Here is a 72,089-nt window from a genome sequence, read left to right as displayed (position 1 = left end):
AGAGGTAGAACAATGTATTCTGAGAGCAGGATGCTCAATTCTGGCAATTATTAGAGGAAATGGGGCCGAGTGACATTGTGGAGGGTGGGAAGGGATTCATCAGCTTGAAAGGCCAGAAGGACATTCGAAGTAAAGAAAATAAGATGTTTAAAGGCTGTCTGTGGGATCTTTGGTGAACTGTGTGTAATTTATTGTGGCTTTATTAAGTGCATTTTTTGGTGTTAGCAGATAATTGTCATGAGGGAGGGGCAGTGCCTCTTTTATTGCACAACCACTTCATACTATGCCTGGAATATCGATACGTGTGTGTGTGTGCTCAGTCACTTAGTTGTGTTCGACTCTTTGCGACTCCATGGACTGTAGCCCACCAGGCTCCTCTGTCCATGGGATTCTCCAGGCAAGAACCCTGGAGTATTCTTGTATACTCCAGGGGATCTTCCTGACCCAGGGGTCGAACTCAAGTCTCATGTATCTTCTGGATTGGCAGGCATATTCTTTACCACCAGCGCCACCTGGGAATGTAGATGCTACCGACTAAATCTTTTTTGAGTGTATGATTGAAAGAATGAGCAAGTGGTAGGAGATGCAGCCAGGGAAGCTTGGGCACCAGTTAATGAAGGACTCCATTTGCAATTTTAAAGAACTTTTAAAATACTTTATCCTGCAGGTAACAGGGAGCATTTGAAATTACTGGTGTGTTAGTGAAACTGGGGACAGTGAACAATGAGGACATGGATGCAGGGATTCATCAGCTTGTCAATTCTGAGAAAAGACAGTAAGATGTACAGCTGGCAGAGACAGTGCCATCACCTCCAGCACCAACTACCCCTTCACATCCTTGGCTTCTGCCTTAATTTGAATTCCATGGCATGCACAGCTGGTTCATGTTCCCATTCTCTGCACTGTGCTGTGCTCAGTCATGACCAACTCTTTGCAACCCTATGGACTGTAGTCTGCCAGGCACCTCTGTCTATGGGATTCTCCAGGCAAGAATCCTGGAGTGGGTTGCCATGCCCTCCTCCAGGGGATCTTCCTGACCCAGTGATTGAACCTGCATCTCTGATGTCTCCTGCAATGGCAGGCGGATTCTTTACCACGAGCACTGCCTGGGGACCCTACACAAGTTCGCTTCCTTCTCTCTGACCAGTTCTCCTTGTCCTCCCGATCTCATCAACATGAGCTATTTACTTGTCTCTCATAACTCAGCTCACGTCTCTCGTCACTTTGTAAGTCATATATGAACTGTTGCCTCTCTTCTCAAACATTCCTGGTAGAATTAGAATTTCCTTGTGTCCTCATGGTGCCCAATACAGCTTTCTTCCCTGGCATCAACTCAGGGCCATTATTCATTTTTCTGGAGTCTTCATTTCATGACAGGCTTCATTAGAAGCCAGGCACAATGTCTTCCCCAAATTTGTAGCTAGTCTCAGTACAAAGCATGGTGCTTGGCCTCAGCAAATACTCAGTAATAAGTAATAAATTTAAAAAAATTGGTTGAATTATAAAGCGAGAACTAATAAATTGGTAAGTGGGACATTTTCACCACAAAACGAAATGGGTTTCCAGCTGCTAAAGGTGGAGCCAGAAAGCAGTGAATGGCTGCAATCTGTTTTAGTTAAAATTTATAATAAACTCAGTAGACTTAGGAAAGGATACCTCTTTCTTATGCTGGAATCTAAACTATTAGCCTGCATTATATGTGCCACCAAAAGAGGCTTCTTTCAGATTGAGAGTGCTTTTTGAAAAGAAGCTGAAAGCCTAGAGATTTTGCAGAGTGTTAGGAGAGACTGAGCATGGATTTTTTTCCCTCAGTTCAGAGGACGTTAGGCTGGACCACCCGCATCAATTCAGAATTACTTTTCTGGCCAAATAGGAAGCAGTGACTCAAGAGGACCAAGAAAGGAAGTTGCATACACCTAAATTCTTCTTTATCTCAAGGCCCTTCTCACATTCCATTCTCCTTGGTATTTCTCTTGTACCACAAAGTTTGGGGGACATTTTCTTTTAAAAAAATATTTATTTATGTATTATTTATTTGGCTGTGTAAGATCTTAGTTGTAGCATTCAGTATCTTTTGTTGAGGTTCATTAACTCTCCAGTTGGGGTGCGTGGGTTCCCAAGCACACAGGCTTCAGTAATTGTTGTGCATGGGCCCAGTTGCTCCACGGCATGGTGACGTTTGTTTCCAGACCAGGGACTGAACCTGAGCCCCCTGTACTGCACAGTGGATTCTCAACCACTAGACCCCCAGGGAAATCCCAGGAGGATGTCTTCTAATATTCTTCTCTTTCAGGTAGGGATGGGGAAAGCAAGACGTGAGGTGAGCCTTTCCCTTGGTATTGTGTAAGCAGTACTAGTTGATCATAGAAGTCTTTCCTTTTGAATCTGAATGGAATCTAAAAATCTTTCCTGGCAACCATTATCCATCAGAGGTGGCATAAAGACTATTTTCATTCTGTGTCCTATAGCCTTAAACACAAGAAGTGTTGTTTGGGACTCTGAGCTTTTGCTCTTCCTGCTCCTAGATTTAGAATATCCTCTCCCTTAGTTTGAAATTCTTTTCAACCTTCAAGACCCAAATGTGAATTTTTATGCAAAAGTTTCCCCATTTTCTCTGCTTCCACATTCTTATCATTAAGCTCTTTTATACTTTGTAGTTAGTGAGAGCTCTCTCCTTCTCTGGATCCAAGGAGCCCTCACTGGTCTCATCCAGCTTGGTAGGTCCACTGACCAGGTCAGTACTGGGATGCATAAGTATGTACTAAATGCTTCTTAGGAACACAGCTTAGTGACAAATATGACCATGTATGAGCAGCTATTCCATTTTCCTCTAGAAAAGCATCAATCTGTTCTCATTTTTTCTTTTTTGCCAGATTGGCAAATATGAACATGCATTGAGAGAAGTGTCTCAGAAACTATCAAGAGACATTCCTTAAAGCATGTCACCACTGTCTTTTCTGAAGGAGCTGGTTCCTCATGTAACTAAAATACCTTCTATTTTTCCCTTCACATACAAGAAATACTGGTCATTTTTCTACATTAGAAAGTGAAGTCACTCAGTCGTGTCCAACTCTTTGCGACCCCGTGGACTGTAGCCCACCAGGCTCCTCCATCCATGGGATTCTCCAGGCAAGAATACTGGAGTGGGTTGCCATTTCCTTCTCCAGTGGATCTTCCAGACCCAGGGATCAAACTTAGGTCTCCTGCATTGCAGGCAGACACTTTAACATGTTTAATGTTTACTACATTACGGCAGGAGAAATGGTTTGACTTATAAGAGATGGACAATCATCTTTCATTCTCCATCCAGACAAGGAAAACTTCATAATAGTTTGAGATGGATTCATCTTACGGTTCCATAGGTCTTTGTGCATTTGTGTGTGTGTATGCATGTTATCGGAGAAGGTGATGGCACCTCACTCCAGTACTCTTGCCTGGAAAATCCCATGGACAGAGGAGCCTGGTGGGCTGCAGTCCATGGGGTCGCTCAGAGTCGGACATGACTGAGCGACTTCACTTTCACTTTCATGCATTGGAGAAGGAAATGGCAACCCACTCCAGTGTTCTTGCCTGGAGAATCCCAGGGATGGGGGAGCCTGGCGGGCTGTCGTCTGTGGGGTCGCACAGAGTCGGACATGACTGAAGTGACTTAACAGCAGCAGCAGCAGCAGCAGCATGCATGTTATATCTCAGTAAACTTTTGTTTTAGAAAATTCCATGAGAATTCATTTAAAAATTATAATATTTAGATCCTGTTTGTGTGTTGTAGGAGATCCAATGAAGGTGAAATCTTGCCTCTCAAGAGGCATCAATGCCAAGACAAAACCAGAAATGTTAATAAGGGGTTATAAATTGTGTTTCCTACAAAGTTTTGTCCTCCTCTCCTAGCTGACAAAATATGGCCCTCCTAAGGCCATCAAGGAAATCAACCCTTTTCCTCCAGCAAAACAGAGTCAGGAGTTTGAAATAACAAGTCTTGAATTCAAGTTTGGGACTAACAGCTTAATATCTGTATAATCCATGGAGACATAGACAACTGCCTTGCTTTAATTTACTCACTATCAGCTTGTAATAATAGACACTTCCTTCATAAGGCTGATACAAGGATTTGATGAGAAAATGTAAAAAAAGGTGCCTAGACCGGTGACTGACTTACAGTAAGTGTGCCACAAGTTGGGTTCTTTACTCATATAGAGTTTTTGATAAGTTTGTAACATTTTGTGAAATTTAAAGCTCTCAGCAAACACTGTTTATTATTTATACCTATTTGATATAAAGGGACAAGGTTGACTGCTAGGGTATGCTTTAAATAAATGACATTAATAGGTCTTTATGGAGTTATTACTCAATTTAATAATTTAACAAGAAAGAGTGCAGAATAGATCCCTGGAAATCTTTTCCTCTTTTTTTGCCAGTTATAATGCTATGTCTGATAGCTCTGTTCATTTTAGAGCTGTCAAAGATTATCTCCAATACTGAAACATAAAGAGGAAGAGACTGCACAGTTTTACTTCAAAGTGTTAGGAATTTAATTAGGCATGATTTGGTGCTTTAAAATTTCCCTCATTATATAGAGTAAATAAGTACTCTAAGAGGGAAAAGAAATGAAGCAGGCAACTGTGTTATAAGGTAAGATATGAAATGCAAGGGCATCCCAGATGGCACTAGTTGTAAAGAACCCACCTGCCAATGCAGGAGATATAAGAGATGAGGGTTTGATCCCTGGGTCAAGAAGATCCCCTGGAGGAGGGCATGGCAACCCCTCTAGTATTCTTGCTTGGAGAATCCTATGGACAGAGAAGTCTGGTGAGCTATAGTCTATAGGGTTGCAAAGAGTCAGACATGATTGAAGTGACTTAGAATGCATGCATGCATGTGTGCATTAAATGCAAGGTTCTTTTTTTTAAGTTAATTTTTGTTGGAATAGAGTTGCTTTACAATGTTGTGTTAGTTCCTACTGTACAGCACAATGAATCTGCTAGACATGTATCCCCTCCCTGTTGGACTTCCTTCCCATTCAGGTCACCTCAGTGCAGTAAGTAGAGTTCCCTGTGCTATGTAGCATGTTCTCACTATTTATCTGTTTTATACGTAGTGTCAATAGTGTATATTATGTCAATCCCAATCTCCCAGTTCCTGCCACCCCACCACCCTTTCCCCTTGGTGTCCATGTAGACAATCTTATTTGCAAAGCAAAATAGACACACAGACATAGAGAACAGGTGTATGGATACCACAGGGTGCTTTGAAGTACATGCTAAGTTTGCTCAGTCGTGTCCAATTCTTTGTGACCCCATGGACGATAGCCCTCCAGGCTACTCTGTCCATGCGGGTTCTCCAGGTAAGAACACTGGAGTGGGTTGCCATGCCCTCCTTCAGGGGGCCTTCCCAATCCAGGGATCAAACCCAGTCTTCCACATTGCAGGCGGATTCTTTACCACTTGGTCCACCAGGGAAGCCAAAATAACCATACTAATGGGTTGTAAAGTGGTGCTCTGCGCTCTGTGCTCCTTTGCTAAGTCCGTTTATGCTTTGAAGTGACATCATAGAGTTCTCCTACCATGAAGCAAGAGGCATTTTGAACTCTCAAATCAGTTAGTCATTAACTTTGCCCTTGGCATCTGTACATTTGTTCTCTATATTTATGTTCCTATTTCTGCTTGAACTAATCCTAAAATACAAGTGTAAAACAGGCTAGCTGATGTAACAAGCAGGCACGTGGTTTTGGAGTCTGTCACATGTTATGGAGGTACTTTCATTTTATCTCACTTAAACTTCACAGCAATCCTGCGAGGTAGGTTTTACCATCTTCATTTTGGAAGAGCATCAGGGAAATGAATTACTTTTTAGAATTCATGTAGTTAGTGAGAGAGAAACTAAAATGCAACCTCAGGTCCTCTGAATTTGGAGGGACTTCGATCAAGAATCTCAGTGACACTCTGGGCTGCAGAGGATGGACTTCAGAGGATGGACTCCAGCAGGCGTCCCTGCCTGTCCAGATAAACCCAGAACACAGCACGTCCCAGAGTCAAATACAATAGTGCTTTCACATCCAAACATTTACCAGTAATTCCTTTCATGATGAATAGTCAAATCTGAAGAATGAAGCCCCATTAACATTTAATCTCTTCACTTGATTCTCATCTGAGTCTCTGAAGCAGCAGTGTGTATGTGTGTTGTGGAGAAGAGGAGGAAAGTGGTGTGGACATGGATGTTTACGTGTGCCCATATGTGTGTTTTGGGATGGAGGAATTGCGTGTGTATGTGTGTGTGTTTCAGGGCATGAGGTTGGCAAATATGAACATGGGGAGACAAGGGGTAAGTGAGAGAGGTTTTTGTTCCCATGAGTGGCAGATATTTTGTTCCTGATGTGGGAACTCTAAGAGGTTGTCGGTGCCTTACCCACCCCCACTGCAACACCTGTTCAAAAAATCTTAATGACCATTCATCTCAGGAGTTGTAACTGAGAACCTTTAAGTCTGAGAAGTTTTATTGAACTTACAGGGCTTCTGAGAGGTAAAATGAGTAAACATGATGTCACTGTTTGATCCCTGTGACTGAGATGTAAGACTTGGGAAACCCAGCCATAGAAAATCTTAAAAGAGGGGGACATTCCATTTAATATGCACCGTTTTGGTTTATCTGGACAGAAGGGGATGCCTGCTGGAGTCCATCCTCTGGAGTCCATCCTCTGCAGCCCAGAGCGTCACTGAGATTCTTGATCGAAGTCCCTCCAAATTCAGAGGACCTGAGGTTGCATTTTAGTTTCTCTCTCACTAACTACATGAATTCTAAAAAGTAATTCATTTCCCTGATGCTCTTCCAAAATGAAGATGGTAAGGCTGGCATCTCCCAACCCGAGTCCTTCCCTCTGAAAATTGTGAACTTTCAGAGTCAACAAATTTGCTGAGGCCAGTTGTATTACTTTTCTATGCATGCTGTGTAACAAATTACTGCAAACCTGTAGGCTTAAAAGAACAACCATTTATTACCCGTGGTTTCTGTGGCCCAGGGGTCCAGGCGTCACTTCACCTGGTCCTCTGTGCAGCTTCTCACAAGGCTGCAGTGAAGGTGTTGGCTGGGCTGCATTCTCATCTGAATCTTGGGGTCCTCTTCCAAGCTCATACAGGATATTGACAGATTTCCATTCCTTGTGGTTGTAGGAGTGAGGTTCTCAACTCTTAGACTAGACACCATCCCTCTGCACAGGCAGTTCACAACCTTGCTTCTTCAAGGTCAGCAGGAGAGGGTTTTTCCTGCTTTGAGTTTGTTCTTCCAGGGAAGACCTGGTCCTTCTTCTAAAGAGCTCACCTGAGATCCTTGGTAGGATTACTCAAGATAGTCTTCTCTTTGATTAACTTGAAGTCCAGAGATTAGAGACTTAATTAACTCCACAAAATTCCATCTCCTTTACCACATTCTCTTATTGAGAAGCAAGCCATAGACTCATTTGAAAAGAAGAAATTACACATGAGTGTAGCTATCAGGTAATGAAAGTCTTAGAATTCTGCCAATGGGTTCCAAAACAAGATGTACTTGTTCAAATTGTACATGACCCATCAGGTGTTTTGGACAGGTTTGAGAACCGGAATTTAGGATTACTTTTTATTTCATCTATTTTAATTTTAATTTCTGTAAGATTTATGATGAATTTTACTCACTGGAAAAATTATATATATATATATATGTATGTATATAAATAATTTGTAACTGTATCTTTTGAAAGGTGATTTTTATTTTCTGATGCAGAAAACAGTGAAAACTTTTAGAGGTTACTGACTTAAATAGATGGCCTGACAAGCCCTCTGTGACCTTGTTTTTGAGTTTTGAAAACTGACAGGTCACACCAGCTATATCTATATTAAAGGCATCACAAGTCATTAGTTATTTCTTTTCTTGAATTTTATTATGCCTTTGCAATTTTTTTGTTGCAAACCAGACTTAATGTTTTGGGCAATAGGTCTTGAGTGTGAAGTTTTGTGTTAGTCTTGTGAGGAGCGGAGCTGTGCTGTGATGTGGCTGCAGGTGTTAGAGACTTCCAGTTCCTAAAGGAAGCCCTTGTTTTGTCACCTCTCTTGTCTTTGAGCTTCCCTCAGAACTTGTCATCTGATAGAATCTGATTCTTACAGCTCTTTCACCTGTAATTTGCGTTATACAGGAGCCCTGTTGTTATGGGGGTGAGGTGTGGGAAGCAGAGTGCTATATTGGGTTGGCCAAAATGTTCATTCAGGGTTTTTACCAAGATGTTGCAGAAAAACCCAAAGGAACTTTTTGGCCAGCTTGGTACAACCTTATGATTAAAGATCAGTCTTGTAGAGAGCCTGTCCCTTCAGGCTGTGACCTTATCTTCCTTCTCCCCATCCTTAGGTGATGCAGGAGGTCTAGAGGAGGCTGGAGGCAGAGAAATGACTTTCTCCAGGAGAGTCACATCTTTTCCCTGGGAGAGCAGATTTCTGTTATGGAGAAAGTTCTGAGCATATTTCACAACGTTTCCTCTTCACTCTGCCAGAGACTTAGGCGGAGTCCTTCTTGATTCTTCACCTGAGAGTGAACCTGGTGTGTTTCCTAGAGATAAAGCCCTTGGAAACAAGGACCTTTCTAAGACTGTGGTCCCCAGAAATGTCTCACTATTGAAATAGTCCACACTCAGACTCCAGTGATTCATCAGAACTACCACTGAAATGTTCCTATCTGTTTATAGTTCTATGAGCTTCTGCACCAGGTGAGGTGATGTTGTCTGTGACTCTAGATTTGTATGTCTGTCCAGATTTTGAGAGTGGCAGTTTGCCCTATGACCTGCATCCTCTGATGGGTCCAAGAAAAATCATAGATTTTTAGATGGTTCAGCTTTTTCTTGCTGTAAGGACTAGAATGGTGGAGTGGAAACCACTCATTTTGTTTCTTTTCTTCTCTCTTTTTCTCATGTAACATGGAAATAAATCTGGAGTCAAAGAAATCTAGCTTTAGCTTCCATCTCCACCCCTTATTTACTTTATAACCTTGAAAAGTAATGTGATTCTTAGGATTGTGTGAGGTTTACATGCAGATATATAGGTAAGCATGAGGCCTAGGATCTGGTCCTAACTGTTCACTCAGTGACCGCTGCAAAGGGGCCTCAAGGCTCATCTACTCCAAATCTCCACCTCATATTTGAATTTCCTCGATATTATCCAAGCTAAAAGGCTGCCTGCATGCTAAGTCACTTCAGTCACGTCCGACACTGTAATCCTATGGACTGTAGCCCAGCAGACTCCTCTGTCCATGGGATTCTCCAGGCAAGAATACTAAAGTGGGTTGTCATTTCTCTCCTTGAAAAATCTTCAATGACATGGGAATTTCTAGCTTCCAGAGAACCTCTGGATAATACGTGAGGACCAGTATGCATCAGAATGCAATGTGAGATCTGCAGATCATGTTCCCAGGGCTGAGGTGGGACATGATAGGAAGTAAGATTCTTTTCACTAGGCAGGTTGAGAGGAGTTTATAAGGAATTTAAGCTGCATTTGAGGAAGAGATAATCTTCCAACCTTTGCTCATGAGGCTGAATGACATTTGGGAGAAGGAAGAGAATGATAGAAAAGAGCCTGGAAATGGAACTAGAGTGTAAGAGGAGGGAAAGTGAAAGTCGCTCAGTCGTGTCTGACTCTTTGCAACCCCATGGACTCATCCATGGAATTCTCCAGGCCAGAATACTGGAGTGCGTAGCCTTTCCCTTCTGCAGGGGATCTTCCCAACTTAGGGATCGAAACCAGGTCTCTCGCATTGCAAGCAGATTCTTTACGAGCTGAGCCACAAGGAGGGAGGAAGAGCCCTAACTGCTGAGAGAGGAATGACTACAGGATTATGTATGTTTGGGGTTCCCAATGAGAAGACCTAAGGAGAGGTTGCTTTGACATTCATTCCCATCAGTTAGCTTGAAATTAAAAATATTTATTCTTGGTCTGGTTTGAAAATATTCTGTGTTGCTGCCACATCCTGTGGCAGACACTCTTAGCTGCTTATCTGTGACCTCATTTCTTGCTAACAAAAGTGTGGTTTTATACGGAATAGAAATTGATCCAAGCCATGCCATGGATCATCACTGGCCTAAGACTAAGCCAGTCATGAAGACCCTGACTTTTCAGTGTTCCCAGTGACACTTGCAGTTAGGTTCCACATGAAGCAGCCTAGCAGGAGGTATCAGGAGACGTTGATTTCCAGAAAACTTCTGATTTCCAAATAAATAATGCACATGTTCCTGTCACTGTTCTTCTGCCACTTATCTCTACTTAGAGGGAGGACTGATGCTTCAGTTCAGTTCAGTTGCTCAGTCATGTCCGACTTTACTACCTCATGGACTGCAGTATGACAGGCCTCCCTGTCCATCACCAACTCCCGGAGCTTACTCAAACTCATGTCCATCGAGTTGCTGATGCCATCCAACCATCTCATCCTCTGTCGTCCCCTTCTTCTCCTGCCTTCAATCTTGCCCAGCATCAGGGTCTTTTCCAGTGAGTCAGTTCTTCACATCAGGTGACCAAAGGATTGGAGTTTCAGCTTCAGCATCAGTCCTTCCAATGAATATTTAGGGCTGATCTCGTTTAGGATGGACTGGTTGGATCTCCTTACAGTGCAAGGGACTCTCAGGAGTCTTCTCCAACACCACAGTTCAAAAGCATCAATTCTTCAGCACTCAGCTTTCTTTATAATCCAACTCTCACATCCATACATGACTACTGGAAAAGCCATAGCTTTGGCTAGACAGACCTTTGTTGGCAAAGTAATGTCTCTACTTTTTAATATGCTGCTTAAGTTAGTCATAGCTTTTCTTCCAAGGAGCAATTGTCTTTTAATTTCATGGCTGCAAACACCATCTGCAGTGATTTTGGAGCCCAAGAAAATAAAGTATCTCACAGTTTACATTGTTTCCCCATCTATTTGCTATGAAGTGACGGGACCAGATGGCATGATCTTAGTTTTTTGAATGTTGAGTTTTAAGCCAACTTTTCACTCTCCTCTTTCACTTTCATCAAGAGACTCTTTAGTTCTTCTTCACTTTCTGCCATAAGGGTGGTGTCATCTGCATATCTGAGGTTATTGATATTTCTCCTGGCAATCTTGATTCCAGCTTGTGCTTCTTCCAGCCCAGCGTTTCTCATGATGTACTCTGCATATAAGTTAAATAAGCAGGCTGACAATATACAGCCTTGACGTACTCCTTTCCCAATTTGGAACCAGTCTGTTGTACCATGTTCAGTTTTAACTCTTGCTTCTTGACCTGCCTACAGATTCCTCAGGAGGCAGGTGAGGCGGTCTGGTATTCCCATCTCTTTAAGAATTTTCCACAGTGTGTTGTGATTCACACAGTCAAAGGCTTTGGCATAGTCAATAAAGCAGAAATAGATGTTTTTCTGGAATTCTCTTGGTTTTTCGATGATCCAGTGGATGTTGGCAATTTGATCTCTGGTTCTTCTGCCTTTTCTAAAACCAGCTTGAACATCTGAAGTTAACTGTTCACATATTGCTGAAGCTTGGCTTGGAGAATTTTGAGCATTACTTTACTAGCGTGTGAGATGGTGTTAAATATGAGATGGATTGGGGTGGAGGGAGAGAGGAAGAGGACAGGCTGCTGACACTCACTGGGAAGCAGGACTTATTAGACAACACTTAACTAAAGACCTCAGTGTAGAGTTCATAGCTAGGGTGGTGCCAGTGTATAAGCTTTTCTAGACGATCATGATATAAGACTTTTAAAAGGATCATGATAAGACTCTGCAGCTCATTAATTCGCTGGAGCCATCCTATTTCTTGGACTGCAGGTAAGATTGCACAACATGGCTTACATCACCCCTTGAGTTCCTAAGGGACAAAAGTTCTCCAGAAGGTCATTTCTCTGAATTTTTCTGAAGTTGTTTACTTAACACATTCTGCTGCCTTCCTGAAGGTGTTGCCTCTCTTTCCTTTGAAAAATAGCTGGAGAAATAACCCTCTGTCCATGACTTTCAGAAATAAAACAAGAAGGAAAAACATCGCAGAATTTATCTAAAGCATTGGAGTATCTGGTTTTACTGGCAGATGGGGGAGCCTGAGGTGTTTACTTTGGTGACACGTATGACATCGGATAAAGGGGAATACTGGGTTGGCCAAAAAGTTCATTCAGGTTTGTCTGTACCATCTCATGGAGAAATGCAAACGAAGTTTTCGTCCAATTCAAAATTTGGTTTGGGGATAAGCATCAGCTCATGAGGGAAGCCTGGCACTTTAAATGTCTTTTAGAAGCCGAGAACAATGGGATATACGAAAGAAAGAATTAATCTTGAGGATCTCTTAGGGGTGTAGATAAAAGAGTGCAGAATGCTATGGTTGGATTAATTAAGTTAATTTCCAAAATTCTGCTGTGAACAGTATGGGCTACAATTAATGGGGATTTTTCAGTCAACAGAGGAGCCCCAAGCTCCTCCTGTAAATGTTGGTGAAGGGAGAGTCAAGGTTGAGGATACAGGGTTTCCTTAAATTTGGGATTGGGAAAATCTTTAAACTCTTGTTATCACCCATCAAGTTGCTCTGCTCATTTTCAGTTCTCTCTCCTCATTTTTCCTTGTTAAGTTCTTTTTTTTTTTTTTTTATCTCCTTCCCTTCCCTCCCATTTTCTTTGGAACTCCTCAGTTTTGGTGTCCTTTATTCCAAAGACTTAATACCTATATTGACATAGGTAAGGGGCTACCAGATTAAGGGAATTTTAAAAAAAATTGTTTGTTTTGGTAATGACTTTATTGAGATATAATTCACATACCATGCAATCTTCCTACTGAAAGTGCACAATTCAATGCTTATTTTAGTATATTTAATATATTCAAATTATGCGATCATCATCACTGTCTAATTTTAGAACACTTATAAAGTGTCATCTTTATTTCTGTTTTATTTTTGGAGTTGGGAAAAGGGATGCAGGATATTAGATGCAGTTATATATGATGATATTTATTGTGATAGATTTGTTGTTGTCCCTAAAACACTATTTCCTGTTAGCAAATTGGTCTTAGAGGAGGGAAGAGGAGAAGGAAAGCAAAAAAAAAAAAAAAAAAAAAAAGAATGTAAGGAAATCAATGACTCAGTTTAGGTAGAATTTCTTACAGTGAAGGTTTATAATTTCTAAAAATCTCAGAAAACCTCTTGGCATGTTCCGAGGAAGGCAATGGTATGATTTGACCTTGGACAGATTACACAATATATTTTTGTTTAACAACTTAAATCAACATTACATAGTCAATTTACATAAATCATGATATTCCTTTTCCACATCACTATCATAAAATACTGTAAAATGGTGACTGGTTCTCCTCTTTAGCTTCTTAAAGCAAATTTTCACAAGTGAAACGATTAGGTTAGTGACTTGTACGTGGTTTTGAGTCATTTGTGCCCTGCAATGCGCTAGTGCAGAGATTCCTGCTCAGATTGCATGGAGCAGATGTAAAAGACGAGGCTGCTTTTGACTTAATTTTGAGCAAATGTTGGGCTTCCTTTGTGGCTCAGCTGGTAAAGAATCTGCCTGCAATGTGGAGACCTGGGTTTGATACCTGGGTAGGGAAGATCCTCTGGGGAAGGGAAAGGCTACCCACTCTAGTATTCTGGCCTGGAGAATTCCATGGACTGTATAGTCCATGGGTTTGCAAACAGTTGGACACGACTGAACGACTTTCACTTCACTGAGCAAATGTACAAGGAGGTTTAGCAAGCCATGAAAGGGAATAGGCTTTAAGAAAAGTGGAGGATAAAAGAAAAATAGAGCTCGTATCGAATGTCCTGAGGACAAGGGTTTCAGAGCCACTGACACATTCAGATCGTCACACTATACAAACCCTGAACCTCAGCAACAGTAGCGCAGAGAGCAGCCCACCAGAGCCTCTGATCCTGCTTCATCTTACCTCCTTCCTTCTCTTCACTTCCTTTTCTTGTAGTGATAGAAAGAACCAAACTTAGTAGCCAGATTCTGGCTCCATCACCAATAAGTTTTGCAATTCTCACCAACATATCTCTTTGAGCTTGAGCTTGTTTACTCAGCAGAAAATGGGAATAATGAGACATCTAACAGCATTACTGTAAAGATTATAGATTCTATACCTGAAGCATCCATGTACCACACACAGTAAACAATAGCCTTAGATCTTGTTTCAACAGCAAGCCAATATTTTATAACCAGTTTACTCATTAGTCAAAACTAGATGGTACTCAGGCAAGTTAAATTGTGTCTCCTTGTTCAGCAAAAAGGGATGTGTGTGGGTGTATGTATGTGTGTGTGTGTGTGTCTTAAGAATTATGTTCATTAGGGACAAAACATTTTGAAATTGAAAGCTACAGTTATTAAAAGAAATATAAAACTTGGCTTTCTGGACTGGTTCATTTGCCCAAGGGTCAGAATAAGATTTTTTTGTTTGTTTGTTTGGGGAGGAGGCAAAAAGATTAGGACCAAATATTAAAAAATAAGAGAAAAAAAACCATTCTTGTTTAACTATCTAGTTAATGGCCAGTTTCCAGTTCAGTGAATTCCATCCTTTAAGTAAAGCACTCTAATTACTTCATGTTGAAAGTCATATTTTCTCACATGGTTTGAGGCTTTGAATGTGTTTATTTGTAATTTGTCATAAAGTTGTATTGTTCTAGTTATTCTATGCAGCTCGTTAGTGAACACCTGCCTCTTATCTCTAGAGTTTGTGATTCTTTGGGGATAAAGTCTATCTAATAAGAGATGTACCTAAAACAGACACCAAAAAAAAACCTTGATGCTATCTTGTTCAATAATGCAAGCCTCAGTGCACCTTCTGATGGTGACAAGACCATAGTCCTTTGATGGTAACACCAGCGTGCATGTGTGCAATGAAAAGCTCTTGAAACCAAAGACCTGAGCCTGATGCGTTGCTTGGTCCCCATCCTGTAACTTCTCAGAGTGTAGTCAGAGGGCGGGTATCTGATCATTAACAGAAATAACAAGAATGGGGGAACCCAGGCCAGATGGAATATGTAGAGCTTCTGCAAGTGTGTGTGTATGTCTGTGATCTTGCACCTGCCAGGTAAGCAGCCATCGCCCCCTGCCAGGTGGAACCTCCTGTTAACAGACTTCTTCAGCCACAGGGAGGTGCCAGGGTCTCCCTTGTGTTTTTTTCTGGTTTGGTCTCTCCATTCTTGAACACCTGAAATATTAGGGTATTTTTGGCCTGCAAGACACCTGCTACGATTGCACAGATGAGTAGTTATGGGGCATTTAATGGAAGGTGGGGGATGAAGTGAGTGTACTTCATTCAGGAGCACAGAACTCAATGCTATTTGTGGTTTTCTTTTGTTTAAGCAAGGCCTGAGGAGAAAAGACACAGACCAGCAGACTGAGCCAGACCATTCAGAAATTCCAAATAGAAAGATAAAACCGATCACTTACCAAGTTGTAAAAACATTTATTCACTTTTCAATTGCTTCCCCAACTTTCTGAATCAGGACTCACCATTCTGTAACTCAGGCCCAACCATACTTAAGTTGAAATGAATCTCTTAAAGAGGAAGAGGAAGAGGAGGGGGAGAGAAGCAGGAGAAGGAGTAGAATTCAGCTTCTTATCTGAAGGCCCTAGTGATTGTTGCCAGTTGTCATGGTAACTCTCCTCCCCATGCTCAGTTAGCCAGAATCACGCCAAACTTTATTCCAACAAACACAGGTCTCCATCAGTCAAGCACACTGATGCTTTTTTTTTTTTCTTTGTATAAACGGCTGGCCAATTGTTTCCATCATCCAGAGGCTTCCTCTATTTAAATATTCTTCTCTGAATTTGATCATGATATGAACTATGGCAACCACATCTAGAATTATGTTCCTATTTTTGGAGTGATATGAAACTATCAAAACACTAGGAATCACTAGAAATAAAGGATCAATTCAGAGCCAACTCTTAACTCCATATCAAGATAAAGTCTGATTAAGCAGTTGACTAGTAAGTTGCAGAGAACACAGAAAAGCAGAATCTTTTCTCTCTTCCCAGCTCTGATCCTGGTTACATGTTATCTGACCTGTCCTTTTCTGGAACTCAGTTTGCTAATTAGTAAAATAGGAAGACCGGACTAGTTGGGTTCAAGGGCTTTTGGGTGTTTCAGAAGGAGGAGGATGTCAGGAACGTGCATGTACAGGCTCTTGAAGGCAGCTGAGGAAAAAAGCGTGGGAAAGCAGACCTTTGAACATCACATTAGGAGAACACAAGCCAGTGGGTGTAGGTTTTATTTTAAGTTGTTGCAAAATTATGGTACCCATGGTATTATGAACAGATTGTGGATCTTAACATGTCATGTTTTAGGGAGTTTATCTCCTACATACACACTGAAGAGTGAGATAGTAATTTGGATTATAGTAAGTCTCCTACATATGAAGCTTCAAGCTCAAACTTTCAAAGTTGTGAAACTGTACAATTGCATGTCCAATCATGTAAGTTCGTTCACATGTCTGGCCTACATTGTTATGGGTGTTCATCCTCTAGGAGTGGTTATGCTTTTGTGTACTTAGCAGTACAGTACTGTATAGAGCATGGTAGGACAGTGTCTTTATTTCAAGCCTAGGATGTTTGGAAGCAGGCATAAAAGTGGCAATTGATAGTCGATGGTGTTAATTGGGTACCTAGGCTAACTTTGTTGGACTTAACGTGTGAATTGGACTAATGAGTGCTCAGAAGGGAACTCATTCTTATGTAGCAGACTTACTATATCAAAATATTTAGGAAATATAGCAATGCTCCCTCCATGCTATCTTTCCCCTTTCTTTTTTTTTTTTTTAAATCCCCTGTTCTCAGTAATATGGGAGCATAGAGTACCCATAAATAACACCCTTGGCCTCCCTGGAGGAACCCGCTATGCAGGAGGCTACAGACTGCTCTGGGAGAATTTGAATTGGGCCATCGTGTAGGGGTTTAATTAGAATCAAGTCCTATTCATTTAAACAGCATTTTATTTCATCCTTGCTTCAGCCTGCTTTTGTTCCTATTCTGCTCTTGCTTGGGGGCTTCTTTCAAAATGTACTAAAGATGTACAAATTCTCTCAGAACATTTTTTTTTTTTTTTTTGGTAGGACATTTTACTATCTCCAGTCTTCATGTCTTCAGAAAGTCTTTGAATGATGTAACTTGCTGGACTGAAGGTTCACATCTTATTCTTATTTTACCCAGCCACCTACCCTGTTTCTCTGAGGTGTAAGCTGGATTTTGCAAGAAGTGAGTTGTTTTCAAACTAGTCTACAGCAAAGCCAAATACACTATAGGGACGAAAGTAAAGAGACCCAGGAACTGAAATGTTAAAACCTGGTGACGCTTTTCCAGTCGTATCCCACTTATAACCTCAGTTTCTGTGTCTGTAACATAAGCAGGTTGTGTTATATGCTCTCTTCCCACTTGGTTGTAACCTGTGGACATATATTTTTTCAGAAAGATATATTAAAGAAAAGCAATGTAATTTAAGATAGATTAAGAAAAGCAATGTGATTATATGTAGTTTTGTTCTCTTTTAAATGATCAAATTATCTCTAGAATGTTTTGAATCTCCAAAGACATTGGCTCAAAGCGAATTCACTATGACTAGGGCGTGTGCTGGGAGTGTTCAAAAACTGACAGGTTGTAAAATCCCAGGATGATCATCGAAGATGTTTGTTGGATATTTGGGGCATCCTTACTGCTGTATTCCTGGTTTCTGACTGGTCAGTCAGTTCAGTCGCTCAGTCGTCTCTGACTCTTTGCGACCCCATGAATTGCAGCATGCCAGGCCTCCCTGTCCATCACCAACTCCAGGAGTTCATTCAAACTCATGTCCATTGAGTCTGTGATGCCATCCAGCCATCTCATCCTCTGTCATCCTTTCTCCTCCTGCCCCCAATCCCTCCCAGCATCAGGGTCTTTTCCAATGAGTCAACTCTTTGCATGAGGTGGCCAATGTATTGGAGTTTCAGCTTTAGCATCAGTCCTTCCAATGAACACCCAGGACCGATCTTCTTTAGGATGGAATGGTTGGATCTCCTTGCAGTGCAAGGGACTCACAAGAGTCTTCTCCAACACCACAGTTGAAAACCATCAGTTCTTCGGCACTCAGCTTTCTTCACAGTCCAACTCTCACATCCATACATGACCACTGGAAAAACCATAGCCTTGACTAGACGGACCTTTGTTGGCAAAGTAATGTCTCTGCTTTTGAATATGCTATCTAGGTTGGTCATAACTTTCCTTCCAAGGAGTAAGCATCTTTTAATTTCATGGCTGCAATCACCATCTGCAGTGATTTTGGAACCCCCAAAAACAAAGTCTGACATTGTTTCCACTGACTGGTAGAGAATACATAGTTCCACAGAGGTAAAAGGGAATGTAACAGTGTACTTGATGAAAGCAGTTTCATCACTCTGAAGAGTCAAGGCTTTTCAGTACAGTTTGTGACTGACAAACCCCAAACTGGGCTTCCTATTGTATTGTCTAAAATTAACTTTAGAATCTGCTTTGAGAACACTTAGATCTGAAAAATAGGGTCTGTGTGCTGTTTGTTAGCCCTCCTGGAGGAACTATGGCATGGCTTATACTCACATTCTTTTTTTTTTTCTCTCACCAGCTATAGCCTTTTTAGGGGCTTCTCTGATAGCTCAGTTGGTAAAGAATCTGCCTACAATGCAGGACACCCCAGTTTGATTCCTGGGTCAGGAAGATCTGCTGGAGAAGGGATAGGCTACCCACTCCAGTATTCTTGAGCTTCCCTCATGGCTCAGCTGGTAAAGAATCCACCTGCAATGCGGGAGACCTGGGTTTGGTCCCTCAGTTGGGAAGATCCCTTGCAGAAGGGAAAAGCCACCCACTGCAGTATTCTGGCCTGAAGGATCCCATGGAGTGTATAGACCATGGGGTTGCAAAGAGTTGGACATGACAGAGCAGTTTTCACTTTCACTATGGCCTTTTCAAGTTTAATTTTATGTATCTGTTTTATTTTGGGCGAGCTGGGTCTTCATTGCTGTGCGTGGGCTTTCTCAGCTGCAGCGAGCGGGGGCCACTCTCTAGCTGTGGTGTGTGGGCTTCTCCCCGTGGTGGCTTCTCGTGCTGTGGGGCATGGGCTCTAGCACACAGTCACTGATTGGGCATGCTTCGCATTCTCTTTCAGCTAAAGCAGCGTTTCCTAAATTTTTGTGATAGAGACTCACAGCAAGAAATATATTGCACCTTACAAGTGCACACATGCATGCAAATGTGTAGAATTGGAATCAAGTATTTCATGATTAATGCCCTCTTCTAGAACTAAACGCTCCATTTTTCCATTCTTTTCTTTTCTATTTCATCCTATTCTGTCCTAGTCCATTCTATATCGTATTTAAGATGCTGCTGATCAAAGCCCTCTACTTCGATTTCCAGACCCACTAATGGGCAGTGCTCTCAGTTTGAAAAAGACCTAGGGATTAATCTAGGAAATGCATGGTGTTTGTGGCTCTCCTTTACCCAGGTGGGGGTACTTCTTATGTTACACTTCAAGTGTGTTTGAAATGGAACCTTCTCTAACCTCTGAAAAGCCTGTGGAGGGGGCATTACCCAGGAAGGGTCATGTTGCCCAGCTGATGAGAGGCAGCTGCAGACCCCCAGGCTTCGAGAAGGGAGCCTGCAATTGTCCTGGAGAAAAGTTCTCAAGGGTGGTAAGGGCCCCTGGGGACCCAGGAGCACTGCTGGGGGATGTCCCTGTGCTCACGTCTCCCAAGATTTCCACTACTTGTCATATCTGCTTCTCTCCTGGCAACCAGCCCACAGCTTTCCTTTGCCCAAACCTTCCACATGCTAACAGCTCAGCTCAGCTAATGTCTCAGCTCTTATGTCCACTCCTTTCCCTTCTAACATCAAAAACCTACTGCCTATTGATCTGTCATATCTTTCTTGAAACTTTCCTTACCAATCCCCAATACCAGCCTCACTCCCATCCCCAGGACTGAAATAGATACTTCATTTCTACCCAACACTGCCTTTTTAAAAAAATTACAAAGTTCCCCAGTTATAACACTAGTTGTTGCTATCATTTAGTCACTAAATCATGTCCAACTCCTTGTGACCCCATCCTTGTGACCCCAGGCTCCTCTGTCCATGGGATTCTCCAGGTAAGAATACTGGAGTGGGTTGCCATTTCCTACTCCAGGGGATCTTCCTGACCCAGGGATCCAACCCTCAACTCTTGTTTGGCAGGCGGGTTCTTTACCACTGAGCCAGCAGGGAAGCCCGTAAGACATGTTACATTGTGTTCAATTATTTTTCTTTTCCACTAAACTGTAATCTTCTCCTGGAGGGTAGAGACTTACCTCTTTGCTATTGTTTTATCCCCACATCCTAGTACACCCCTTCACCTATGGTGGTGGTGGTGGTTCAGTCACTATGTCACGTCTGCCTCTTTGAGACCCCGTGGACTGCAGGTTTCCCTCTCCTCCATCATCTACTTGAGTTTGCTCAAACCCATGTCCATTAAGTCTTCACCTATTATCGTGTCCAAAAAATGTGTCGAATAAGTGAGGTCATGAATAAAACACTCTTATTTCATAAGTTGCTTACCATGGGCTGACGTTGCTCATTAGGAGTCATCTGCGTTTAAGTATATCACCTCATTCGATCATTTGAATAAAACTGTGAGGTGGGGAGGGAAGATGGAATTATATTCTGTTTGTAGATTAAGAAGCTGAGGTTCAGAGAGGTGAGGGGGCTTCTCTGAGGTTGCACAGCTGGTATAGAAGGGTTAGTATCAAAGCTTTGGATTCTGTGCTGAGCACAGTTCACACACACAGCCCCATTCTCACACATGACCTTCAGTCGCAAACGAAAGTCTCACTGATTCGTCCTCATTGTTGTAGGTTTCTGTGAGACAGGAGCAAAAGGGCACACACAGACACACAGGCTTGGGTTCAAGACTGAGCCTGTTTTACTGATAATGGAAGCTACATCCCCTGAGAATTCTAGAAGACATTGACCGTAGCAGAAGGACTTCAGAAAATAGAATTTCTCCTTCCAATCTGGTTAACCCTGACCTCTAATCACATAGAATTTGGAGCCAGAGTTACCTTCAAACATTAAGGAGCTGAAGTGTGTCTGTGCTGACACGCATCCTGCATCCGAAAAGTTCAGATACATAAAGAGATGCTTTTGTATAATTCATGTTATTTACTAGAACGATTTTACTGGCCCTCTGAATATCATTGTGTTCTCTACTATAAATATGCATTCAGACCCTTTCCAAACCACTAGTCATTTGCCCAGCGGGCCATAAAAGCAATGTATCATGTAACCATGTATTGGGATGAAATTTCCAAAGCTCTCCATTTAGGCAGCAGGCCTTAGTGGGTTTGGGGAGCTGTAACATTATCCATTTAATTATACATTTGGACACACTGAAAAAAAAACCTGTATTATTTACACAATTGCCTGTAATATTCTCTCCAAGCTGTTAGACCTGAGTCAGAAACCATTAGAATGCTAATCGAGAGAAGAATATGAAATATATTTCCTTGGTGCAACTGCAGCACATTTTGTAGACACTTTTATTTCAGCCACAAGGTTTTTTTTAACCCCCAGACCTTCAGTCTGAAGGGGGCTCCCATAGCTGTGGCAGGGGTACTACCTAGACTGCTAATTTGGGAACCTAACATAATCAGCCCAAATTGACTCTATTTCTCAAAGACAATGTCTTGCACAAAGTATGATACATTATATTTGAGAAGCACCAAATAGTTGGAATGGGCAAGTTAGTTTCTTTGGGGAAAAGGCATTGCTCAAGGAGATGATGCTGCCAGGGATAGACTTTACATTAAATATTCTCATTTTTTTTTATTGGAGGATAATTGCTTTACAATGTTGTGGTGGTCTCTGGTGCACATCAATGCAGACCCATCATAATTTTACACATACACATCCCCCTCTACCTCTTAAGCCTCCCGCACTCCCATTCTAGCCCTCTAGGTCATCACAGAGCTCCAGGCTGGGCTTCCTGTGTTATACAACAGCTTCCCGATAGTTATCTATTTTAAAATAGTCTCATTTAGATAACTATTTGAGAGATGCAGAGAATGTCTCTTTCTGGATCCCAGGCATTCTAGAGTGTGGTGGAGCCCAAAGCTCTGTATTTCTTTCCTAATATTTTTGAGCAGCTATGCGGTCCCATGTACCCTATGGGTGCTGGCAACACAGAAGCAAACAGAAATAGTTCTAGTCTTAGAGGATTCCAGTCTTTGGAGAGGAAGCATACAACAAAGCAGACAATTATGCATGTTCATCAGGATGCTGACTTAAGAACCAAGACACTAGTGGCATGGCCCAGCCTCAGGGGTTTTCAGATGGGGTATTTTTGCCCCAGGATGTTTTCAGGGCCTCCCGGGTAAGCTTCCTGTCTCTCTCCCCTACATTCTGCCCACCCCAGCCAGTCTTTATCTCTCATTTCTGCCTCAGACTTTGGTCATTGCCCCTCCTTTGCTCAGACATGATCTGTTACATGGCTCTCCATGTGGCTTGAATTTCCTTGACTCTTACTACCCTCTGTAAAGGATGCTTAAGATAAGCTTGGCGGGGCTTGATGCTGCCAGAAACATATATAGAGTTTAATATCATATGAGACCAGAGAATTCAGAAATCTCTGCTTTTAGTATCTGATTTATCTCCAATAAGCAATAATAACTTTGAATGACTTTGAATGGCCATGCATTTGCATAATGGATAGACTCTCCATTTGTTTTTTGTTTTGTTGTCCCTGCTTATTACTTTGTATTGTTATCTTACAATATGGCGGATATTTTCCTTAATGTCTTGTTACAAAACAGTTGCCCTGCTATGTAACATTTAGGTAGCTTGCTTCACCAAAGCACAGAGTGTGTGGAAATCCTTGGAGTACAAAAGGAGACCTGGGCCATTGCCATGATAATATCAGAAACCCTTCTTCCCATCTCTACTGCTACTTGAATTGTCATGGAGCCAAGAGACACAGCAATAGTACTGTCAGCAAAATGCACTGAACTTGGAATGACAAATGTTGACTCATGATGGACTACAAAGAGGGTATAGGATTTGGGGGAGAATATAACCCAGGTGGTATAGTGGTAAAGAATCCACCTGCCAGTGCAGAAGACACAGGTTTGATTCCTGGGTTGAGAAGATCCCCTGGATAAGGAAATGGCAACCCACTCCAGTATTCTTGCCTGGAAAATTCTATGGACAGAGGAGCCTGGGGGGCTACAGTCCACAGGGTCGCAAAGAGTTGGACACAACTGAGCACACGCACACACATTTGGTTTAACATGAATGAGGAGAGATTTGCTGTTTTACCATAAACGTAGGAAAGATCTGAATAGATCATGGATCTATCCTTTCTGGAAACTTTGAACTTAAGAAGATTTTGCTAACATTGAAATGTGCATTTGTGGATAATTTAGGGGTTTTAAAAATCAACCCATGGATCATTCATTAAATGGATCCTTCATTTCTGCTGCAAAATAGATCCTACCATTCCATAGCCATATGATAGATGGAAATAATTGAAGAACTTTTCTAAGATGCAGTGTCCTCCTCTGTATCACAAGAAGAGTCATGACCACCTTGTGAGGTAGAATTAAGGAAGATGACTTCAGTAAAGTACCAGATCCAGATCTTGTATATAGTAGACATTATATATATGGTATTGTTTTAATATGCTTTATTCATCAAGTGGAGTCCTAGGTTCACAAAGTTCCACTGTAAACTATAGGTGATGTTTTTTCAGTTCAGTTCAGTTCAGTCGCTCAGTCGTGTCCGACTCTTTTGAGACCTCATGAACTGCAGCACACCAGGCCTCCCTGTCTGTCACCAACTCCTGGAGTCCACCCAAACCCATGTCCATTGAGTCAGTGATGCCATCCAGCCGTCTCATCCCCTATGGTCCCCTTCTCCTCCTGTCTTCAATCTTTCCCAGCATCAGGGTCTTTTCAAATCAATGGTTTTTATAATCAAGTGTTTTTCTTTTAGCTCTGCTCCAAAGAAAGGAAAGAGGGAAGAAAGAGAGGAAGAAAGGGAAAGAAAGATGTCAGACAATAATAAGAACAGAGAGAGTATTTCAAAGTGTGTGAAAGGTCACATTTCTTTGCATGGGAATCCATTCCTCCTCTCTCTCAGGCTGGCAGGCTGGCCTGGCTGTGCTGCAGGGATCAGAACTCCAGTGTTTATTTGTGCAGTCCTCACTTTAGCTGGCAGCTGCCCCGGTCCAGGAATTTTATGGCAGGAAATATAAAGTGCTGTTGGACCCAGATGCTTTAGAGTCCTGGGAAGCATTGTTCTTTCTTAAGAAAGAAAAAAAGAAAAAAAATATGAGTGTGACAATCAGCTAAGGACGATTAAGCTTCATGGCCTTGATCTTATCATATTGCATCTCTTCTTACCAGTTCTTAATGACTACAATGTAATAACATCTTTAAAATTTATTGAGACAATTAGAATCAAACAGCTCTTTTGACCCCTAGCTCCTTCAAAGTCACATGATGCCCTGAGAGAAAGTGGAGCCATGAGACAGAAGTCCTTTTTGAGGTTTTTGTACTTTAATGGGTATTTTATTTTTTAATTAAAAAAATTTTTTTTAAAGTCAAGCATTTTAACCATTAGTTATGTAAAGTTTAAAAATAAAATAAAATAAAAAAAAGAAATTAAATGCTAAAGTCAAGCATTTTAAAATAATGAATTTGTTACAATATTGCTTCTGTTTTATGTTTTGTTTTTTTTTGACTGAGAGGATCTTAGCTCCCTGGCCAGGGATCGAACCCACACCCCCTGCATTGGAAGGCAAAGTCTTAATCGCTGGGCCACCAGAGGAGTCTCTAATGTGCACTTTAGATTTCCAAATGCCATGAGGAAAAGGGAGTTAGATTGTAGGTCAAAGACACTAGGCTTCTGCTCTCGACTTTTCCTTTAATTTGTGAGCTGATCTGGGTTTGAGGCTGCAGGCTGTCTTCCTTGACCTTAATATGCTCATATGGAAAGTGGGAATGGATCCAAGATGCTTCCATCTCTAAGATCCTGCTTTGGGAAAAAAGAGAACTCTAGTGAGTGAAAACAAATACTTTACTGAAGGTGGCCACCTACACTGTTGACCTCATCCCTTAACAGGATGCTGCTGTGTCCCAAGCGCTGGTTAGATTGGCACTGGAACATGTGACTGCTACATCCAAGCCGCAACCTACTGACAACAAGGCTGAGCATCCCACTGAAAAGCAGATCAGGAGGCCAGTGACCTTGAGCCTGAATGAGGGAACCGATGAATAGGAAAATGATGGATGGGACTGACTCACTTGGAAGCTGAACCCAAAATCCAGGTCAGTTCAGGATTCAGGCAGAGGGTGTGGTTCCTAAATACACTGACATTACGGCAGAGCTGGCAGTAGTTGGGTCCAACAGAAGAGGCTGGAAAAAGCCAGGAGAGGTGTTATGATTGACACTTTGTAAGAATCTTGAGACACATGCATGAGTGAGTATATGTGTGCATACAAACGCACACAGAATTACTTTAGGGACCAATTCCAGATCATTTAGCACACAGATTTAGACGTGAAGACTCTGAAGTTACACTTGTTCAGTTGCTAAGTCGTGTTTGACTTTGTGACCCCATGGGCTGCAGCCCGCCAGGCTTCCCTGTCCCTCACCATCTCCTGGAGTTTGCTCAAACTCATGTCCATTGAGTCGGTGATGCCATCTAACTATCTCATTCATCCTCTGTCTTCCCCTTCTCCTCCTGCCTTCAATCTCTCCCAGCATCAGGGCCTTTTCCAATGAGTCGGCTCAAATTTAAATTGCTGTGGGACCTTGAGTAACTCATTTAAATTTTCTGGGCCTCAGTTTTGCCACAAGTGAAATGTAGTGGAAACTAACAGTGCCACTGATCCTGTGGGATTGCAGATACAGTTTGCTGCATAATTCCTGAGACATAGCTTGATAATTTTGCGCCTTTTTACTATTGTTATTTTATTCACTATGTTTATATGTACCCCCTAGAATAAACCCCTTTTCCTTGAGGTAACACAAATAGTTCTTCCCTTCCTTGCAACTAGGAAGTCTTAACTAAGGTAAACTCTCATTCTTCAGTGCAAAGAATTTTACAGCAGGAAATACCACCTCTCTCTATTTCTTTCTAACTTTGAAACCTGTTTCCTTTCCAGCCAAAAGAAATGATCCTTATATGTCAATGCTGATCTCTATCTCTCCTTTTTAATGAAAATTTCATTGATTATCATATTCTGATTTTTGTCTCTGCTGGATTTTGTCTGCATCCAAACAAGATTTTGTGGAATTGTATCAGAGTTATTTGAACCACCATAATTGTATGCTGTTTTAATAGTGGTGTTTGTGATATTTCATGCTTAAATCTTCCCTCTCCCAACAAAGTATAAGCTTTTTGAGGGTAAGGGCTATGCTTTGCATTTATTTATTGCCTAAAGTGCTTAATATAATGTGAGAATTACCAAGGGAATTTCAGAAATTTATATTATTAGATAAACTTGGGTAAACCACGAAGACTTTCTCCATTAAGAGGTTCTTCCATTTCTGATTTCACCTTTGGCTAGCCCATTGGGCAATTTCACAATATTAATTTAATAGTGGAAGACTTGAAGGTAAATAAGTTAAAGAAGTCCAGCACATCTGGCTCTCCTGTTATATATGCAGCTAAAAAAATGCTTGAGGTTGGGAAAATCATGTCTACTTTCTGAACCTCAGTTTCAACATGGGGCTAATTGAAGCTGATAGATGTTTTGATCTCAAATTTTTCTGCCATATAGATCTAGTATCCATGAAAAATGATGACTGATTTCCTTATTTTCATTCTTTTCTAAAACTCTTTGCAACCTCATGAACTGTAGCTCACCAGGCTCCCCTGTCCATGAAATTCCTGAGGGGGACTTTCCAAGCCAGGGATCGAACCCAAGTCTCCTGCATTGCTCTTTAACAGGATTTATTTGTGTTTGGATCTTCAGAGTGGTCCCAGAGGTATGTAGTATGGTGGTTAAGATGAGGGCTTTAGAATCTCAGACCTGGGTTTGAATTTTAGCAGGTCACTGAACCACTTTGATCCTCAGAAATAAAACCTATCTCTGCTCTTTGGCAAGAGGACCAGAAGTGATGATGTATATGAAGCATAAGTGCTTAAAAGATTGTGGTAAAGGATAGAGCTTGGATTATAATTCACATCTGTGTCTCAAACCCACAGGGCTGAGCATCAGCCATCTCTCACTGGGCACTGTGTATTCGGGAAGGTTTTTCTTTTTACTTGGTTGCACTGGTGAAGGGTAAGATACAGCTGATCCTTAGAACAGCTTTGCTTATTGAATGTGGTGAATAGGAGATGCTGGAGATGCACTTAGTGCGGGGAGAGGGAAGGTCTGGCTGAGACTAGATAGAGAAACAGCAAAACATCAGCAACAGCCTTGGTCTTTGCATTCAGCCTTTATTGAATGTAACACCTCCATGGTACTCAGCATCTAAGGCCTTGAAAATGACTCTCACAGGGTCTTCCCTCTTTTGAAAGTCAGTTTATGCAAATGAATGGTCTGTGGACCATCTATGTGACCTTAGTAGATTTCTCCTACATCTGCAATCCTGTTTGCTTGCATATCGAAGAAGGATGCTAATAATTACCTGCCTCTTAGGAACTTAAGAATTATAATTCATATGACTCCAAGTTGGTGATGGACAGGGAGGCCTGGCATGCTGCAGTCTGTGGGTTCTCAAAGAGTCAGACACGACTGAGCGACTGAAATGAAAGAGGTCAGAAAATAGTCTCCTTTATTCTTATCATTATCCATGTAATATGATAACTATGAGTGAAGTGGACTGACTGACCACTCGTAGAACCACAGGGAGGAGCTGCCTAGACGGGCTACAGCCAAGATGCCTGTGAAAAACCTTCCTGGGCTTGGGTAACAGCCTGGGAAGAGTTTGGAGGGATGGAAGAGCAGAGTGTGTTGTGGGATCTCCAAGTATTCCAGACACTGAGGCTTAGGCTGGACACAAGCTGAGAACATGGGGGGAAAAAGACAGAAAAAGTAAGGCAGCATCACATTAGGCTTTGGTTGACAAATTTTTAAGTCATGTCTGTTCCTTCTGCTTATTGGCTAAACCAGGAGGCATTTCCAGCCTTCAGGTTCTTACGCTGCCCCTGGCTTGTGGTCCAAGATTCCATGGGTCACTTAATCTCTCTGAGGCCCAGTCTACCTGATGGTAACATGTTCTGCTTCTTTTTTTCCCCCATTTCTCTTTAAAAAAATTTTAATGTTACTATCACAAATTTAACTTTATAGAAAAACTATCACAAATGAAATCAACCCTGAATATTCATTGCAAAGACTGAAGCTGAAGCCCCAATATTTTGGCCACCTGTTAAGAAGAGCTGACTCATTGGAAAAGACCCTGATCCTGGGAAAGACTGAGGATAGGAAGAGAAAGGGGTGGCAGAGGATGAGATGGTTAGATGGTATCACTGACTCAATGGTCATGAATCTGAGTAAACTCCAGGAGATAGTGAAGGGTAGGGAAGCCTGGTGTGCTGCAGGCCAGAGGGTTCCTAAGAGTTAGACACAACTCAGCAATTGAACAATAAGAGTGGCATAGAGGAAAAAGCCTTAGAACTTTAATCATGGCTCTTCCACTGTTTCAGACCTGTCACTGTTAACCCAATCTGCTTTCCCTCAATGTGTAGGTTTATAAATCTCCTTGCTACTGAGTCTAGGCTTATGTTCTGCTTCTTTATGTGATTGTTGCCCCCAGACTGCATGGTAGGAGTACATGTGGATTGTAGGTGCTGCTGCTAAGTCACTTCAGCCCTGTCCGACTCTGTGCGACCCCGTAGATGGCAGTCTACCAGGCTCCCCCGTCCCTGGGATTCTCCAGGCAAGAACACTGGAGTGGGTTGCCATTTCCTTCTCCAATGCATGAAAGTGAAAAGTGAAAGTAAAGTTGCTCAGTCGTGTCCAACCCTCAGCGACCCCATGGACTGCAGCCTTCCAGGCTCCTCCATCCATGGGATTTTCCAGGCAAGAGTACTGGAGTGGGGTGCCATTGCCTTCTCTGTTGTAGGTGCTGCTGCTGCTGCTGCTGCTAAGTCGCATCAGTCGTGTCTGACTCTGTGCGACCCCATAGACAGAAGCTCACTAGGCTCCTCTGTCCCTGGGATTCTCCAGGCAAGAACACTGGAATGGGTTGCCATTTCCTTCTCCAATGCATGAAAGTGAAAAATGAAAGTGAAGTCGCTCAGTCATGTCCGACTCTTAGCGACCCGATGGACTGCAGCCTACCAGGCTCCTCGGTCCATGGGATTTTCCAGGCAGGAGTACTGGAGTGGGGTGCAATTGCCTTCTCCGTTGTAGGTGGTGCTGCTGCTGCTGCTAAGTCCCTTCATTTGTGTCTGACTCTGTGCGACCCCCTAGACGGCAGCCCACCAGGCTCCCCCGTCCCTGGGATTCTCCAGGCAAGAACACTGGAGTGGGTTGCCATTTCCTTCTCCAATGCATGAAAGTGAAAAGTGGAAGTGAAGTCACGCAGTTGTGTACGACTCTTCGCGACCCCATGGACTGCAGCCTACCAGGCTCCTCCGTCCATGGGATTTTCCAAGCAAGAGTACTGGAGTGGGGTGCCATTGCCTTCTCTGGTTGTAGGTGCTATGCAAGTACAATTCTTTTTTTTTGCCACACCACACAACACATGGGATCTTAATTCCCCAACCAGGGATCGAACCTGAGCCCCTTGCAGTAGAACCATGGAGTCTTATCCATTGGTCCACCAGGGAAGTCCTTGAATGTTTTAAATTAAATATTGGTTCATGACACCATATAATATATTAAAAACAAAATGATCACATATTGCTTCTGTTTTATGTTTTGGTGTTTTGGCCTTGATGTTTAAAGGCTCTTAGTTCCCAGACCAGGGGTTGACCCATCACCCCCTGCATTGGCAGGTGAAGTCGTAATCACTGGTTTCCAGTGAAGTCCCAGCATCATATAATCTAGATATTTGATCAGGATAATAGATACAGATATTTGAAATGTAACAGTCATAATAATGTGATTCTAATAGCAATCATCTTTTGAGTGTTTACCAGTGCCTCTGAAATGAGTCCTTTATAAATATGGCCCCATTTAATTTTCACAACACCTCTGTTTGATAAATACCACTGTCCCCCTTTACAGATGAAATAACTGAGCCTCAGAATGGTTAAGAAAACTGCCTGCAGCTACACAGTTCACAAAAATAATACAGTTGGGATTTGAATCTGGATCAACTCAAGTTTTCTGTTGAGTTGTGCAAAGGAAGCAACCAGATTGGGAACCTGGATGTTCCAGAAAAAAAAAGGATGTGGAAGACATCTCTGTAAACATAGGGGGAGGCATAATGCTCAAGGGGCAAATTGTATCCAACAGCCAGATATTTGTAAATAAGTGATGAATAACTGCTCGGTAAATTAAATTCCACCTTATTTATTTTTTTCTTTTCCTTCTCCCCTTTATGTTAACTTTAGAATATAACCCTAGAAATAAGAAAGAGAAACTTTTATATTCACAAATGTTTAAGATAAATGTATAATTCCTATGTTACCAAGGGGAAAAGGGAGTTTAGAATAGGAACTTCTCAAGGTCACATGGCTGGCCAGTGACTGACCTAGGGTTCTGAACCCTCATTCTCAGCCTGTCTCCACTACAACACACTATTTCCTCAAGTCATCATTATCACAAACAGCTCCATTCTCGAAGCTAAGCACCTCTGTTTCTCCAATTCTCCACTTTTCATTTGAAAATAATACTGTCTCCACTAAACTGAAAGCTGAAACTGCCATCTCCCAAACGGGAGCGTTAAATTCATTACTAAAGCTTAAAACTCAATTCAGGTATGCTCAGCTACCAGCCCAGGCGCGGAAGTGAGACGCCTATAACCATCTCGGTGCTTTTGCTCATTTTATGAGCCCCTCCCCTCTCGCTCCCCCTCCCCTGCCGACCATCAGGAATTCACAGTCTGGAGCCTCCTTTGTGGCAGCATGGGCTCACATCTCAATTTCCAAACATCTGGCTGGTTTCAATCAATGAGGCTCTAAACACACCACCCCTGGGGCTGCAGAGCTAGTGGTGGAGATAACTGGATTCAGGATGCACAGCCAGCAACAAACAACCAGAGGGCCTCTGCATTCTTTTATTCATGAGAATCTTGGTTTACACTCCCAAGGCTGGGCTGGGCAGAGGGAAAGTGAACACAAGACCTTACACAGCTAACAGGGCTGACAAGCCAGCTTAGTATAGGGCAAGTAAGTCTAGTCCTTTCTTCAGAACCAAAATTCTGCTTCGTGACTACAGGATAACAGAATACAAACAAACCTTCAGAGCAATCAGGACAAGAATTGGATGTACAAAGTAGGGGAGGAAATGTCTTTTCTAAAAGACAAGATAAGAGTAAGAAGTTCTCTTCTTTGAATAGTGCTTTGTAATCAACAAAGGGCTTCCCAGGTGGCTCAGTGGTAAGGAATCTGCCTGCAATGCAGGAGATGGGGGTTTGATCCCTGGGTCGGGAAGATCCCCTGGAGAAAGGAAAGGCAACCCACTCCAGTATTCTTGCCTGGAGAATGCCATGGACAGAGGAGCCTGGTGGACTATAGTCCATGGGGCTGCAAAAGAGTTGGACACGACTTAGCAAGTAAACAACAAATCAACAAAATGTAATTGCACAATGGAGAGAGAGGGTAACAGCCAGAAACCCTATGGTTAGATTGCTGTGTTCTCATGCAGCTCTTCCCAATTATAAGCTGAATGAGCCTGGGCAAGATGTTTAAACTTCTGTTGTCTTACTTTTCTAGGGATGAGAAATCCTCCCACTATGTTCCTATTAGAACTTTTGTAAGGATTAAATAGGGCTTCCCAGGTAGCACTAATGGTAAAGAATATGCCTGCCAATGTAGGAGACGCAAGAGACTTGAGTTTGATCCCTGGGTTGGGAGGATTCCCCTGGGGTAGGAAAGGGCAACCCATTGTAGTATTCTTATCTGTGAAATTCCGTGGACAGAGGAGGCTGGTGAGTTACAGTCCATGGGATCTCAGAGAGTCGGACACGATTGAGAAAGGATTAAAAAAGATCCCACATAAGAAGTGTTGAGAGACTGTCTGCTACCTGGAAATGCCATACAAATGTGCTTGCTATTATTATTTCAGTTGTTCTTTACAAATGGCCAGCAGAGTAGAGTAGATATTACTGAAACTGGGTAATCATTGCTGCTACTGCTAAGTCGCTTCAGTTGTGTCCAACTCTGTGCGACCCCATAGACGTCAGCCACCAGGCTCCCCCATCTCTGGGATTCTCCGGCAAGAATACTGGAGTGGGTTGCCATTTCCTTCTCCAATGCATGAAAGTGAAAAGTGGAAGTGAAGTTGCTAAGTCGTGCCCCACTCTTAGCAACCCCATGGATTGCAGCCTACCAGGCTCCTCTGTCCATGGGATTTTCCAGGCAAGAGTACTGGAGTGGGTTGCCATGGTAATCATTAGCCAAATCCATTTCACCTGCCTTCCCTCATCAAGGTTGAGTGAAAACTACCAAAACTTTGCATGCCTTTCAAGCAGCACGGTAGCCTAAACAATAAGATGTTTGCCTGAGTTTTCCAGGCACTTGGAGTCAGCTGTGTCTGGTTTAGGCTAAGTTGGTTAAGACTGGGCATGTGCAAGTCTCAACTCCTTGACCTTTTGATTTCAGAGGGCCTCAGGTCAAGCTAAGCGCCTTGGTTTATTAAAGGCTCTCCCGATACCTTTGACTGCCTTGCTGCATTTTTCCTTATCGCATAAATGCCACAAGCACCTTGCCTTCTGGGAAGTGGATCTGGAGTCCTTCTGTCTCCTTGATTGGCTGCCTTTGTCAAAAACCCTCCCTTAACTGCAAACGTCGGCATCTCAGCAATTTAGCTTGATGTGAGTCAGGAAAAATGAACCTGCTTCAGTAGCATTACCTCTGTTGGAAAAATGGAAGCTCAAAGTGATTAAGTTTAAAAGTGTACCAGTAGTTAGTGGTAGAGGTAAGTTAAAACTTAGCTCCAGTGCTTTTCTTCTCTCTTTCTCTCTCTCCTTTTTTTTTTTTTTTTTTTTTTTTTTTTGCTGACTCACCGTGAGGCTTGCAGAATCTTAGTTCCCCCAATCAGGGATTGAACCTAGGCCTCATCAATGAAAGTGACGAGGCCTAACCACTGGATGACCAGGTAATTTCTCAGTTAATTCACTCATTGTGAATTGAGCCCTTACCCTATGTGCGAGCTACACTGTTGAGGACTCAGAGATATAACTTGATGTAGGTATTTCCTCAGAAGTATCGGAGGCTTATGCTTACTGCCTGATACAAGCAAAGCTGGAAGAGATTTGGTGGTATGAATGGGTAAGCTTTCAATAGCAGGCCTTCACTACTAAGCCATGGTTTTGCAATGTTTAAGTGATGGAACCACTAGAAATCATGAAATTTTGCTCTTCTTTGGGAAACACTGTGAATTCTTGAGCTGTTCCGTGAATGAAGGAGACACACTATCAAATTCACACTCTACTCGGAAAGTTCAGTGGTAAAATTTCAGGCTCAGGAGGAGTTGAACTCTCCTGATTCAAAGCCCGTGCCATCTCTTACTGGCTATTTGACCTAGAGTCAATTAATTACCCTTTCTGAGTCTACAGTTCTTTTATTATTTTTTTTTATCAGTTTTATTTATTTTAAAAATTTTATTGGAATATAGTTGCTTTACAATGTTGTGTTAGTTTCTACGGTACAGCAAAATGAATCAGTTATCAGTATACATATATTCTCTCTTTTTTGTATTTCCTTTCCATTTAGCTCACCACAGAGCACTGAGTTGAGTCATGGTGCTATACAGCAACTTCTCATTAGTTATCTATCTTATACATAATATCAATAATGTATGTGTCAATCCCAATCTCCCAGATCATCCCAACACCCCTCCCGTGCCCCATTCCCCACTTGGTGTCCATATGTTTGTTCTTTTAAATGGGGATATGGCTCCGACCTCCCCTTAGAGATAATGAGATAATGCAGCTTCACCCAGTCTTATTTAAGCCTTATATCCTCTTTCCCAAAAATCCTGATTGTCTTCCTGCAGATAGCCTGCAAGACCCTGACATAGAAAATGACTCTGCTTTTTGATTTTTAAAATGTTTGTTCTAAATTTTCTCTTGTGGCCATTCCTGAGGTTGGAGGGCAGCCAATAACGTGGTGTGTGATTGTGACGGCAACTCGCCCCTGCCCAGTCATGGGTGAAAGCAGCTGGCATTTATAAATCTTTGGGGCCTGTTACTGAGTGTATTCTAAAATCAGCTGTCTAATGGAAGTTTAAAAAGTGCTTATTTAAAGCTTGTGTTGTGTACTCCGTCACATCCTACTCTCTTCAGCCCCATGGACTGTAACCCCCCAGGTTTTTCTGTCTATGGAATTCTCCAGGCAAGAATATTGGAGTGGGGTGCCATTTACTACTCCAGGGGATCTTCCTGACTCAGGGATTGAACCTGTGACTCTAGTGTCTCCCGCATTGGCAGGCAGATTCTTTACCTCTTGTGCCACCTGGGGAGCCCATTTAATGCTTATTGTGTGTTAAATGGGGCTTCCCTGGTGGCTCAGTCAGTAAAGAATCTGTTAGAGTCACTGAGGAAACAGGTGATTAAGGCAGATAAGGCCCACTCTCTTGTATAACATATTTTAGTGGAATGACATGTAACAAACCCATAAACAAATAATAATTTAAAGCAGTAATATATGCTCTGAAGTCTGGAAAATAACAGTGCTATGATAGCTACTACTACTGAATTGGTAATAGTACTCATGATTATAGCCAGCAAGAGAGAACTGAGTATCTAATAGGCAGCAGTGTGATTGCTCTTCTTTCACTTATCACGTCTTTTTTTTTTTTTTAAGGAGCACCTTTTTCGCATTTCTTACATTAGTTTTATGGGGTTATGGTTTGGAAAACCTTCATTTCCAGCAAACAGTCTTCAAGTGTAGCTTTCAGTGTGCCTGCCCCTAACATTTGCAGGGCCCTGGATAAGAGTACAAATAGTGGCCCACATACCACGTGTCTAAATATTTAAGGGTTACAAATCAAGCTAATAAACTTTCAAATCTATCCTCCTAGCTTGACAAATACAATGTCATAACAATGTGCAAAGCCAGGTTTGGATTTCGAACTCTCAGAGCCTTGGGTTTTTGTGCAGGAAAGTGGTGGCCTGGGGAGAACTGGCTCCTGAGAACCACATTCTTTCTCAGCCCTGAAGCAGTAAGAGGCTTTGCTTGAAAGATATGGACCGCAACCCACACCCACAAACACCTATCACTTGAGTACCTCTTGGCATGCCCCTTAAAAAGTCTGGACCAGAAATTCCAGAGTTCTTGGTACCCAGCAAACAAAGAAACATGAAGTACAGATAGAATGACTAATTATCCTTTAAGTTACTTCCAACCCTGACATTTCATGATTTGGTTTTTAGTGCTGGAATTTGGATGATCTGAAACGTGCAAAATATTAATATTATGCTCTGCATGTGCACAATATTTTGTCTAGGAAGAAGTGTGCCTTGTGGAAAATTCTTAACAGTGGCATAGGGAACACAGCATTGGGATCTATTGTATAGACATGTCTTGTCATTAATATTCATTGATCTCAAAAGGCCCTAGAATCCAAACAAATGTCAAATCTCAGAGCAGGTAAGAGTAACCAAGGTCAGAATTATGGGCAAAATATTTCCCTTCCTTGGACTTCAGTTTTACTTGTGAAAATACTAAGCTTTGGATTCCAAGTTCCTGTTAGCACATTTTTATAATTTTATATGTGATCTTCAAAAGCTTTCCCCTTGAATAGGAAGCAAGGGTGTTTAGTAAGAAGAAGGATCTCAACAATGAGATGTTTACCAAGAGCAATAATTGTGAATTATGTTACAGTTCTCTTAAAGCCTATGTAAAAGGTTGAATGCATTATCTCATTGAATTTTTCATTCCTAGCCTGTGATGCTGGTATCGTTTCCTTCACTTGCCACTAAAGAAAATGAAACTGAGAGAAGATAAGTGAATTACCCACAATCTTTCAGCCTCTGAGTGACAGGGCCAGGTCACAAATCCGTGTACAACCTTTAAAGTGGGTCAGCAGGTTTTCAAACCTTTGCATTGGGGAAAGGTGCTCTTGTAGGTGTGAAATCCACTCTTTCTGAAGGAAGAAGGGGATAAAAAGCAGCAAGCATAAGCATGTCTCTTATGAGTCATTAGTCAACTTCAGGCGGACCTCTATTTCAGAAGGAAAATCATTATTGCAGTTGCTACCAGGCTGATACACACAAGATGTACATGCCCTCCACGCTGTAGCCCTGTCTCACTTGGCCCTGGACACTCAGCCTCTGAAATAATGCAGCCAATGGGACACTTTCCTGGCACATATGTTGTAAAATGCATAAAGGCTGAGAACGCGTTTCCGAGCACTGCTTCTCTTTCCATCTCTTAAACAGATCGTGTGCACAGTCTGGTCAGTTGCCTGCAGCATTCTAGCTGCTGCGCTGGGAAAGGCTGAGCCTCCATGGAGAAAAAGAGGCTCCATTGTATAGAACACTCTCCCACACGCAAGCTCCAAGAGACTTCATGCCAGGCAGAGGACACAGGATATGCTGATAATCAAGTGTCCAAGGTGAGTGGTGAAAATGGAAGAGGGGAGGTGGTGTATGTAAAACTACACATGCAAACCATTACAAAGAAGCACACCTAAATGTAGATTCACTGGAATGAATCAAATGAAAGTAAGTTGAAACAAGAGAACAGTGCTAAATTCACCAAATGGAAACACATTTTGGGGACAAGATCTTGCTTGTGTTAACCCACCGACTGTTGTGGCCAATGATGTATCTGGCCACCAATACGCTGTTCTCACTTGGGCTGGGATTTCAGTCTCTGTTGCTTTCTTTAATGTCTGTATGACTGTGGGTTGGCTAATTAAACTTTAAAATCTCTTTTGTTTGGAAAATGGGGGTAATTATACATACTACTCAGGGTTTTTTGTTGTTGTTGTTGTTGACAAGTGTGTTATACTTTCTATCCAAACTGGTTTAGGTCAGCCTTTGGAAAATAGATGTTTATCTTATCTCTAGTAGCTGCTGTAATCAGAATCGCCATTTTCATTAATTTTTATTTCCAACATCCATGCTTAACAAAATGATCCCACTAAATGTTGAGTGCACTTGTTAAATTTTAAATCAAATTTAATGGGGCAGAATTTACATACAATAAAACACTCAGTTCAGGTGTAAAGTTCAGTGACTTTTGATAATTCTATACCTTCTTGTAATCACCACTACCATCAAAATAAGGAGAACTCTCATGCTAAGATGTCCTCTGCTGACTCTTTGTGATCAGTGGCCCTCAACCTCTAGCCCACGCAATTACTGATCTGCTTCCTGTTACCGTGTGTATTGCACACTGTTTGTTTCTTGCCTTTTCACACACTTTGGGTTTTTATTTGCTCTTCTATATCCAGCTTTTTAATGTGTGAATTTAGGTGATTGACTTTACCATTTACTTTTCCTGCTTTAACCACATCTCAAAAATTGATATGTTTTAATTTTCATTCAGTTTGAAATACCTTATCATTTCTCTCTTTGTTTCTTCTTCAAATGGTTTCTTTAGCAATGTATTATTGATTTCATACACATGTGGGCAATTTTGAGTTATCTTGCTATCTTCTGATAATTTTAGTTTTAGTTCTATTGTGATCAAAGAGCATGCTCAGCTTTATTTCAGTTGTTTAAAATTTGAGACTTCTTTTATGGCTAAGGACATCATAGTAAAAGTGAATATTCTCTTAAGAAGGCAGATCTCACGTTAACTTTTCTTACCACAATAAACTTGAAAAAAATTAGAAAATGTCATTTGTATTTACCCATGTATTTACCATATTTGGCACTCTACAGTCTTTTGTGTTGATACAACTTTCCTTTTAATATCATTTCCATTCTTCCTTTAATTTTTATTTTTTGTATACTGTATCTATTAGCAAATTCTTGCAGCCTTTGTATGTCTAAAAGTCTTTATTTTTACCTAAGTTTTGAAAAGTGTTTTTTCTGGAGATAGAAAAGTGTTTTTCTTTTAGCACTTTTAAGACTGTAAGCCATTTTCTCTGGTTTACATAGTGCTAAACATTCTTATCTCTTACCTTTACTTCTAGTCCTCTGTAAATAATAACTTTTTTCTATAGAAGACTTTGAGATATTATTATTAGTTTTTAGAATTTGGTTATTATCACCAATTTTCTTTATTTCTGTCCCCCCTTTTCTGTGTTTTCTCTCGTATTTTTGGGTAAATAAAGTACAAAATCCTTAGCTAATCATACAAAATCCTTCCACATCTAGTCCCTGGTGACCTCAACTTTATGGCTTATAACTCCTCTGCCCTGAACTAATGTGCTCTCATACCTCCCAAGTCTCCACAACATTTTATAACTTCATTTATTCTATTCATCATTTTTTCAACCTACTGCACTGGAAGTTTTCTGGCTTTTCCAGATAGGTTTTCCAGTCTTATTGCCTGCTGTATGCCTAGGACACTCTTCTGTATGGGCTACATTAATGGGATTCTTTGCTTCTTTTCATCTGCTTGAGAAGAGATCACGAGTAGGAGATGCGATGGATTGAATTTGTTTCCCTAATATTTGTATGTTGAAGCTCAAACTCTTAATGTGAAGTTAAATTTGAAGATAGGCTTTTAGAGGGTAATTAAGGTCAGTTTTCATTCCAATCCCAAAGAAAGGCAATGCCAAAGAATGCGCAAACTATCGCACAATTGCACTCATCTCACACGCTAGTAAAGTAATGCTCAAAATTCCCCAAGCCAGGCTTCAGCAATTCATGAACTGTGAACTTCCAGATGTTCAAGCTGGTTTTAGAAAAGGCAGAGAAACCAGAGGTCAAATTGCCAACATCCACTGGATCATGGAAAAAGGAAGAAAGTTCCAGAAAAACATCTATTTCTGCTTTATTGACTATGACAAAGCCTTTGACTGTGTGGATCACAATAAACTGTGGGAAATTCTGAAAGAGATGGGAATACCAGACCACCTGACCTGCCTCTTGAGAAACCTGTATGCAGGTCAGGAAGCAACAGTTAGAACTGGACATGGAACAACAGACTGGTTCCAAATAGGAAAAGGAGTACGTCAAGGCTGTATATTGTCACCCTGCTTATTTAACTTCTATGCAGAGTACATCATGAGAAACACTGGACTGGAAGAAGCAGAAGCTGGAATCAAGATTGCCGGGAGAAATATCAATAACCTCAGATATGCAGATGACAACACCCTTATGGCAGAAAGTGAAGAGGAACTAAAAAGCCTCTTGATGAAAGTGAAAGAGGAGAGTGAAAAAGTTGGCTTAAAGCTCAACATTCAGAAAACTCAGATCATGGCATCTGGTCCCATCACTTCATGAGAAATAGATGGGGAAGCAGTGGAAACAGTGTCAGACTTTATTTTTTGGGGCTCCAAGATCACTGCAGATGGTGACTGCAGCCATGAAATTAAAAGACCCTTACTCCTTGGAAGGAAAGTTATGACCAACCTAGATAGCATATTCAAAAACAGAGACATTACTTTGCCAACAAATGTGTGTCTAGTCAAGGCTATGGTTTTTCCAGTAGTCATATATGGATGTGAGAGTTGGACTGTGAAGAAGGCTGAGCACCAAAGAATTGATGCTTTTGAACTGTGGTGTTGGAGAAGACTCTTGAGAGTCCCTTGGACTGCAAGAAGATTCAACCAGTCCATTCTAAAGGAGATCAGTCCTGGGTGTTCTTTGGAAGGAATGATGCTAAAGCTGAAACTCCAGTACTTTGGCCACCTCATGCGAAGAGTTGACTCATTGGTAAAGACTCTGATGCTGGGAGGGATTGGGGACAGGAGGAGAAGGAGACGACACAGGATGATATGGCTGGATGGCATCACTGACTCAATGGATGTGAGCTTGAGTGAACTCTGGGAGTTGGTGATGGACAGGGAGGCCTGGCGTGCTGCGATTCATGGGTTTGCAAAGAGTCGGACACGAGTGAATGACTGAACTGAACTGAAGCCTAAATTATATCATAAGGGTGGGGTCCTAATTAGGCAGAAATGGTGGCCATATAAGAAGACAGTTTGCTTTATCCATGTACATGCAAGGAGGAAAGCTGTTGTGGGGACCTGTAAGGTGACCACCTGCAAACTAGGGAAGGAGCTGTCTCACCAGACACTGACCTTGCTCACACCTTGATATTGGACTTCCAGTATCTAGAACTGTGAGAAAAAAGATTTCAGTTGTTTGTCACTCAGTCTATGGTATTTTCCAAGTAGCCTCAGCAAACGAGTAAAAGAGCTGACTAAAACTGCTGCTGCTGCTAATTTGCTTCAGTCGTATCCAACTCTGTGCGACCCCATAGATGGCAGCCCACCAGACTCCACCGTCCCTGGGATTCTCCAGGCAAGAACACTGGATTTGGTTGCCATTTCCTTGTCCAATGCATGAAAGTGAAAAATGAAAGTAAAGTCGCTCAGTCGTGTCTGACTCTTCGAGACCCCAAGGGCTGCAGCCCATCAGGCTCCTAGGCCATTGGGATTTTCCAGGCAAGAGTACTGGAGTGGGGTGCCATTGCCTTCTCTATGACTAACACTAACGGTATAAAATACATCCTTGGAAGGAAACACATGTTTGATTCAAACGCCAAAACTGAAAGACTCTGTGTGTGTGTATGTGAGTATGTGTACATACTTGGCACACTAGAGAATATTATGATAAACAAGACAGACATGCCTCTTGATGTCTTATAGTTCATGGTCCAGTGGAAATACAGTCAGATGTTTGTGAATTTTCCTCACTTGGTTCACCTTGTATATATTTATGGGAATCTGTAAAGAGGAGTTAGAAGGTGGTTAACAGAAATTTCTGAGTTTCACCAATAGAACTACCATTTACTGTACAATTTCCTCAGCTATAAAATGGATTAATGAGATCATATATAGTCATTGAACACATAATTATTGAGTGTTTGCAAATGCCAACTAAAAGATATAGAATACTGAACAGAAACTGAAATGTCATTTCTCATAATTTATAATCTAATCAGGTAATATAGTAACTGAAGTATATTAGAACCTCAAATTTTACTTATATTACCTTTATAAATGTTGTTTCTAATGACATACATGTGTGTCTCCCTCTGTCCTTGTAAATCGAAGCTTCCACTCTATTAATCCTCATGGTCATAGACTGTTTTAGTTACTTCTGTACTCTGATAGTCTGGTGCAGTCTCTGGTGTGTTCTTAGTGAATAAATGAATGAATTAAAGTATTTTAATAAGCACTGTTATTCTATGGGCTATTTTCATGGGTAATTCTATGGATACCCACATGTAAAGCTTTTCCCCAAACTATTGCCAAGTGAACCAGATATGTTTATTACTTTTTTTGAGTGCATGGCTTTGTTTTAAACCTTTAGTCATTGTTCAGAACTCTAATTCAAATGATGAGAATTGCCTGAGGGATCAAGGGAGGTTAAAATTAGTAAATATGTAGGATCCAGTCTATTACCTGATACATAGAATAAGTTCCATTCAGAGAACTAAGATCACGGCATCCAACTCAATATTCAGAAAACTCAACATTCAGAAAAGATTTCAAAAACTTAGCATTAAGATCCAGTTCAGCATTCAGAAAACTAAGATCATGGCATCTTATCCTATCACTTTATGGAAAATAGATGGGGAAACAATGGAAACAGTGACAGACTTTATTTTTGGGGAGCTTGAAAATCACTGCAGTTGGTGACTGCAGCCATGAAATGAAAAGACGCTTGCTCCTTGGAAGAAAAGCTATGACCAACCTAGGCAGCATATTAAAATACAGAGACATTACTTTGCCAACAAAGATCCATCTAGTCAAAGCTATGATTTTTCCAGTAGTCATGTATGGATGTGAGAGTTGGACTCTAAATAAGGTCAAATGCTTAAGAATTGATGCTTTTGAACTATGGTGTTGGAGAAGGCTCCTTAGAGTCCCTTGGACTGCAAGGAGATCAAACCAGTTAATCCTCAAGGAAATCAGTCCTGAATATTCATTGGAAGAACTGATGCTGAAGCTGAAACTCCAATACTTTGGCCACCTGATGTGAGCAATGACTCATTGGAAAAGACCCTGATGCTGGGAAAGATTGAAGGCAGTAGGAGAAGGGGACGACAGAGGATGAGGTGGTTGGATGGCATCACTGACTCGATGGACATGAGTTTGAGTAAACTCTGGGAGTTGTTGATGGACAGGGAGTCCTGGTGTGCTGCAGTCTATGGGGTCACAGAGCTGGACATGAATGAGCAACTGAACTGAACAAGCTCTATAAATGCTTGATGAATAGAATCTGAATAAGAAACTGTCATTTAGAACCTATGTATAGTGTCCGTCCCCCTTAGCTTTGTGGTCAGGCAAGGTTAACTGTCTAAGTTCATCAGATATAGGGGCTTCCCTGGTGGCTCAGCTGATAAAGAATCCACCTATAATGTGATCCCTGAATTGGGCAGATCCCCTGGAGAAGGGAAAGTCTACCCACTCCAGTATGTGGGCCTGGAGAATTCCAGGGACTGTACAGTCCATAGGATTGCAAAGAATTGGACACGACTGTGTGAGTTTCACTTTCACATCAGATATAGTAGGAGCAGGACTAAGGACCAGATACCTTGATCTCCATCCCTTATCAAGCACACTAGTGAAGGAAAGCTATTGCCTCGTTAGAATATCAGCAGGAAATTAGGCATTGTAAAATCTGCATACAATCCTATAGAAGCATGTGATACTGGGAAAGTCTTAGTTACTAAGCTTCGAAAATGAGCATCCTTGCTAAACAAACGCCAACAGTAGTGGAGGAGATCGTGTGGCTCAACCTCAGAAGCTTTGGACCACAGACATTCCTCGACTTACGGTGTTTTGACTTAGGGTTTTTTTTTTTTTTTTTGACTTTATGGTGGTGGGAATGTGATACCCATTCAGTAGAAACTGTACTTAATATTTTGAAACTTGATTTACCGTGCACCTTTCCCCTCCTACCCCTGCCACCGGGCTAGCTATTTGCTATTTTATACTCCAGTGTTGCTGGGTGGTGGCAAAGAACTATAGCTCCCAGCCAGTCCCACAATCAGCCAGGAGGGTAAACAACTGGTGCGTTGACAAGCATCCTGCACCCAACAGCCATTCTGTTTTCCTTTCAGTATGGTATTCATTCAATTACATGAGATACTCAGCACTTTAAACTTTGTGTTAGTTTTGCCCAGTTGTAGGCTAACACAACATGAGCATGTATAAGGTAAGCTAGGCTAAGCTGAAATGCCCTTTGACCTCGGATATTTTCAACTTATAGTGGGTGTATCAGGATGTAGCCCATTGTAGATCAAAGAAGCTCTGTATTGTTTTCCTTGTGAGGCTTTGGCCCAAGTCTTCAGAATCAGAATATGGATCCTAGAGTAAAGCACATCAGGGTCCCTGGCTCATTAAGTTACTGTTTAACAAGGACATGTAGCTTATCTTTTCTAAGCCTGGGTTGCCTTTTGCATGATAGGGAACCTACTCCTTTCTCACGATGTTGTACAAGTACAGGATTTAGAGAAATTTCTTAGTAAATGGTAATGACTCCACTTACTGGCCTCCAGGCAAAAGATAGGGCTGGGATTATGTTTAGACAGGTAGGCAGTTCCACATAATAGCTAAGATTAAGAGTCATACAGTTGTGGGTTTGAATGCTAGTTCTGCCATTTGCAACTTTGTGACTTGGGGAAGTGACTTGGCCTCTCCATAGATGTCAGAATCGGCCAGTTATACTGCTGGAGTGCATATCATGATGCCTTTCCCAGATCCCTTTTCAGTAATGACAGAGAAAATGAAAGTGAAAGTCACTCGGTTGTGTCCGACTCTTCGCGACCCCATGGACTATACAGTCCATGGAATTCTCCAGGCCAGAATACTGGAATAGGTAGCTGTTCCCTTCTCCAGGGGATCTTCCCAACCCAGGGATCAAACCCAGGTCTCCCTCATTGCAGGTGGATTCTTTATCAGCTGAGCCACAAGGGAAGCCCAAGAGAACTGATTTTTCCAATTGCTGGGGGTAGTCCTAGCTGCTGACTCTCAGCTCAAGTCCTCCACAGGAGTTACCCTTGGTGAGAGATCCTCACCCAGCATCACAACTCCCTCCTTGGGCAGTTTTTATTTGTGACTCATTGCTTTCAGGACATAAAGTCTCAGCCCCTGTCTCCAGCTTGCGATAACTATAAGAGGCCAGTGTAGCTTCAGAGCTCCCCATGGAGCCACTTGAGCCCTGTGGGGACCATCATGTAGCCCATCTTCTGTTACTGCCTGATTCTGGTTCTTTCTCTTTCCCCATGGGTGTTTATTCTGATAGCATTTCCCAGTACAATGTTCTGTAATGCCAGTCTCAGATACTCTTTCCACAGGAAAACAGTCTGCAGATCAGATCAGTTGCTCAGTCGTGTCCGACTCTTTGCGACCCCATGAATTGCAGCACGCCAGGCCTCCCTGTCCATCACCAACTCCCGGAGTTCACTCAGACTCATGTCCATCGAGTCAGTGATGCCATCCAGCCATCTCATCCTCTGTCGTCCCCTTCTCCTCTTGCCCCCAATCCCTCCCAGCATCAGAGTCTTTTCCAATGAGTCAACTCTCCGCATGAGGTGGCCAAAGTACTGGAGTTTCAGCTTTAGCATCATTCCTTCCAAAGAAATCCCAGGGCTAATCTCCTTCAGAATGGACTGGTTGGATATCCTTGAAGCCCAAGGGACTCTCAAGAGTCTTCTCCAACACCACAGTTCAAAAGCATCAATTCTTCGGCACTCAGCCTTCTTCACAGTCCAACTCTCACATCCATACAGGACCACAGGAAAAACCATAGCCTTGACTAGACGAACCTTTGTTAGCAAAGTAATGTCTTTGCTTTTGAATATGCTATCTAGGTTGGTCGTAACTTTCCTCCCAAGGAGTAAGTGTCTTTTAATTTCATGGCTGCAGTCACCATCTGCAGTGATTTTGGAGCCCAGAAAAATAAAGTCTGACATTGTTTCCACTGTTTCTCCATCTATTTCCCATGAAGTGATGGGACCGGACGCCATGATCTTCGTTTTCCGAATGTTGAGCTTTAGGCCAACTTTTTCACTCTCTACTTTCACTTTCATCAAGAGGCTTTTTAGTTCCTCTTCACTTTCTGCCATAAGGTGTCATCTGCATATCTGAGGTTATTGATATTTCTCCCAGCAATCTTGATTCCAGCTTGTGTTTCTTCCAGTCCAGCGTTTCTCATGATGTGCAACAGACATGCAAATAACCAAAACCCCCAAGTCTCAATGACTAAGTGTTTATCTACACAGTTCAGCTCTTCTCCACATGGTCACTTGGTGATTTAGACTGATGAAGGCTCTGTTGATGCCCTGTAGCTTCTGAAACAAGCAGACTCTTTAGCTGAAAGTCCCTGCCACAGCTGGGAGAGCATCATTGGCTCCTATAGGCATTGATGTGAAAGAGACCTGTGTCTCTTCCATACGCACCCTGGGCAGACCCTGAGAATGAATGTAGTCACCAAGTCAAGTTGGAAAAATGGCTAAGAGCATTTCGGTAGTCAGGTTGGAATTGAAATTGTGGAGCAAATTTTCAACAAGGAAGACTGTTGAAGAGTGACAGATGTTATAAATTGATGGAAGCAAAGGCTCAGGACAATATTTTCCTTTTCCTTTTTACATTTTTGCCACATTCACCAATTTCTATAATATGTTACTGAATTTTGCTGTACTAGTAGGTTTATAGACACACTTGTTGAAAGAAAAATCTTTATATTAAAAAAGCATGATAAAAGGAAGATGAGAATTATTCTTTGGAGGCCTGACATAATATATCAGTTCAGTTCAGTCACTCAGGTGTGTCCAACTCTTTGCAACCCCATGGACTGCAGCACACCAGGCTTCCCTGTCCATCACCAACTCCTGGAGCTTGTTGAAATTCATGTCCGTTGAGTTGGTGATGCCATCCTCTGTTGTCCCAAATGTACCATTTCATCCTCTGTTGTCCCCTTCTCCTCCTGCCTTCAATCTTTCCCAGCATCAGAGTCTTGTCTAATGAGTCAATTCTTCACATCAGGTGGCCAAAGTATTGGAACTTCAGCATCAGTCCTTCCAATGAATAGTCAGGATCGTTTTCCTTTAGGTTTGACTGGCTTGATCTCTTTGCAGTCCAAGGGACTCTCAATAGCCTTCTCCACCACCACCACCACCACCAGTTTAAAAACATTAATTCTTTGGCACTCAGCTTTCTTTAGAGTCCAACTCTCACATCCATACATGACTACTGGAAAAATCAGTAGCTTTGACCAGATGGACCTTTGTCATCAAAGTAATGTCTCTGCTTTTTAAAACACTGTCTAGGTTGGTGATAGCCTCTCTTCCAAGGAGCAAGTGTCTTTTATTTTCATGACTATAGTCATCATCAGCAGTGGTTTTGGAGCCCAAGAAAATAAAGTCTGTCACTGTTTCCATTGTTTCCCCATCTATAAGCCATGAAATGATAGGACTGGAAGCCATGGCCTTAGTTTTTTGAATGTTGAGATTTAAGCCAGCCTTTTCTCTCCTCTTTCACTTTCATAAAGAGGCGCTTTAGTTCCTTTTCACTTCCTGCCATAAAGGTGGTATCATCTGCATATCTGAGGTTATTGATATTTCTCCTTGCAATCTTGATTCCAGCTAGTGCTTCATCCAGCCTGACATTTTGCATGATGTACTCTGCATATAATTTAAATAAGCAGGGTGAAAATATGCAGCCTTGATGTACTCCTTTCCCTATTTGGAACCAGTCTGTTGTTCCCTGTTTGGTTCTAACTGTTGCTTCTTGACCTGCATACAGATTTCTCAGGAGGCAGGTAAGATGGTCCAGTATTCCCATCTGTTGAAGAATTTCCCGCAGCTTGCTGTAATCTACACAGTCAAAGGTTTTGGTGTAATCAACAAAGCAGACGTAGAGGTTTTCTGGAACTCTCTTCCTTTTTCTATGATCCAACAGATGTTGGCAATTTGATCACTGCTTCCTCTGTCTTTTCTAAATCCATCTTGAACATCTGGAAGTTCATGGTTCACATATGGTTGAATCCTGGATTGGAGAATTTTGAGCATTACTTTGCTAGCATGTGAGATGAGTGAAATTGTGCAGAAGTTTGAACATTCTTTGGCATTGCCCTTCTTTGGGATTGGAATGAAAACTGACCTTTTTCCAGTCCTGTGGCCACTGCTGAGTTTTCCAAATTTGCTGACATATTGAGTGCACTACATTCATAGCATCATCCTTTAGGATTTGAAATAGCTCAACTGGAATTCCATCACCTCCACTAGCTTTGTTCATAGTGATGTTTCCTAAGGCCCACTTGACTTTGTACTCTAGGATGTCTGGTTCTAGGTGAGTGATCACACCATCATGGTTATTTGGGTTATGAAGATCTTTTTTGTACAATTCTTCTGTTTATTCTTACCACCTCTTCTTAATATCTTCTGCTTCTGTTAGGTCCATATTTCTGTCCTTTATTGTGCTCATCTTTGCATGAAATGTTCCCTTGGTATCTCTAATTTTCTTGAAGAGATCTCTAGTCTTTCCCATTCTATTATTTTCCTCTACTTCTTTGCACTGATCACTGAGGAAGGCTTTCTGACCTCTCCTTGCTATTCTTTGGAACTCTGCCTTCAAACGGGTGTATCTTTCCTTTTCTCCTTTGCCTTTCACTTCTCTTATTTTCACAGCTATTTGTAAGGCCTCCTCAGACAACCATTTTGCCTTTTTGCATTTATTTTTCTTGGGAATGGTTTTGATCACAGCCTCCTGTATAATATCATGAACCTCCATCCATAGTTCTTCAGGCACTCTGTCTCTCAGATCTAATCCCTTGAATCTATTTGTCACTTCCACTGTATAATCATAAAGGATTTGATTTAGGTTATAGCTGAATGGTCTAGTGGTTTCCCCTACTTTCTTCAATTTAAGTCTGAATTTTGCAACAAGGAGTTCATGATCTGAGCCACAGTCAGCTCCTGGTATTGTTTATGCTGGCTGTATAGAGCTTCTCCATCCTTAGCTGTAAAGATTATAATTAATCTGATTTTGGTATTGACCATCTGGTGAGGTCCACATATAGAGTCTTCCCTTGTGTTGTTGTAAGATGGTGTTTGCTATGACCAGTGTGTTCTCTTGGCAAAACTCTGTTAGCCTTTTCCCTGCTTCATTTTGTACTTCAAGGTCAAATTTGCCTGTTACTCCAGGTATCTCTTGACTTCCTACTTTTGCATTCCAGTCCCCTATAATGAAAAGGACATCATTTTTGGGTGTTAGTTCTAGAATATCTTATAGGTCTTCATAGAACCGTTTAGCTTCAGCTTCTTCAACATTATTGGTCGGGGCATAGACTTGGATTACTGTGATAGTGAATGGTTTGCCTTGGAAACAAATAGATCATTCTGTCATTTTTGAGATTGCACCCAATTACTACATTCTGGACTATTTTGGTGACTATGAGGGCTACTCCATTTCTTCTAAGAGATTCTGGCCCACAGCAGTATATATAATGGTCATCTGAGTTAAATTCAAACATTCCAGTCCATTTTAGTTCACTGATTCCTAAAATGTCAATGTTCACTCCATCTCCTATTTGACCACTTCTAATTTACCTTGATTCGTGGATCTAACATTCAAGGTTCCTATGCAATATTTTTCTTTACAGCATCAGACTTACTTCCATCACCAGTCACACCAACATCTGGGTGTTGTTTTCTTTGGCTCCATCTTTTCCATCTTCTGGAATTATTTCTCTACTCTTCTCCAGTAGCATATTGGGCACCTGCCAACCTGGGGAGTTCATCTTTCAGTGTCATATCTTTTTGCCTTTTCATATTGTTCATGGGGTCCTCAAGGCAAAAAATACTGAAGTGGTTTGCCTTTCCCTTCTCCAATGGACCAAGTTTCATCAGAACTCTCCACCATGAACCCTGGGTGGCCCTACATGGCATGGCTCATAGTTTCATTGAGTTAGACAAGGCTGTGGTCCATGAAATCAGTTTGATTACTTTTCTGTGATTGTGATTTTCATTCTGTCTGCCCTCTGATTGATAAGGATAAGAGACTTATGGAAGCTTCCTGATGGGAGAGACTGACTGTGGGGAAAACTGGGTCTTGTTCTGATGGGGTGGAGCCATGCTCAGTAAATCTTTAATACGATTTTCTGCTGATGTGTGGGGCTGTGTTCCCTCCCTGTTGTTTGACCTGAGACCAAAGTATGGTGGAGGTAATGGAGATAATGGTGCCTCCTTCAAAAGGTCCCAGGTACGTACTGCTACATTCAGTGCCCCCAACCCTGCAGCACCACCTCCAACCTATGCCTGTGCTGGAGGCTCCTGGACACTCACAGGCACGTCTGGGTCAGTCTCTTATGGGGTCACTGCTCCATTTTGTTTTGTTTGCTCCATTTTACTACAGAACTTACACAGGACTGGGAAAACAGACTCTTGGAGGGCACAAACAAAACCTTGTGCACACCAGGACCCAGGAGAAAAGAGCAGGGACCCCACAAGAGACTGACCTAGGCATGACATTATATATATATATATATATACACATATATAAAGCATGAAGAAAAGTCACTATGTTCTAACTAGAAAATGTTTTCTTCCAGAAGACTGTGAACTTTGAGCACATTCTCTATTTGTTAAAAATGTCTATTAGCAAATGATAGGTAGGATAGCTCTAGCACCCAACTAATGCTTTTTTCTTGACAATCAGGAGATTTGAAAGGGGAGTCATGCTCTCACTGTGTTAATCTAGGTGATTTCATGTGGTCTTAGCATTCTTGTACTTCCTAAAATCATCCCAAATTCTGAGAAACTGAGGACTCTGTCCCATTTTTCATGTACTGCACTTTTATTTTTTTAAGGATAGAGTTTTTTTTCCCCAGCTTTAAGATACAACTGAAATACAACACTGTGTAAATTGAAGGTGTGCAATGTGTCTATATTGTGAAATGATCACTCAATAACACATCCTTCATCTTACATATTTACCATTTTTCGTGTGTGTGGTGAAAACCTTTAAGATGTACTCTCTCAGCGTCTTTCAGGTGTATAATTCCGTATTGTTAACTGTATTCACCTTGCTGTACATCAGATTCCAAAAACTTATTCACCTTATAACTGAAAGTTTGTACTCTTGGAGTACATTGCCAAATAACCTTTCAAAAAGATTTGGCCAATTTCCTTTTCCACTAACAGCATATGAAGATATATTTCAATAGTTTTGATCAAAAATGAGGCATTGTCAGTCTTCTAAAATGTGCATTTCTGTGACTATTGATAATGAGCTTTCTTTTCAATCTGTGGTCCTTTAGTCTTCCCTCTTGCTGTTTGTCTGCCTGCCTTTTGTGACTACTTTTGTATCCTTTGACCTTTTAAAAAATCTAACCCTATCTTTTCTTACTGATTTTAAGAGCTCTCTCTATATACTTCGGAACATTCATCTTTATGTTGTCTTATATATTGAAATATTTCCTCTTCTTTCTGCCATTTGCTTTTTAGTTCTGTTTATAGTAGTGGGAATGGTGATAGTGGTGCTGTTGGTGACTGTTTCGTGGTGATGGTGGTTTAAGTATTGATGCTAGTGTTGTGTCATTTTATCTTCCAGAAGTTTCAATTCTACCTGAATTTGCTATTATAGTTTCTGCCTTTGATGCCATTCTGGGAAAAAAGACTATTGCTACAGCAAAACTATGTATTTTTTTAAAGTGTGTGTTTTGTCCTGATGCTCTTATGATCATATGCATACCATGCACTCATGTGCATTTTATTTTTTAGTATATATTTTATTTATTTTATTGACTACATGGAACCTTCATTACTCTGTTTGGGCTTTGGTTGTGGCAAGCGGGTGCTGCTTCTCCAGTTGTGGTGTGCAGATGTGTCACTTCAGTGGTGGCTTCTCTTCTTGTGGAGCGTGGGTTCTAGAGCACATGAGCTCAGTAGTTGTGGCACACGGGCTCAGTTGCTCTGTGGCATGTGGAATCTTCCCAGACCACGGACTGAACCAGTGCTTCCTGCATCACAGGGTGGACTCTTCATGACTGGGCTGCCAGGGAAACCCCCTCACATGCATTTTAATCTTAATCTATCTGGAATTAACTTGATATGAAGTGTATTTTCAGTTCAGTTCAGTTGCTCAGTTGTGTCCGACTCTTTGCGACCCCATGAATTGCAGCACGCCAGCCCTCCCTGTCCATCACCATCTCCTGGAGTTCACTCAGATTCACGTCCATCGAGTCAGTGATGCCATCCAGCCATCTCATCCTCTGTCATCCCCTTCTCCTCCTGCCCCCAATCCCTCCCAGCATCAGTCTTTTCCAATGAGTCAACTCTTCACATGAGGTGGTCAAAGTACTGGAGTTTCAGCTTTAGCATCATTCCTTCCAAAGAACACCCAGGGCTGATCTCCTTTAGAATGGACTGGTTGGATGTGTGTTATAGAGTCAAAGAATCAGGATATCATCACTCATTGCGTGTGTGTGCTGTGCTCAGCCATGTCCGACTCTTTGTGACCCTATGGACTGTAGCTCACCAGACTCCTCTGTCCATGGTATTCTCCAGGCAAGAATACTGGAATGGGTTGCCATTTCCTCCTCCAGGGGATCTTCCTGACCTAGGGATTGAATCTGGCTCTCCTGTGCACTGGCAGGCAGATTTTTTACCACTAAGCCCCTTGGGAAGCCCCCTATCACTCATTATCTCAGATTAAAAGATGAAACTGGTGATATTGAAACTGATTAGGGAGAGCCATGCTCCTGACTTGGTGCAGGTGGTGGGTCTTATGGGGCCCTGGGGAAGTGTGGAGGTTGAACTGGTGGGTTTTAGGGAGATAAGTGGCCTGGTATCTGCATAAGGAGGGTCACTTGGGGGAAACACTGTCACTGATTGATTGGCTTGAAAAAGTAAGTTCACTGAGGAGAGTTGTTGCTGATTAATGCAACAGGTTTAAAAGCAGTTCTGGTGGTTACCTTTCCCTACTATTGTAGGAACTTTTACAATTCTCAGTGGGGATCTGTTTTTCCCTCCCCCCCGCCCAAGTGATGTGAAGGGAAGGGGAGATTTTTATTGTTTTCTGTGTATTTCTTTTTCCAATGTGGTTTCTTTGAGGTTAGGAAGTATGCTTCCTCTTCCCTTTATTCTTAGTTCTAAACAGAGTGCTAGGACGTGAAAATGTTCCATAAGTGGAATTCTGGGACCTGGGCTATCAAGCATCAGCCCAGGTGATGGCCATAAACAACCATTTAAATAATAGTGAATTTATAGATTTGAATTTTGGCATTGGGAAGATCCTTCAAAAATTACCAACAACCACGGCTTCATATTCCCAGTTACACGCTTGTTTATTATTGAGAAAGTGAAAGTGTTAGTCTCTCAGTCGTGTCTGACTCTTTGCAACCTCATGGACTGTAGCCTGACAGGCACCTCTGACAGCCTCCTCTGTCCATGGAATTCTCCAAGCAAGAATACTAGACCATCAGAATACTAGCCAGTCTCTCCCTCAGAGAATCTTTCTGACCCAGGGATTGAACCTGGTTCTCCTGCATTGCAGGTAGATTCTTTATCATCTGAGCCACCAGAGAAGCTATATTTGAAAAGGCAGGCATGAATGATGAAAGCCAGAAACATCCATAGTAATGCTTTCTATCATCAGGACACCTAGTATTATGTAGGACTTACCACAGTAATTAGTGTTAAGTCGTTACATGGGCTGCTTCACGAGAATTGCAAAATAGTCCTTTAAGGTCTAATAAGTCCCCTACATATGAATGAGTTCTGTTCTAAGAGTGCATTTTTAAGTCCAATTTATTTGTAAGTCCAACAAAGTTAGCCTAGGTATGCAACTAACACAATTAGCTATGTAGTACTGTGTATAGGTTTATAATATTTTTCACACAACAGTAAAAAGCAAAAAATAAAATATTTTTAATCTCAATACCTTGAAAAATACAGCAGTGTAGTACAACAGCTAGCATATAGGGGCTGGTGTTGAGTGAACGGGAGAAGAATTACTAGAGGCAGGATTGGAGGTGGGTGATGGTAGAGCAGAAGGATTGTCAGAAACAGGAGATGGAAGGCAAGTTGCAACCTAACTCATACTTGATGTTGATGGAATATACATTTCTGCCTTTGAAAGTTTGCAACTGGGAGGTTTATATGTAGGAAACTTACTGTATTTCCTCTTCCCTCCATTTTAAAGACAAGGGAATAGAGGTTCAGAGAAGTAATCAATGAATTACATGGGGGCTGGTGTAAGGGGTGGGTGGAACTAGAATTTATTTAGTGAGCTTACACAGTTTTTCAAAATATGCAGACTGATTTTTCAACCTGGGTTATCTCCTATTGACCTATAAGAGAGAAGGATTTAATTTTAGAGAATGCCAAGGAATTAATGCTGACTGGCACTATGTTGCATTCACAACATAATATAGCCTTCACCATAGCCCTGTGAAATGGCCTTTGTCATCATCTACCTTCTATAAACAATGGAACCAGAGATCCAGAGAAATCAAGTAGATTGCAGGGCTTCCCTGGTGGCTCAAATGGTAAAGAGTCTGCCTGCAGTGCAGGAGACTCAGGTTTGATCCCTGGGTCAGGAAGATCCCCTGGAGAAGGAAATGGCAGCCCACTCCAGTGTTCTTGTCTGGAAAATCCCACAGACAGAAGAGCCTGGTGGGCTACACCCCATGGGGTTGCAAAGAGTTGGACATGACTGAGCAACTAACATATATAACTGACTTCACTCTGTATGACAGACTCTTTCTTTTCAGAAATGTAAGCTGCATTCTGAATTTGGCTAATTCAGCAAGTTTTATTACTAATCTGAAATCCATTTCTGTGCAACCCAATCCCTCATGTTGTTGCTTTGATTCCTATAAAGAGAGTGATGGCTTTTCCGATTCAATTTTGTATTATTTTCTGACTCATTCATGGTCTTAGGGGTAATTAATCACTGGATGTCAAAATAGAAGGAAGGCATGATGAGTCTTCTTGAGCAGACTAAGCTAAGGCCGATGGGAACAATGCCATTTAAGAGAGCTCTTCCCATGAGAAGCAGTCAAGAGCCTTGTGACTCTGGGAGTTTTCCACATTCTCATTTCAGTCCTCTAATCTCCAATTGACTCTTGATGACCACAGAGCTTATTCCAATAAATGTAGCATTTTGCCAGATGGCATGCTGCAATCAAGACAATGACACTAAAAAGTCATTTAGTACAATAATATCATGGTGCTCACTAATTTCAGCTAGGAAGTTTTTACTAAGGAACACAAGCAGGGATTTCAATCACTCTTTTAGCAAAATTAAGTCTTACTCTCTTGAGGTCTTTTAGAAGAATGGTGGTAGTTAAGGTCAAGAGGACAGAAAGTGAAAATGTAATTAGTGGTAAGCATAGGCTATCTATCTCAGAGTGATTACAGGTGGCTTTTGTTCTCTCCATTGAGACTCTATCACCTAGAATGAGCAAATGAAGAAGTGTTTGCCAAATGAAAGAATGAATTAGGCTGAGGTGGTCTGGGTCCTTTTCCTGGATCAGTAAGGTCTCTTCACCTTTGTAGGTACTCGGCATTTTCACTGTGAAAAAGAAGAGGATGGTTAACACGTGTTCAATATTCATTAAGTGCTACTGTTTTTTTCACTGCACATATTGCAGGGAGAAGGAAGCAAGGATGAAAAGACCAGATTTCTGTACTCACAGGCCTCAGAGTTCAGTCAGGACAGGCATGTAAACAAGTAAGTCAGTATAGTAATTCCTTTGGTAATCATATAGACAAGAGGCAGGGTACAGGGCATACCTCACTGCCTGAGAACTAGGTCAGAGGGCCTTCTTGCAGGAGGTGACATTTAAGTTAACTATTATAAGAAGAATTGAAATGCAGCAGTTCTTCAAGCCAAGGACAGGCACTAGAAATAAGGAGAAGAATTGGGAGAATGTTTAAAGAAACAAAAAGAATATAAATATGGTTTTGGTGAAGAGAGAAGAGCTTCACAGAAAGTCAGTAAAAGATGCCGTGTATCTTGGGACTTCTGGTGGTCTAATGGTTAAGACTCTGTGCTTCCACTGCAAGCAGGCATGAGTTTGATTCCTGGTCAGGGAACTAAGATCCCACATACTGCGGTGTGACCAAAAAAAAATTTTTTTTAAAGTCGTATTTCTTTAACATTCATATTTATTGAATGCCAATGTATGTGAGTCATTCTGTTAAGTACTGAGGATGTTGAAAATTAAAGAGATCTATGTGGAGAAGGAAATGGCAACCCATTCCAGTATTCTTGCCTGGAGAATCCCAGGGACAGAGGAGCCTGGTGGGCTGCTGTTCATAGGGTCACACAGAGTCGGACATGACTGAAGCGACTAAGCATGCATGCGTGCATTGGGGAAGGAAATGGCAACCCATTCCAGTGTTCCTGCCTGGAGAATCCCAGGGACAGAGGAGCCTGGTGGGCTGCCGTCTATGGGGTCGCACATATTCGGGGCATGATTGAAGCAACTTAGCAGCAGCAGCAGCAGCAGCAAGTGGTCTCTGCAATTATAAAGATTCCTATAGATTCCAGGAGGGAGGACAGCAAATTAAATAATTAATTCCAATTGATTGTGGTTGTGGACTATGGTGGAGAGGTATAGGGCACTTAGGTTACATGTAGCCTAAAGAGGAAAGGGTTAGAAAAGGTAAAAAAGCTAGGACTCAAAAGATGATTAGGAACAAGCCGAGCAGAAGGGACAGCATAAAGTGAGAGAAAACACTCAAGAACGTTCAAGAAACTGGAAGAGTGATCAACTAGATCTTAGAATTGAAAGCAGGATGTGGGGACTTCCGTGGTGGTCCAGTGGTTAAGAATCTGCCTTCCAATGCAGGGGACATGGGTTTGATCCCTCATCAGGAAGCTAGGATCCTGCCTGCCTCTGGGCAGCTCAACCTGGGCATTAAACCTACAACAGTCTATACATCACAACAAAGAGCCTGCATACCACAATGAAGACACAGTGCAGCCAAAAAGGGGGAAAAAAATGATTGCTTAAAAAAATCAGGATGTGTGAAAGCGAAGCTGAGGAGATACGATGGTCAGATCAAGAAAGGTATTCCTAGCTATGCATTAAGTGACAGAGAACTTTACCACAAAGAGCTCTAGATGTCAAGGAAGCTATTTGAGGGCAGTGAGCAGGAAAAGGCAAAAATTGTGCCTTCGTATTTCAGAGTGGCTGAAGATTTATATCCAGCTTCAAAGAAGAGGTTGCAGGGTGCAGATTCTGGTCTTGGAGGGTCTGGCACCCTAGTGTCACTACCCACATTGCAGCCGATGTCGAGCCTCCTGCTTTCACAGTGCTGTCACGTTCAGGATCTAAGGGAGAGTGTCAGGATCCCACTGGGCCAACAAAGAGGCTGCGTCTCTGGCTGGTTCAGATGCCGAGGTTAATGAGGTGCTGTGTTGGTTTTGTAGCTGAAGCAGCCCCAGACCTCTGGCCTTCTGCTGTGGTGTGCTGCCTTTTTCACCGCATTTACCGTGTGGGTTTTCAGAAGCCCAGGCAAAGCCAAGAATTTCCATGAAAAACTGATTCCTTTTGTCTATTTCAGTCCTCAGGATGACACAGTCCTCATCCCTGACTGCCCAGGTAGCTCTTAATAATGCATTCACCATGTTACCAACTACAGCAATTTTTGGATGAGAATCCTGCCTACATGGGGGCTCAGATGGTAAAGAATCTGCCTGCAATGCTGGAGACCTGGGTTCAGTCCCTTGGTTAGGAAGATCCCCGGGAGAAGGGAATGGCAATCCATGCCAATATTCTTGCCTGGAGAATTCCATGGACAGAGGAATCTGGCGGACTATTGCCCATGGGGTTGCAAAGAGTCAGACAGGATTGAGTGACTAACACTTTGACTTTCCTGCCTCCATGGTGTGATATAAAGAGACTCTGAAAAGACACTACTGTCTTTAGCAGTATTCCCAAATTTCCCTTCCATAATTACAAAGCCTTTCACCTTGACTTCTTTATTTGTTTGGATGAAAAAAGCAACATCTTCAAGACAAGTCAAATCTCAGCTTTTAGAAAAATCTTTTTAAAGAAAATTTATTTTTTAGCCTCACTGCATGACATGTGGGATCTTAGTTCTCCCCCGAGGATCAAACCTGTGCTCCCTGAATTGCCAGTGTGGAATCTTAACCACTGGGCTTCCAGGGAAGTCCCCCAGATCTCATCTTTTATCACCTACTATCCAAGCTGGGGGTGCTTGTTCTATACACAGCAGGAGCTAGATGATCCAAGACTTGCCAACAATAACAAGTCCTCCTATTGATAAATAGGAGGACTGGAAAGGACCCTAGGTATCTTGTTAGTTTTCCCCACTTGATGGATAGAGAAATCGAAAGAACAGGACAAGTCTAAGGAGACATTGGTTATGGGAACCTGGGTAATGACTATACTCCTGGTGGCCTGTCCCCGAGGCCTGATTATCCCTAATACTTTGCTAAAGTTATAGCACAGCAAGCACCCAATATGTTCCAGGCACTGTCCGAGATGTTTAGATATATTAAATACTCAACACAATAAAGGAGGTACTATTATTGTTTTACACACGAGGCACAAAAACATTAAGTGAATTTCTGAAATCTACAGAGTTAGCCAAGGTCAGAACTGGGAGATGACCCTGAGCATGCCAGGCTCTTAACCATTATAGCACACTACCTTTGAGGAGAAGCCTGATAGCTGTGTTGAGGTAGAAGAGACACAGAGGGTCTGAGAGCAGCAAAAAGGAAGGGGGTGTCCAAAATATAATCTAGGCTGACTTTGATTTTGTAAAATGGCACTCTTCTGAGTGACTGTGAGCATTCTGATTCTCAATCTTCCCCTGCTTGTGTCTTGGAGAAAGAGTACAGTTCACAAATTGACCACAGGACTAAGCACAGCCAGATGAGTGCCATGGGTGCTGAAAGAGACTTACAGCATGGTTAGGCAATATTACTAGAGATGGAGTGTACAGATTAAGGGAGGTGATAATTCTAATCATTTTCTCAGACACAGCCTATGTTAGAGGTGTTGTTGTGTAGATGGATTGTTTTAAAGTGTGCATTGGTCGAGGGTGCATTCCACTTTGGGAAGCAAAAGCAAGATGGGAAAAGGATCTGATATTTATCACCAGCCAGGAATGGTGGAGGAATTGTCTGTGCTTAACATGGGGAGAAGTGTGAGGCTCATTATCCATCCTCGAAGAACAGATGTACAAAAAAATAAATGCTTCCTCACTTTCTCACACCATTAATTGGAACTCTTACACAAGATAGAATGGGATGAATCATAGAAAATCAAATAGTAAGGTTCAGTGTCTATGTATTCAGCAAAAGTCAGATAAAAGTCTCCCCAAGAGTTATTTTAAGGGTGGGAGGTGGTGAGATGGAGGAGATAAACTTAGGCTAACATGATCACTGAATTTCCTTGAAATTTTCAAATTTGGGAAATCTTTTGCAAATGTGATGTATTAATATTCAAAATTGTTTCCCAGCTATTGAATATATATTGTTGTAAACCAAAAATGCCTAATAAAAAAGACCTTTGCTTTCCAGGATGGAAAGCATGATGCCTAGCTTCAAATGATTCAGTTAATTAACCACCACTAACTCCTAGACATAAGACAGCTTCTCCAGATGATTGGGTTTCACTTTTGTGGGTGGCAGAAAAAAAAAAAAAACTAGCATAAAGCAAAATACATGTGGTGGCAACTAATGGAATTGCTTTTTTTTTTTTTTTTGCTGCACTAGTGTCTTGGGAGTGGAAGTATCTCTTGTCTATTCTGGTGAATAGAAGCAGACATGAGTTATTATTATGGTCTCTGCCTCGTAATTTCTGTGTCACCAAGATGTGCTCTGTTTATTACTGCACTTAAAAAGCTTTGGAATATTAGCCACATAAAGTCGCTCTCCATGGATTTGATTACCACACTCTTCAGTTATTCCAGGAAACTGAAACTGTAGAATCACATTTCTGGGGAGAACCAGTTCTCAGCCTGGTTTCTTCCTGGTTGTGCCGTCCATGGAGAAAGTTTTGTGATTCATTAGTAAAGCAGGAATAATCCCCCGAATCTCCTGGTCTCTTCCTGTGTCTCCATACACATTTGAGGAATTGAGACCTAGGGAACAGAGGGGACTAGCTTAAAATCATAGAAGATAGTCAAGATTTGGACTTCTGATCTCATTTATTCCTAGATTGGGCTTCCCTGGTAGCTCAGCTGGTAAAGAATCTACCTGCAATGCAGGAGACCCCCGTTTGATTCCTGGGTCAGGGACATCCCCTGGAGAAGGGATAGGCTACCCACTCCAGTATTCTTGGGCTGCCCTGGGGGCTCAGACAGTAAAGGATCCGCCTGCAATGCAGGAGACATGGGTTCGATCCCTGGGTTGGGAAGATCCCATGGAGGAGGGAACAGCTACCCACTCCAGTATTCCTGCCTGGAGAATTCTGTGGACAGAGGATCTGGTGGGCTACAGTCCATGGGGTCACAATGAGCTGGACATGACTGAGAGACTTTCGGTTAAGTTCATTTCTAGATCAGTGGGATCCAGCTGGCCTCCTGTGGAAGTCCTAAACATGTATAAGATGGGTGAAGGGAATAGGTTCAGTTCACCTGATGTGCCAGTCTTCTGAAGTCTGGAGGCCCCCAGTTTCCCTAGGGTGGAGACAGTGAAGGTACCTCGGGGATTTAAAAAGGAAAGTCAGGGTAAGAATGGTTCTAATTCTATCAAAGTTCTTTGAGGATGGTCTGGCTTATCCATCAGTAAGAAGGACAAATAGAAGGTGTTTCCAAAATAAGTACATTGAACCTTAGTTCCCTCAGTGGAAGAATGGGCCTGGCCTCACGGACTGTTGTTAGGGTAAAGAGACCAGATGTGTAGAGCACCCAGCACTGCTCCCAGTATGGGGCGGGCGGTGGGGGGAGCTTAATATCCTGCCTTTTTCCTGTCTTACTTAAAGATGTGGAGTCATTCCTCCAAGGATTGGTTGTGGTACTCTGTTTTCTGCACATTGGTGGGGATGGAGTTAGGGGCAGGTTTTTTTTTTTGAAAGATGGGGAACAGTCCCTGATTCTAACCTCTTCACTAAGATTTTTAAAAAGCTCTTGGAAGTCAGGGGTCAAATGAAATCCCCAATTTCCCTTATAGCAGCTCTGCACAGCACTGAAATCAAAGACAATATCCTAACCAAGGTCCAGTGGCCTTGGTGTCCAGAGCTGTGATTCCCTTTCTCATCTTGCTTCTCTTTCTCTACTATTTTGCTGCATGAAGTGAGGATAAAAAGTCATCTCTACACTCCCTACCTGGACCTGGGCTTAATTAGTATTAGTGGAATCGTTCATTATAGTTAAAATTCTCCCAATTATTTGTTTTATTTATCCTATCTGCTAAATTATTCAACAATTAAATGTTGGCACCCAAAGCTGGCAGTGCTCTGCCAAATTAATACACTGATGTACTACTGGTTGGCTTCCCTGATAGCTCAGCTGGTAAAGAATAAGCCTGCAATGCAGGATACCCTGGTTCGATCCCTGGGTTGGGAGGATCTGCTGGAGAAGGGATAGGCTACTCCACTCCAGTATTCTGACCTGGAGAATTCCATGGACTGTATAGTCCATGGGGTCACAAACAGTTGGACACGACTGAGCGGCTTTCACTTCACTTCACTACTGGTTGGTGTGTGATTGGTAATTGTCTTGTGATTGCAATTGGCAATATGCATCAAGAACCCCAGTAATAAAGATTGTGTCCTCTGATCTAGTAATGTCACTCCTGAGAATTTATCCTAAAGAAAGAAGCCAATTGCAATAAAAAGGGCATATTAATAGAGATTATTCTTTATAAATTTATATATGATGACAAAAACATTGAAACACTTAAATGGTACAATTCAGTAAGTTATGATTTCTCCATTCAATACAGTGTTATGAATAATTAAACATAATAATTATAAAGATAATGGTAAAACATTTACAAAATGATGTTAAAATGAAATATCAAATATACTATGGTAATTAAATAAATATGTATTTGTATGAATAAGAATAGTAGAATCATATGGACAATAAAAATTACATTTTAGGTTATAGAATTTTTCTAGTTTCAAATCAAGTATATACTCATTGCTTTTATCCAAAGTAAATATATTTTTAAAAAAGAAATGGGCCATAAATTAATAAGAAAATATTGTTTACTAAAAACACATTTTATGTACTTTTTGAAGTTTTCTGATTTCTTTTGGAAAAAAGTCTTCTTTCTATTGACAAGTGAAAGTGAAGAGGTACTTTTACTGTTCATTACATGGGAGATAAAATTTTATTTATTTTAGTTTTCTCTATGCCTTTCTCTATACTTTCTATTCAATCAAAAATATTCTTTCCCCAAACTTCACTTCTAATTACTCATCCTTTATTATTTTCTTCAAATGCCTGTGCTCCAAGAAGCATTCTAAAGCCCTTCTCAGTTAATATTCCACTGATTTATTCACAGTAGATAAAAATTAAAAAAAAAAAAAAACAAAAAACCTTGAACACTCATCTATTCATCCATCCAATCAGCAGAGAGACTAGGCTTCCCTAATTTCTCAATGGTCGTTTGGAATTTAAGGCATTCATTTGAGACCAAGTCTGTTTTTTCAAAGGCACTGACAAAAAGAAAATGACAGACATCTGTTTTTTCTTTATATATTTTTCTCTTTTTGAAATAATAATTTGCTTTGGCCACAGTTCTCATGGAGCATTTGTCTAATTAGACTATATTTCTCATAATACCTTAAGCTAATGGCTAAATGAGATGCCTTTTCTGCACTAGAGTTGAGCTTTAGCATTTTTCCAATATCTGGTGAAAATATCCATTCACATAAACAGAAACTCCATAATAGCTACATGTGGAAGTTCTGAGGTAATGTCTCCTTTCTCAAAAAAGCTTCAATTTGGAATTTTCCAGAGTGACCCATGAAGCAGTCTGAAATTCTCCATTCCCATTGGGTCAGATGAACTTAGTGAGAGCAGACAGGGGAGATGTTGAATGACTGCCATGTTCCAGTCGGTGCAAGGTTTCTAGTCCCTGGATCACAAAAGGATTCCTAGCACAGATGGAAAGGAAAACAGCCAGTGCCCTAGAATTAGTAGGTGGGGAAGAAAAAAGTGGAATAGCATTTCTGGAGTGTCTGCAAGGTGCCAGTTCTATACACGTGGCTTTTAATATCACATTTCATTCTCAAAAGAACTAGGTGGTTTCTCATGGACTATTAATCCATTTTATTGGGGAGCCCTGGGATCAGGAAGGGCACTTATCCAGGGAGGGTTAACCTGCAGGATATAAGCAAACCATAATGTGTCCTGTCCTGAAAACATGGCCATCTCCCATCAGTGGTCTTCTCTTTGGAATTTGAAATAGGCAGCATGGAGGGGATCAGATAGATAGCAGGAACAACTAAAGTTTTGAAAATGTTGGGTAGAGAGACACCATGAAATAGAATCAGGTTGGAGATATATTGGAGTAGAGGATAGGGTGTGGGTCCAGAATTAATGAAAGAGTGCGATGTTATAAAAAAGTTGATGCCTTGAGATGATGAGTATAAGCTTTGAGTGTAAGACTGTAAGTTTTGAGATGGAATAGATGTAAAAGGATTGCAACACAGATATTTTACTGAAACAGTAAGACTGTCTCCATGGCAAGCTGAGATGTCCTGAGGTCAGTCATGTCTTACTTTTGTTATAACCCCACAGCTAAATGCAGTTCATCTTTATCCAGTACAACTTGATTAACACTTATGTATTGTCAATGCACTTGCTTTCTAATCCCATTCTCTATTGGAACATCTTTTGCCTAACTTTGGTTGTTATCTAATTTTTGTATTCTTATGTAGTTCATTATGAGATTATGCCTCAAACCCACAGTTGTATTAGAAGATCTACAGTGATAGAGGTATCTCTGTTTGCCTCTTTTGACAAATTCCAATGTCTTCCTTAAATGTCAATATTAGCCAATTGACACAACAATACATTAAAAATATTGATTTACAAGTAGGCCTTCTAATATTTATATTAGAACAGGATCTTTAGTAGACCACAGGACCCTTTATCCATCTGTACCTAATTCTCTACCTCCACTGGCTCTTCCCTAAAGATGTTATCCATATATAGTATTTGGGGAATTTTTTCTTCCTTTTTCATCTCCATTGTGATTTGTTTTTATCTTTTATGTTACATACATTTTCTCTGGACACAGTCATGGGCAATTACATTCACTTCCATTCTCAGCACTAATATTACAAAGAGTGAGTGAAGTTGCTCAGTTGTGTCTGACTCTTTTTGATCGCATGGACTGTAGCCTACCAGGCTTCTCCATCCATGGAATTTTCCAGGCAAGAATACTGGAGTGGGTTGCCATTTCCTTCTCCAGGGGATCTTCCCAATCCAGGGATCGAACCTGGGTCTCCCACATTGCAGGCAGACGCTTTACAGTCTGAACCACTTGGGAAGCCCTCAGTATTACAAAAAGACCTCTAAACACATTGCATCATTCCATAAAATAATAGGTCATTTGTCAGGCAGATGTAAAATGTTGGTTCTTAGGAATCAATTTTGTCCAGGGGATCTTACCAACCCGGGGATTGAACCCAGGTCATTGCTGTTGCTGCTGCTAAGTCGCTTTAGTTGTGTCCAACTCTGCGCAACCCCACAGATGGCAGCCCACCAGGCTCCACCGTCCCTGGGATTCTCCAGGCAAGAACACTGGAGTGGGTTGCCATTTCCTTCTCCAATGCATGAAAGTGAAAAGTGAAAGTGAAGTCGCTTAGTTGTGTCTGACTCTTTGCATTGCAGGCAGATTCTTTACCAGCTGAGCCATAAGGGAAGCCCCAAAATACTGGAGTGGGTAGGCTATCCCTTTTCTAGTGGATCTTTCTGACCCAGAAATCAAACCTGGGTCTCCTGCATTGCAGGTGAATTTTTTACCAACTGAGCTATCAGGGAAGCCCTAAGAATTGGACTATAAAGAAAGCTGAGTGCTAAAGAATTGATGCTTTTCAACTGTGGTGTTGGAGAAGACTCTTGAGAGTCATTGGACTGCAAGGAGATCCAACCAGTCAATCCTAAAGGAAATTAGTGCTAATATTTATTGGAAGGAATGATACTGAGGCTGAAACTCCAATACTTTGGCCACCTGATGTGAAGAACTGACTCACTGGAAAAGACCCTGATGTTGGGAAAGATTGAAGCCAGGAGAAGAAGGGGACGACAGAGGATAGTATCACTGACTCGATGGACATGAGTTTGAGAAAAGTCTGGGAGTCAGTGATGGACAGGGAAGCCTGGCGTGCTGTGGTCCAGGGGGTTGCAAAGAGTCAGACACAACTGAGTGACTGAACTGAAGGAATCAATACCTACAACAGTGATTTTAAGCATAATGGGTGCTTTTATTATTTGACATGTATCTTCTAAAAGTGGTTTACCTTTAGACAAGTACCATGCTCTACTCTTTCAGTTTCACAGTCCAGCAGTATTCTTAGGACAAAATGACGTGTTAGAAGAGCCGTGAGAAGCTCTCACATGGCTGAGTCAATCGACAAGAAAATGCACATTTAGATTTTTGTGGTGTTTTGACCACAGTTTGGGAGTGTGAGGACTTTTCTGGTAGCCATTTCTTCTGTAAGTTCCTGAAGAACTTGGTTTTGCCTGTGCCATGGAATGCCACTTCTCGCTTCTGCTTGATCTCATTGTTTCCAGCTCATACAGTCACATGGCTCTTGGGCACATCCAGTAAAAAGCCAACCACAAAAACGAGCAGTTGCTGTTTATAAAATCCACACATTGTTATATAATCCAGATGACAGCACAAGTGTGAAATGCTGTTAATATTCAGCTTTAACCACAGTTTTAGCACTTGTAGACAGCAAATGTGCTGCTGGGGTGTCCAGTTTTATGTTAGGAAAAGTCCTGGTAGAAATGGAAACTTTATGAGCTGGGTCTATTACACTGAAATTTTATTGTGTCTGTTACTTGCTGAGGTACCAAGGGGCAGTGAATTAGATGCATATGAAGAAGCAGAGTGAGTTTTCCACTAAGTCTTTGGTTGGTTCTGCCATCATTCAGTGCTCTGAGGTATGTAGCTTTGTGCTTTTTTGTGGCAGAGTTGTAGCTTCAAAATACGAAGCTGAACATGTCTGGTATTGGGTCGTTTATAGAACTAAACTTTGTCTCTCCAGGAACATATCATCATACTTAGGAAAGCCATTTAAATATGGCAGGAAAAGCAACCAGAAGAAGGCATAAAGCAGTAAAATAACTATAAATCCTTTGCTTTTGTTTGCTTCTGAAGTCTCATAATATAAATACTTATATCTCTGTATTTATCCATAGGTTATATCTTTTTATCAGAGACAAAAGCTTTTGAATCCAAGTAATGGGACATTTGACTGATAGTGGATATCGCCTGTAACAAGAAACTGGAAGACAGTGCTAGCTGAATGGTTCCATTATGCTGAGGTTCAATTATGATTTACTTGACTTTTCTCAAATGGGCTCAGGTGGATACTGTAGCTCCAGACATCATTTTTGTATTTAAGATGGTGGGAAGAAATGATTATGACTTTGTTTTTGAAATCAGGAAAACAAAAGTCTTTTTTTTTTTTTCAAACCCCCAGAAAACTTCTTACATTTCACGAGCTAAAATTTGAACCACAGCTATATTGGTGGCAGGAAAAGTAGAGCATAAGATGATAATGATTGGCTACTAATCAATAACAATTAATCACCCAGGAATGAGTACATCATAAATCAGAACAAAATCTAGGTTATTTGGGCAAAAAGGTGTTCTGGGAACAGAGGAGACACGGGACAGTGTTTGCCAAAATACCCTGCAGGTCCAGTTCAAGTCTTTTCCTCTAATCCCGTTGGTTTCCCTCAATCTCTGCTTCTCCTTCTTGCTCTTGCTTATCTGACATAGCCAATCAATTTCTCAGTGAATCTGGAAGTGGAGTCCAAGCCATAAAGTTGATACTGAATTATTAATAAAAATTATGCATATTTAAGGATGAGAAAGGAAGGCAATAAAATGAAGTGAATTTCAGAGCAGGGGCTTTGGAGGTAGGAAGAATAATTTTTGGGTCCTGGTATTGGAGACTCCATAAATATCTCCAACTTAAAAGACTCCTGGCTTCCTTAAATGCCAATTTTACCATGGAAGCAATAATAATCATGCTCAATTCAGAAAGTGGTATTGAGGAGTAAATGCATGTACAACACTTGCATGCAAAGCACAGTGCCCAGCTTATGGTAAAGCACTCAGTAAATGTTATCTACACTAGAACTGTCTTTGTTCAGGACTTGAAGACTATTTTGATACCATGGTTTTATACAGATTGTAATATTCAGAGTTATGTATGTTAGTTTAGAGCTCTAGTAAATATCTTGGATTATTTTGCTTCAGATAAATGTGTCAGGTTATTGACAACGCACATCCTGGACATCGTTGAAGCCAAAGGACAGGTGTTGGAGATTCAGACGTGAAATGGTTGGTAAGTTTACCAGTTTAAAAAAGTACACATAGCTGGGAGGAGCCAAGATGGTGGAGGAGTAGGACGGGGAGAACGCTTTCTCCCCCACAAATTCATCAAAAGAGCATTTAAACGTCGAGTAAATTCCACAAAACAACTTCTGAATGCCGGCAGAGGACATCAGGCACCCAAAAAAGCAGCCCAACTCTTCGAAAGGAGGTAGGAAAAAATATAAAAGACAAAAAAAGAGACAAAAGAGGGAGGGACGGAGTTCCGTCCCAGGAAGGGAGTCTTAAAAAGAGAGAAGTTTCCAAACACCAGGAAACCCTCTCACTGCCGAATCTGTGCCCAGCTTTGGAAGCACAGAGGGCAACATAAAAGGGAGGGGAAAAAAAAATAAACAATTAAAAATCGCGGATTGTGAGCCCTACGGTAACTCCCCCAGCGGAGAAGCAGCGCAGACGCCTGCACACGGCATTAGCAAGCGGGGGCTGGGCAGGGAAGTGCGGCGCGGGCTGTGTCCCTTAGAGTAAGAATCGGGCCGAATGTCCTGAGCGCTATCTGAGCGAAATAATTTGGGCTAGCAAACCAGACTGTGGGATATCTACCACGCGAAAAGCCAGCCCTAACCTAAGACACCGCCAGGCCCGCGCACAGAACAAAGGACTGAACAGAGATAGCCGGCTGCAGACCTTCCCCCTCCGGTGACAGGCAGCCAGAGCCGGAAGGGGGACATCGCAGCCCCAGAGAGACACTATCTATAAAACTGTAAGCAGGCTTCTTTGCTAACTAAAACTTCTTGGGGGTCTGGACGGTCAACATCTGCCTGAGAAGGTGCACCAGTTTTACACCCAGATAACCGAGTGGCGGGGAGGCGATAAGTCGCAGCATTGGCGCCCGCCAAACACATCACCTGAGCTGCTCGGATCTGGGAAGAACACAAAACGCAGGCCCAACCGAGTCTGCGCCTCTGAGGACTACCCGAGTGCCTGAACCTGAGCGGCTTGGACCTGGGAGCTCAGCCCAGGGCCGGCCTCTGATTGTTCCCGGCGGAACAACCTAGAGCCCGAGCAGTGTGGGCAGGGAGGCTACACGCGCCGTGAGCGGGGGCAGACCCAGTGTGGCTGAGGCACTGCGAGCGCATGCCAGTGTTATCTGTTTGCAGCATCCCTCCCTCCCTCCCCACAGCGCGGCTGAACAAGTGAGCCTAAATTAAAAAAAAAAAAAAAAAAAAATAGTGTCCTCAACCGTCCCCTTTGTGTCAGGGCGGGAACCAGACACTGAAGAGACCAGCAAACAGAAGAAGCTATAACAGAGGGAAACGCCTTGGAAGCTACAGGCCATAGAATAAAACCCTGTGGTTACTACGGATTACATAGGAGGGGGCCTATAGATCTTGAGAAATATAAGTCGGACTAAGGAACTGCCAAAAATGAACTGAACCCACAATACTCACAACACAACCAGAGAAAGACCTAGATATATTTTTACTATTTTTACGATCAATCTTTCTTTCTTTCTTTTTTTTTTTAATTAAAAAAAATTTTTTTAAGCCCTCTATTGTCCTTTAATTTTCACTTTTATAACTATTACTTTGCAAAAAAAAAAAAAAAAGACCCTATTTTTTTTTTTTTTCTTCTTCTTCAGCAAACTTCATATATTTTATAATTTTTTGACCGTGGTTTTTTTTTTTTTCTTTTTTCTTTTTCTTCTTTTCTTTAACATTGTATTTTTGAAATTCCAAACTCTACTCTAGATTTTTAATTTTAGCCTTTTGATATATGTTATCAATTTTGTACCTATAGTTTTTTTCATAATTTCTGTGACTTTTTTTTTTCCTCTGTTTCTTTCTCTTCTTTTATATAACATCATATATCTGCAATTCCAAACTCTACTCAAGATTTTTAATTTATGCTTTTTGGTATTTGATATCAATTTTGTACCTGTATTTTCTTTATAATTTTTGCGACATTGTTTTTGTTGGTTTGTTTGTTTTCTCTCTTTATTTTTCTTCTTCTTCTTCTTTTTTTTTTTTAACGTTGTATTTTTGAAATTCCAAACTCTACTCTAGATTTTTAATTTTTGCTTTTTGGTATTAGTTATCAATTTTGTACCTGTAGTTTCTTTATTACTTTCACGACCCTGTTTGTTTTTCTTTGTTCGCTTTTTCTCTCTTTCTTTTCCTTCTTCTTTTCATTAACATCGCATTTTTGAAATTCCAAACTCTACTCTAGATTTCTAATTTTTGTTTTTATGTATTTGTTACCAATTTTATACCTTTAAGAACCCAATCTTCAGGACCCATTTTTCACTAGTGTACGAGATTACTGGCTTGACTGCTCTCTCTCCCTTTGGACTCTCCATTTTCTCCACCAGGTCACCTGTATCTCCTCCCTAACCCCTCTCTACTCTACCCAACTCTGTGAATTTCTGTGTGTTCCAGACGGTGGAGAACACTTAAGGAACTGATTACTGGCTGGATCTGTCTCCCTCCTTTTCATTTCCCCCTTTTATCCTTCTGGCCACCTCTGTCTCCTGCCTCCTTCTTCTCTTCCCTGTATAACTCCGTGAACATCTCTGAGCAGTCCAGTTGTGGAGTGCACATAAGGAAGTGACTACTGGCTAGCCCACTCTCTCCACTATTGATTCCACCTCATCTCATTTGGGTCACCTCTAACTCCCTCCTCCCTCTTCTCTTCATGTAACGCTGTGAACCTCTCTGAGTGACCCTCACAGTAGAGAAACTTTTCATCTTTAACGTAGATGTTTTATCAGTGGTGCTGTATAGAAGGAGAAGTTTTGAAACTACTGTAAAATTAAGACTGATAACTGGAAGTAGGAGGCTTAAGTCCAAACCCTGACTCCAGGGAACTCCTGACTCCAAGGAACATTAATTGACAGGAGCTCATCAAACGCCTCCATACCGACACTGAAACCAAGCACCACACAAGGGCCAACAAGTTCCAGGGAAAGACATAACAAACAAATTCTCCAACAACAAAGGAACACAGCCCTGAGCTTCAAGATACAGGCTGCCCAAAGTCACCCCAAAACCACAGACATCTCATAACTCATTACTGGACATTTCATTACACTCCAGAGAGAAGAAATACAGCTCCATCCACCAGAACATCGACACGAGCTTCCCTAACCAGGAAACCTTGACAAGCCACCTGTACAAACCCACACACAGCGAGGAAACGCCACAATAAAGAGAACTCCACAAACTGCCAGAATACAGAAAGGACACCCCAAACTCAGCAATTTAAACAAGATGAAGAGACAGAGGAATACCCAGCAGATAAAGGAACAGGATAAATGCCCACCAAACCAAACAAAAGAGGAAGAGATAGGGAATCTACCTGATAAAGAATTCCGAATAATGATAGTGAAATTGATCCAAAATCTTGAAATTAAAATGGAATCACAGATAAATAGCCTGGAGGCAAGGATTGAGAAGATGCAAGAAAGGTTTAACAAGGACTTAGAAGAAATAAAAAAGAGTCAATATATAATGAATAATGCAATAAGTGAAATTAAAAACACTCTGGAGGCAACAAATAGTAGAATAACAGAGGCAGAAGATAGGATTAGTGAATTAGAAGATAGAATGGTAGAAATAAATGAATCAGAGAGGATAAAAGAAAAACGAATTAAAAGAAATGAGGACAATCTCAGAGACCTCCAGGACAATATTAAACACTACAACATTCGAATCATAGGGATCCCAGAAGAAGAAGACAAAAAGAAAGACCATGAGAAAATACTTGAGGAGATAATAGTTGAAAACTTCCCTAAAATGGGGAAGGAAATAATCACCCAAGTCCAAGAAACCCAGAGAGTCCCAAACAGGATAAACCCAAGGCGAAACACCCCAAGACACATAGTAATCAAATTAACAAAGATCAAACACAAAGAACAAATATTAAAAGCAGCAAGGGAAAAACAACAAATAACACACAAGGGAATTCCCATAAGGATAACAGCTGATCTTTCAATAGAAACTCTTCAAGCCAGGAGGGAATGGCACGACATACTTAAAGTGATGAAAGAAAATAACCTACAGCCCAGATTATTGTACCCAGCAAGGATCTCATTCAAGTATGAAGGAGAAATCAAAAGCTTTTCAGACAAGCAAAAGCTGAGAGAATTCTGCACCACCAAACCAGCTCTCCAACAAATACTAAAGGATATTCTCTAGACAGGAAACACAAATATGGTGTATAAATTCGAACCCAAAACAATAAAGTAAATGGCAACGGGGTCATACTTATCAGTAATTACCTTAAACGTAAATGGGTTGAATGCCCCAACCAAAAGACAAAGACTGGCTGAATGGATACAAAAACAAGACCCCTGCATATGTTGTCTACAAGAGACCCACCTCAAAACAGGGGACACATACAGACTGAAAGTGAAGGGCTGGAAAAAGATTTTCCATGCGAATATGGACCAAAAGAAAGCAGGAGTAGCAATACTCATATCAGATAAAATAGACTTTAAAACAAAGGCTGTGAAAAGAGACAAAGATGGTCACTACATAATGATCAAAGGATCAATCCAAGAAGAAGATATAACAATTATAAATATATATGCACCCAACACGGGAGCACCGCAGTATGTAAGACAAATGCTAACAAGTATGAAAGAAGAAATTAACAATAACACAATAATAGTGGGAGACTTTAATACCCCACTCACACCTATGGATAGATCAACTAAACAGAAAATTAACAAGGAAACACAAACTTTAAATGATACAATAGACCAGTTAGACCTAATTGATATCTATAGGACATTTCATCCCAAAACAATGAATTTCACCTTCTTCTCAAGCGCACATGGAACCTTCTCCAGGATAGATCACATCCTGGGCCATAAAGCTAGCCTTGGTAAATTCAAAAAAATAGAAATCATTCCAAGCATCTTTTCTGACCACAATGCAGTAAGATTAGATCTCAATTACAGGAGAAAAACTATTAAAAAATCCAACATATGGAGGCTGAACAACACACTGCTGAATAACCAACAAATCACAGAAGAAATCAAAAAAGAAATCAAAATTTGCATAGAAATGAATGAAAATGAAAACACAACAACCCAAAACCTGTGGGACACGGTAAAAGCAGTCCTAAGGGGAAAGTTCATAGCAATACAGGCACACCTCAAGAAACAAGAAAAAAGTCAAATAAATAACCTAACTCTACACCTAAAGCAACTAGAAAAGGAAGAAATGAAGAACCCCAGGGTTAGTAGAAGGAAAGAAATCTTAAAAATTAGAGCGGAAATAAATGCAAAAGAAACAAAAGAGACCATAGCAAAAATCAACAAAACCAAAAGCTGGTTCTTTGAAAGGATAAATAAAATTGACAAACCATTAGCCAGACTCATCAAGAAACAAAGGGAGAAAAATCAAATCAATAAAATTAGAAATGAAAATGGA

The 72,089-nt window shown here is 41.4% G+C and overlaps 1 long non-coding RNA gene across 3 annotated transcripts; it reads left to right on the top strand.

Annotated features, from left to right (window-relative positions):
- Positions 1-32,572: 32,572 nt before the first annotated feature.
- Positions 32,573-65,810, top strand: LOC123329509. 3 transcript variants are annotated; one of them, XR_006640053.1, is made up of 3 exons: positions 32,573-33,033; positions 36,500-36,675; positions 65,511-65,810. It is a non-coding gene; the product is annotated as an uncharacterized LOC123329509 (long non-coding RNA). The 3 variants fall into 3 exon arrangements; XR_006545079.1 differs by lacking the exon at positions 65,511-65,810 and adding an exon at positions 38,904-38,965 and having other exon boundaries at positions 32,574-33,033; XR_006545078.1 differs by lacking the exon at positions 65,511-65,810 and adding an exon at positions 38,872-38,932 and having other exon boundaries at positions 32,574-33,033.
- Positions 65,811-72,089: the final 6,279 nt, after the last annotated feature.

This window comes from Bubalus bubalis, chromosome 15 (assembly GCF_019923935.1).
Source record: "Bubalus bubalis isolate 160015118507 breed Murrah chromosome 15, NDDB_SH_1, whole genome shotgun sequence".
Lineage (NCBI taxonomy): Eukaryota > Metazoa > Chordata > Mammalia > Artiodactyla > Bovidae > Bubalus > Bubalus bubalis.
This window is presented reverse-complemented; position numbering and strand designations above follow the sequence as displayed.